This window comes from Pleurodeles waltl, chromosome 1_1 (assembly GCF_031143425.1).
Source record: "Pleurodeles waltl isolate 20211129_DDA chromosome 1_1, aPleWal1.hap1.20221129, whole genome shotgun sequence".
In the NCBI taxonomy this organism is placed as follows: Eukaryota; Metazoa; Chordata; class Amphibia; order Caudata; family Salamandridae; genus Pleurodeles; species Pleurodeles waltl.
Window position 1 is genome coordinate 166,688,723 of NC_090436.1, and position 72,089 is coordinate 166,760,811.

A 72,089-nucleotide genomic window follows, 5' to 3' on the forward strand; every position below is an offset into this window, starting at 1 on the left:
TAACAGCTTACAATAAATAACAAGATCAAACTACAATGAAACGAATCGCGCTTCTTTTGCCGATTCTTAAGCCACCATGTAAATGTCAAGAAATGGTAGCGCGCAATGAACAGCAAAGTTAAATCCTCATGAAACGAGTTGCGCGTCATGCCAATTCGTAAAACATCATGTAAATGTCAAGAAATAGTAGCCCGCAATGGACAACAATGTTTAAACACCATAAAACGAATCACGCGTCTTGCCGATTCTTAAGCCACCATGCCAATGTCAAGAAATGGTAGCACGCAATGAATAACAAAGTCAAACATTTATGAAACAAATCGCGAGTCTTGCCTATTTGTAAACTACCATATAAATGTCAAGAAATCGTAGCGCGCAAGTAATCTGTTACTCATTCAAGAATTAAATCAAGAATATGAAAATTCTCAATAACTGTGTCGGGACAGTCCAACCACCGTCTTACCGCCTGGAACAATGATCACCAATGAAGGATGAAGGGCAGAAGACTGGAAGATCCAAATAGGCCGCCGGGACAGGAGCTCAGGAAGAAGCTGCTGCTCTGCACCGGGACCTCTGAATAGTGAGCACTGGGAGTTGGGCTGGCTCTCCTTTATAGAGTCTTGGCCCAGCCCAGAACCAAGCCCAGGCATGTTGCAGGGAAAGTCTCTGGAAGGCCCTGGAAAGGGGCCACACCCTAACACACTCTGAAAACCTGCAGCAATACATTGCAAAGGAACAGTATTTGTAAGCATATTAAAAATAGGTTTTCAGGATTGAACTCTGCAATGCAAAAGGTTAAACCACAACATATCAGCACAATGCATAAATTACTTTGTTTTGAGAGTGCTGGGTATTTGCATTTTTGTCGCCAATAGAGCGCGTACTGCTCTGGTGTTGACACTAAGGTCATGTAGATTAATCTCAAAATCAAATGAAACACATACAGAAACAATACTGGCTGTCCAAAGCGGCGGAAGAAACGTAATCTAATCAAAAGTTGAACTACAACACATTCTAAGGTTATGGTGCAAATCAATAACAAAGTCAACTGCGTCAAAGTGATTACATACATTCGAATGCAGCAGAGAAATTCATCAAGCATTAATCCCTATTATCATAATTCCATTAGTGAGGATCCTTAACTAACACCAGATTAGCATCAGCATGTTGGGCATCATGCAAAACAATTTAGTAACACCAATTTGGAAAACTATCTAACTATGGCTCTATCAAAACAGTGCAGTTGGTACCTAGAAAGGAAAAGCAAATATGCATGATAATCAACAGTCTAATTCATTATACCTATCCTCCGTATGGATCAGCAAGCAGAGTCAATGTTTGTCCTCAAGACATCAGTTGATCAGCAAGGTGACAGGATTAAGCATCAAAGTTCAGGAAACGCAAAGTCTTTAAGGAGTAAAGTTAAGCATGTCTCTTGCCAAGATGCAAAATGGGCAAGAATGAGCTATGACATATGTAGAATGCTGCATTCTTCTCAGTGCAGTTTTGCTAAATTAAAACTACTAGAACTACTTCCCAAATCCCCATTGGTCAATTAATTGCATGTTCACACTTTGTCCAATAAATCTAAAATTCCAAATCTATGAATTTTACCATTACTCTGTTCACATGTTGTTGATTGGTTGTCCTGCAATGTCCTCATCATCTAGCATGTCAGGTAACAATATTGTTGCAGCTTTCACTGCAGTCAGCATCTCCATTGTTCTCCTGCTGAGAAAGTCAGTCTCACACACATTACACACAAAATAATACATTAGCAAGAACAGCATCTTCTAGTAGTCCATTCTCATGGGAAACAATTCTCAGCTACAAGCACATTTAAACAATGCAAAATGGAAAATCACAGTTTAACTCTCTATGACAGCCATTTATTAAATGTTAAGAAATACAGCTTTGACATGAGGCCTGGCAAGTAGGCCTTGACATTTGTTAAGTTAAGGCCTACAATTAATAAAGCTAAGACATAATGCATAACCTTTAATATGAGTTATTACTACATTAGTCGAACATATATTCAACATTTCACAATATTAAACTACTAATAAGTACACTTTGTGAACGTTGGCGGCCACTCATCGTAATCACATTTTCAAATGCATGCATTATTTTTCTATGTTGTTATTTTATACACAAACCCATTATTCAGAATACATGAACACTCATTAATCATTTTTATTAAAACACCTACGCTAGCAATTGATATGGTACAAAAGAGTGCAAGTGGAGGCAATCACATCCTCAAACTGAGACAAGTGGAGACAAGTAGGTAATTGGGTTATGAACAAGACAACAGTATAGACTGAATAAGGACAAAGAGCTTCATGTCCATTTGTAAATTCTAGTGAAGATATTCAGGATGAATATCAATGACTCTCCCTCAAAACAGAGGCTGAAGACAATTGATAAGATTTGTAGTCATGCTCCTTCGGTATCAAGACAGATTGATTGTTGCCCAATTACTAATTGAATAAGTTGCATGGATGAAATAATTGCAATAAGGATAGATCTCAACACAGCAGCGAGAATTAGCTTCCAATGAACTGTACTAGAAAAAATGATGTGGTGAAAGAACCTAATACACATTGTCAGCGTCACAGTGTGATGTCTGTTTCACATTTCTATAATTGATTTAAATGTAATGTTTGCCTTTGATTACTCAATTACAATTCCCTATATGATTATTACATAATTGAAGTAATTTCATGGACAAGCGACTGTGTTGAGAAATGAACAGTTCAATAATTAATATGTGTTTTTGTTAGCAACATGCTAAATAATTGTGAATTGATCATTGTATACTTTGAATTGCACTCTAAATTGAGAAATGCAATTCAGTAAATTGATAGAGAGTGGGGGTGGCAATATGGAAATTGTATTTTATATATTATGTGTGTATTATTTAATGGACTTCATTTAGTAAAATGCAGCATTAGGAACACGAGTGGGAGAGTACAAATAGCAATGGAAAACTGACTCTTATTAGCCAGGAAAAAGAATGAAAGATTGAAACTCGTTGGTGTCATGTTCCTCCTAGTTTAAATAAATAACTGTAGACCTAGACTTTCAGAGTAGGCGTCTTTTTAGATCAGATCTAAACATACAAGGGTTGGTAACCCAAACGCCAGCACCAACAAGTATACAAGTGTGTAATTCACTGAGTCACTGACAAAAACAAAGGTTAAAGGGACATTATAGTTAGGTGACAATGCCAGTCATAGTTTTATTTTTTAAACATGAAAAACCACTGAAAGGTGTCAGCTATAGCTCAGTAAGCTAACTATAACTTGCATGCACAGCCTTCGTCCTAGCTAGTGCTGTCATCGATCATGTAATTTGAGATGTCATGAGTGATGTCATCAATTATGTAATTGAATATGTCATGAGTGATGTAATACATGCGGTCATAAGTAGTGTATGGCAGAGGCGCAAGTTATAGTTAACTGACTGTACCATAACATTCTTTTAACCTTTGGTTTTTAAGTTTTTTTAATATAAAGTAATATTGTTTTTATATTCCTATCTAAAATGCCACTTTAACCTTTTTTCAGGTATTTTGTTAATGTAATATAAGATCTTATTGCAAGTAATACAGCCACAATTGTCTCCTTATTGAGAACCAAATACCTTTGTAGTATCTGACACTCTCACGATAATGAAGCAGAACAGCCCAAGGCCTACTCTGGATAGGTGGTGTGGGCTAGCAATCCTAATTCACTGGCATGCTACAATAATACTCAATAAATTATTGTCCACTCATTGCTCTTTCCTGCATAAAGGAAATGTACATTTATTACACACACATACTACTAAATACTACCCAATAAATAGATGGAAATACATTTGGTGAAGCCTTCAAATCACAATTGATCTCTAGTGGGTAATGGCCTGAATAAGAAGAACCCCTTAACCTATGCCAGATGGGATATTCACAATATAGGGTGTGTAGATAAAAGGCAAGTCTATTGGCTTTGTCAGGGAGTAACCACATCAACATACATAAAGCAGACATATCAGCTTTTTCATAGGTTCCCCACCTTAATAATCAGCCATGAAATCCTTTACAATTATAACCAATGAAATCAATATCCATAATACAATACATTGATTATTAACATTCACATTGCAATGTCCACTCATAGAAATTGTCACTGAAATATTTTAGATAAAGCACCCTCAATCAAAACAACTACAATTATGTTTTTGAGTCTTTCTTTAAATCTCTTTAGGCCACATAATGCAGCCATTGCACAAACCACAAAGGGTCCTTGCACTCCATCTAAGAGCATACTGCTCCATCTGAGTGTTTCATAAATTTGGGGTCATGCATTCACCGATAATCGGTGTTACCACCATCATGCCACAGAATGATCCCTCAGGCATTCTTGTTCATTTAACGCCTGACAAGACTGCAGATTTTGTTATAGGCTCTGACCACTTGGCTCTTGATCAGATGTTACATAACCATATGTAAAATACTATTTCAGTCTTATTTAGTCCCATAGCCCAGCAACTTAATACCTTTTTAGCAGGACTTCTAGAAACCTACTGCTCAGTTGCCTTCTGGGACTCCAGACTCTGTTCCCCAGAGTAGTAAAATTCCCCAGGCAAAATTAGATGCCTTGGAGAATTTAAAGAAGGCATGCTTGAAAGCACTGGCCCAGGACTTGACAGACATTTTATTCTATCTGGCATTTCTCTGGTGGACTGGAACTCTTGGAGGCAGATTTTGAAATCCCAGGGCCTCTTAGGGTGCCTCTGTCGCTATTCCCAGCTCCCCAATCGTTATTGCAGCAGGCATATGGAGGCTTTAAAAGAAAGAGAGATGGAGGGAATGAGAACGCAGAGGGGAAAAATGAGTGAGGGAGAATGGATGGAAAGAGAAAAGAGAGGAAGAGAGCAGGGCTGTTTAGAGCATTTTTGTCAGGGCTGCTTTTGGTTCCCCATTTCTGGCCATGTACTGGCCAATATTCCAGGGGAGGGGTCGCAAAATACACAGTGGAGAGTATAGTCACCAAAGCACCCACCCAGCGTACCTGTCAACATCAGGGCAGTGCGCGCTCTACGGGCGACTAAAATGCAAAAACCCAGCCTTTATGCAAGAGCATAATTCATGCATTGTGTTTATATGTAGTATATTTACCTTTTGCATTGCAGACTTTAACCTTGAAAAACACTATTAATGATGTTTGCAATAACTGTTCTTTTGCAAGGTATTGCTGCAGACTTAGGGGGTTATTCTAACTTTGGAGGAGTGTTAATCCGTCCCAAAAGTGACGGTAAAGTGACGGATATACCACCAGCCGTATTACGAGTTCCATAGGATATAATGGACTCGTAATACGGCTGGTGGTAAATCCGTCACTTTTCCGTCACTTTTGGGACGGATTAACACCTCCTCCAAAGTTAGAATAACCCCCTTACTGTGTGTGTTAGGGTGTGGTCCCTTTCTAGGGCCTTCCAGAAGCTTTCTCTGCAGCATGACTGGGTGTGGTTGTGGACTGGGCCAGACTCTATATAAGGGAGCCAGCCCAGCTCCACGTGCTCACTATTCAGAGGTGCCGGTGCAGAGCAGCAGCAACTTCCTGAGCTCCTGTTCCGGAGGCCTATTTTGACGTTCCAGGCCTTGCCCTTCATTGTATTGGTGATCCTTGAACAGGGCGGTAAGACGGAGGTCGGGCTGGGCCCCCGATCCCGTTTTCAAAGGCATTCGAGTTTTTGGGCCTAGCTTTCATGTTGAAAGATTTTCATTGTGTGTGTGTGAATGTGCTCGTGTTTTTTGGCATTTACATATTGGTATTCGAATCGGCAAGACGCGCGATTCATTCCTGGCATTAAACTCTTGATATTCATTGTGCGCTACCATTTCTAGGCATTTGCATGGTGGCATTCGAATCGGCAAGACACGCAATTCATTCCTTGCATTTAACTCTTGATATTCATTGCGCGCTACCATTTCTTGGCATTTGCATGGTGGCATTCGAATCGGCAAGACGCGCAATTCCTTCCTGGCATTAAACTCTTGTTATTCAGTGTGCGCTACCATTTCGTGGCATTTGCATGGTGGCATTCGAATCGGCAAGACGTGCGATTCATTCCTTGCATTTAAACTCTTGTTATTCAGTGTGCGCTACCATTTCTTGCCATTTGCATGGTGGCATTCGGATCGGCAAGGCGCGTGATTCATTCCTTGCATGTAACTCTTGATATTCAGTGTGCGCTACCATTTCTCGGCATTTGCATGGTGGCATTCGAATCGGCAAGACGCGCAATTCATTCCTTGCATTTAACTCTTGATATTCATTGCGCGCTACCATTTCTTGGCATTTGCATGGTGGCATTCGAATCGGCAAGACGCGCAATTCCTTCCTGGCATTAAACGCTTGTTATTCAGTGTATGCTACCATTTCTTGAAATTTGCATGGTGGCATTCGAATCGGCAAGACGCGCGATTCATTTCTTGCATGTAAACTCTTGTTATTCAGTGTGCGCTACCATTTCTTGCCATTTGCATGGTGGCATTCGGATCGGCAAGGTGCGTGATTCATTCCTTGCATTTAACTCTTGATATTCAGTGTGCGCTACCATTTCTTGGCATTTGCATGGTGGCATTCGAATCGGCAAGACACGCAATTCATTCCTTGCATTTAACTCTTGATATTCAGTGTGCGCTACCATTTCTAGGCATTTGCATAGTGGCATTCGAATCGTCAAGACGCGCAATTCATTCCTTGCATTTAACTCTTGATACTCATTGTGCGTGACCATTTCTTGGCATTTGCATGGTGACATTCGAATCGGCTAGACGCGTGATTCATTCCCGCATTTAAACCTGGATGTTCAGATCGCTTACAGAGTGCGCGATCATTTCATCGCATTTGCGTATACTTGTTGGAATCAGCAGTGTGCGCAATTCATTTCCCGCATTTAAACCTAGGTGTTCAGATCGCTTACAGTGTGCGTGATCATTTCATGGCAATTAAAACTTTGATGTGTAGTGTTTCCTGAAGTGCACACAATTATCAAGGGCTTTTTGACTTTTCTGCAATGGTGTTAAATTCAAGATGTTACATTCTATGTGCATGTTAAGTCCTTAGTACAATTCCTATTGTTTTCCAGGGAATGTTCAGATTGCCTTTTGTCCTCATGTAAAGAGACAATGGGGGTGATTCTAAGCTTGGCGGGCGGCGGTAGCCGCCCGCCAAGCGGGAACCGCCAGAAGACCGTACCGCGGTCAAAAGACCGCGGCGGTCATTCTGGGTTTCCCACTGGGCTGGCGGGCGACCGCCGAAAGTCCGCCCGCCAGCCCAGCGGGAAACACCCTTCCCACAAGGACGCCGGCTCAGAATGGAGCCGGCGGAGTGGGAAGGAGCGACGGGTGCAGTTGCACCCGTCGCGAATTTCAGTGTCTGCAAAGCAGACACTGAAATTCTTTGTGGGGCCCTCTTATGGGGGCCCCTGCAGTGCCCATGCCATGTCAGAATCCCCATGGCGGCGCAGCAAGCTTCGCCGCCATGGCGGATTCCCATGGGCAGCGGAAAGTCGGCGGTACACCGCCGGCTTTCCGCTTCTGGCCGCGGCTGTACCGCCGCGGTCAGAATGCCCGGCGGTGCACCGCCAGCCTGTTGGCGGTGCTACCGCTAACCTCCGCCCTGGCGGTATTTACCGCCAGGGTCAGAATGACCCCCAATGTTTGTTCTGAAACTTAATTCTAGAGGGTTCTTCTATTCCTAGACAGTATGTGACATTTCATGAAAAGTTGATATGAAACATTGTATTCATCATTCTTGATTCCTTCCCAGGAACCCTGACTTTTTGAGGTCTAGTTATAGTCCTTTCTTAAGTTATCCATGGTTACAGTATGACAATGCTTAGAATCATAATCTAGTAAAAATCAATGTGATAATATCTTGATATTGTGTTGTTTAACCTTTTGATTCCTACAGGTCTCCTTCCCAGCTGTTCCCTCCCTAATCCCCTTTTCCCCTGCTTGGACTCTCTCAGACTCTGTGATATTTCTATCAGAGTTTTGGAGCTGTCTAGTGGTGGACATGTTGGGAACGTAGGCAGTCCCCGAGGATCTGGTCTCCCTGACACGTACCCACACCTCTGATCTCAGGACACGTCAATCAGCAGTGTGCCCACCTGTACAGGGACCCCAGGCCACACCTCGCCCAAAAGACAATTAGTGACCTGGGGGCAGTGGGCACACCGTTCAGGGGACAGAGGCACAGGCCGACAGGGACACTGGGAGGACTGCTGTGCGCCAGGGGGAGGACAGGACCAGGGAACCGACTCTCCAGGGTGCCCTCTCCGAGATCCTGGGAGCCTACCAACATTCCCAGGACACGATGGGCCAGATCCTTGACAACGTGCAGGAGAACAGGCAGCTGCAGCAGGGACAGTATTAGGGGATCAGGGAGGACTTGCATGCCATTAACACCACCCTTATCTCCATTGCAGGGCTGCTGGCAGACATGGCCAACATCATGAGGGAGGCAACAGCACACCAGCGGGGCCCTACCACTAGCCAGTCCATTGACAAGCCCTCCACCTCTGCTGCCACTAATAGGCAGGAGGCCCTGCCACAGGACCGAAAGGCCACCAGCACCCCTCCCCCTGCAGAAGGTGAACCACCACGCAAACGTTCCCTGCGACCCAGACAGAAGCCAGAGACACTTGCCAAGACCACCACCAGGAAATGAGACTCTCCTGATTGTCCCCCTTGTGTCCCACTCAGTCCCCTTGTCCACCTTCAACTGCCGTTGCTCCCCTTTCTATGGCCACTTGGATACTTCACCTGTGTTACAAACAGACTGGAACAATACTCTGGACTTTCCTCCATCCTCACCCCATTCCATTGCACCTTCCCCTAAATTTGTTAGCACTACAATAAACACCCTTGAACACAACTCAACTACTTGTATGTCATGTGTTGAAAATGTGTATTTATGGAAACAGTTACATCCATTGCAAATGAACTGTACATTGCGAGGGCATAGTGATAATGACCTGTAGCTGGCTGTAGTCAGCACATCAGTACACAGTTGTCATAGCACCAACATCTATGAAATGACAAACCATAGGTGACAGTAAGTAGAGGTAAAAGGAAGTTAATGCCATCATGCCACAGCCACACAGAATACACCAATAGTCATAGAAATTTACAGTTGCACCGTCTCAACTGTGTGTCATTGGAAGTACTGAATGATAACTGATGTTCTGCTGTCCTCATCCTCATCCTCAGCCTCTTTATCCTCACTGTCATCAGAGTCTACTGCTGCCACAGAGGCATCTCCTGTCTCCTCCTCCTGCAGAAAGGGTACATGGAGTCTGAGGGCCAGGTTGTGCAACAAGCAGCATGTCACTACTATCTGCAGACCTTCTCGGTGAGTAGTACAGGGATCCAACTGTCAAATGGAGGCACCTGAACCAGGCCTTCAGGAGGCCGAAGGTCCTCTCGATACTCCGTCAGGTTCGCCCATGTGTCTCATTATAATGTTCTTCAGCCTTTGTCCTGGTACTCCTCACAGGGGTCAGCAGCCACAATAGGTTTGCGTAGCCAGAGTCATTTGCAGGTATTGAGGGACAATATTTAGCCACACACAATCCTATGGTTCAACAGCAGAGGCATACACTAACATACAGTGGGTGGGGACCAAGGCTCACCTATTAGCCACACCCTGTGCCTCTGTAGTTGGGCCATCACATTTGGGATGCTGCTATTCCTCAGGACAACAACATCATGCACCGACTCAGGATACTTAGCATTGATGTGGGAGATGTACTGGTCCACCAGGCACACCATCTGCACATTCAGTGAGTGGAAACTCTTCTGATTCCTGAACACCTGTTCATTCTGGCAGGGGGGACAAACGCAATATGTGTTCCTTCAATTGCCCCAATTATATTGGGGATATGTACCATTGCATAGAATCCTGACCTCACAGTGGCCAAATCTTCCACCTGGGGGAAAGCAATGTAGCTGCACATGTGCTTCATCAGGGCAGACAACACTCTAGCAAGCACCATTGAGAACATTGGCTGTGACATTCCTGCTGCCAAGCTCACTGTCACTTGGAAAGAACCTGTCACCAGGAAATGAAGCACTGATAGCACTTGTACAAGAGCGGGGATCGCAGTGAGATGATGGATAGAAGAGATCAGTTCTGGCTCCAACTGGGCACACAGCTCTGTGATTGTGGCCCTGTCCAGTATATAGGTGAGTATAATGTGCCTGTCCTCCAGTGTAACTAAGTCCACCAGGGGTCTGTACAATGGGGTATGTCTCTACCTCCTATTCATCCACAGCTGTATGTATCTATGGGACACAAGAGTGAGTAGGCTATCACAATTGGAACAAAATAACCACAACAGCAGTCCACAAGGTGCACTTATGTAATGGGACAGTGTTAATGGCGAAGTATGTGCCAATCTGATCTGTGACGTAGTAATTGTCAATATGCCTTCCCCCCCCCGAAATGGCAACCGCCTGTCCTGTATGTAGGAACAGGTGGAAGTGAGGTAACTCCTCCGACTTTGGGCGTTGTGGTGGAAGGAGGTCTTGCACCGACATGAAATTCCTCATTGGATAATATGGGGCTCTATGGAGTACAGTGGCCAGTGGGGATCTACGCAGGCGGTAACGGTGTACACCGCCGCGGACGTGACTGCCATTTTATATCTCAAACCTCACTTGTTTCCTGACCTTCAACAGAAGAACACCTACACTGCGTGTGCTGCTGTGACCTGTGTCTGGAACCTACCATGGCCCATGTGACCGGGGAAGGGGCCCCGGCCTTTACTTCAGAGGAGTTGGAACGACTGGTGGGTGGGGATCTACCCCAGTACGAACAGTTGTATGGGCCTCCAGACCAACAGGTGAGTACAATTTGTCCACGATGCATGTGGCAAGGATGCATGGAGATGTGTGTGCAAGCATGGTGTACGGGGGGGAATGTCTTGTGGTGGTGTACATGTTGTGTGCTGGGCTATGTGTGTGCCAATGGTGAAGGAAAGGGGTATGGTGGGCCATTTGTGTGACAGGCTGGACTGTTTGTTTAATGGTGTTCTCCTGTCTGTATTGCCTCTGCAGGTCAGCGCCCATCAAAATAAGGGAATATGGCATGCCATCGCCAAGGACATGTGGTCCCTAGGTGTCTATGGCAGTTGGAGCACCCACTGTCGGAAACAGTGGGAGAACCTGACTCGCTGGGCATGGAAGACCGTGGAGGCCCGCTGGGGATGGCCTCCAAATGAAGAAGGGGTGCCCATCAGACCTGGACCCCCCTGATGGCCCGCATACTGGTGGTGGGCTACCCTGAGCTGGATGGGCGCTTGAGGGAATCACAGCAGCCACAAGGGGGTGAGTAAAGTGGGTATCAATACATACTTTGGCTGGTGGGGTGGTATCCAGGTGGTGGATGTGTGTTAGTGGGTGCCCCTAAGGCCAGGCCAGACATTGCAGCGTGGGTCAACTGAAGGGTAATGGGTGTATGGCAAATAAAAGTAATCTAGCTTGTTAGCAGTCCATTTCAGCCAGACCATCGTGGGTCCCAGGAGTGCTGCAGTTAGAGGTGTGTGGTCCTCATCTTGCCTTAGTGACTAGCCATATCACTGGTAGTGCAGTGCATAGTGCTTAAGCCTTTTCCCTGTGTGTGATGGTGATGTGTATGCCAACTGTGGTGTTGGTGCAGTCATTCACCCAGTGTATCCTTTGTGTCTCTCTCACCCTTTCTTGTTTTGTCATCCTGTCCTTGTGTGCATTAGCATCATCTGGCTGATGAGAGAAGTAACCAGCGACAGAGGGAGCTGCATCCCACAGGACCCAGGAGACAGAGTCCACCAACGCAGAGGGAACCAGTGAGACGGAGGGTGAGGGGAACACCACGGCGGAGACAGAAGGTGACAACACAGACTCAGATACGTCCTCTGATGGGAGCTCCCTGGTGGTGGCGGACACCTCTGTGACCACCCCAGCTGCATGTACAGCCGCCACCCTCGTACCAGCACCGCCCTCCCAGCAGCCCCTCAGCAAGTTGCCCATGCCCGCTCACCCAGGAGGGTGAGCATCTCCTTCGCCCCAGGCACCTCAGGCCCTGCCCCAGTAAGCCCTGCTGCCCTGAGTGAGGAGGCTATTGACCTCCTGAAATCCATCTCTGTAGGGCAGTCAACCATTGTGAATGCCATCCAGGGGCTGACATCCCAGATGCAGCAATGCAATGCATTCCTGGAGGGCATTCTCAGTGTATTGGCGGCCCAACAGAGATCGATTCACGCTCTGGGCTCCTCTCTGATGGGAGCCATTGTCCCTGTTTCTACCGTCCAACTTCCACTTCCCAGTCCCATTCTTCTTAACCCCAACCCATCCCAGGCACACATACAGATGAGCATGCACACAAGACAACACCCAAGAGTGGCACAGGCAAACACAAGCACCACACTTCATCCCACAAGCACTCACGCAAACACCATTCAGTTGCAGACTGCCTCCACTGTCTCCCCCTCCTCTTCCTCCGCCACCTCTCTCCCAGTCACATCCACACTCACATCTGCATGCACTATATCAACATCCACTACCAGCATCACCACACCAAGCAGAACACACACCTCACTGGCAGACACCTCCACAACAGCCATGCACGCATCCCCTCTGTCCTCTCCCACTCTGTCTGTCTGTCCCCTCCTAAAGGACACAAAAGCAAGCACTCACACACCCAACAGCTATCCACCTCACATCAGCATACAGGCCATGCACTTGCACCCACATCCAACAGGCATACACCTCCAACAACCAATCCCTCAACCTCCACTTCCATTACTCCTCCCTCCTCCCGCCCCAACACCCCTACAAAGCTTTTCCTTTCCCAACTTGACCTCTTACCTGCCCCTTCCCAGCTTCCTGCCCATATGAGCAGGGTACTAAGGACACAGCCCAGCACCTCAGCCAAACAGTCCACGGGGACAGTGGTAGGAACACCTACTCGTGGTGGTAAGGATACCACACCTCCATTGAAGAAGGGGAAGGAGCCTGCACCACAAGGCAAGAAGGGGAAGGAGCCTGCACCACCAGGCAAGAACAGGAAGGAGCCTGCACCTCCATCCCAGAGGGGGAAGAGCCCATCCACCCCTGCCAGGAAGGGTAAGGAATCCACGCCCCATGTACTGAAAGAGACAAAGCCCTCTACTCCAGCGGAGGCTGTCAGGGTGACAACTCCACCATCACCAGCTGTCACAGGGCCCCCACCGCCAGCTCATGATCTGCAGCCATCAGGAAGTGCAAAGGCTGCCGAGGAGGCTTCTCCATCCACCACCACACTGCAGCCATCAGCAAGTGCAGAGGGGGCCCAAGAGGCTCCTACATCCACCACCACACTGCAGTCATCAGTAAGTGCAGAGGCGGCCCAGGAGGCTCCTACATCCACCACCACACTGCAGCCATCAGAAAGTGCAGAGGCGGCCCAGGAGACACCTCTACCTGCTAACACACTGCAGCCGTCACCGCCAGCGGACGCCATGTAGGCCACACTCCATGGGCTGCTGTACGAGTTTCCCCCTCCAGAACCAGTGGGAAAGACACCCACCTGAGAGACTGTGGCATTGCACTCCCCAGGACCGAGCAATGGGCAAGTTGCCCCCTCCAGTACCAGTGGGAAAGACACCCACCTGAGAGACTGTGGCCTTGCACCCCTCAGGGCAGAGCAATCGGCAATTTGCCCTCTCCAGAACCAGTGGGGAGGTCACCCACCTGACAGATTGTGGCCTTGCACTCCCCAGGGCAGAGCAATGGGCAAGTTGCCCCCTCCAGAACCAGTGGGGAAGTCACCCACCTGAAAGACTGCGACCTTGCACTCCCCAGGACAGCGTAATGGGCAAGGAGCCCCTTCCAGAACCAGTGAGCTTATTCCCGCATCCGGCAGAGGTGACCACCCTCCACCCTCTGCTGTGCCCGCCCATTTACAAACTGATGCCCCTGCAGAGTACTATCCGGATGTGGTCAGGATTCGAGTTGGGCCTTAGCCTGTGCATTGGACTGGGAAGTGTCCCTTTGTGTACATGTGTACATATCTCTTTCATTGACAAATCAAATTAGTTATTTAGATATTGAGCTGATTACAATAATTTTCATCCATTCCTGTTGTCCTTGCATTATTCTGCCATTTTTCAGAGGCAAATTGTTTTTCGTGTGCAGCTGGACATGTGTGTAGTGTGTGTGTGTCTGGTGTGTGTCGTGTGTGTGTGTGTCACTCTCGTTTTCCTCCCTCCCTCCCTTGTGTGCTAAATGGCTGTACTCACCATCATCGTCTTCGTCTGCATTGGTGTTCCAGGTGGAGCATTAGGTAGAGGATCATCGGAAAGACATGGCAGCGTTGTTTTTCCCTGTGTCTCTGATGGTGAGTCCTTTCCCTTCTGTATTCTGTTTCAGCCAGGCTTTTGATGGTGTTGATACTGCCCTGGAAAAGGTGGCTGAATGATGTGTCTTAATATGATGGGCGGTACTTTGTCTTCTGCCTGGCTGTTGGCAGCTACCGCCGTGGTGAGTGTTGTTTCCGCCCTGGCGATTGGTGTGGTACATTGGCTGTCTATGAGATTTATCACCGCCATGGTCATAATTTGGTGGTACTTAACGCCAGCCTGTTGGCGGTATTACTGCCACTTTCTCATTAATGGCCAGGGTCATAATAAGGGCCTTAATCTCTCTGTGCCTACAATTCAGTGCCTTGAGACCCTCAGTGGTGATTTTCCGCCCTTTACAAATCCTGGGTTTATCTTTATTCCATTCTTTTAAGAATAGATATAACGCTATGTGGTCTAGCGATCAATAAAGCAGGTTCTTCAGCATGTGGACTTTTATTTGGCAACTATGTCATAAAGGAGGTAGCACGTGTTGTAAATATCTTCAATTTTTTAGACAAGACCCAATCTGCATTAAAAAAGGTATTCATATCCTATGTTTTTCTCCACTGGCCACTTCTCCTACCAGACTCCCTCCTTTTAGGAGAAATCCTCAATGGCAATCTTCCTGGAATGACAAACAAAGGTGATTCCCCTTCTTTCCATTAACAGCCAAAAGCTTTAGTGGCTCTTTCCAATTCAGATGTTTCTGTGGGGCATCATCAAACTCTTACTTTTAATGTAGGGCATCTCTCTTCTTTTCCTACCGAATTGGGGGGGGGACCACTTTGTTCACAGTTGGAAACAAATCACACAGGATGTGTGAATTCTAATAGTCCTAGGTTTCCATCTAGGATATTATGTATCCTGCAATAAGTCCTTTTCACCCAGTCAGAATCAGGTTTTAACTCACAAACAGCATTTCATAGATAAATATATTTTTACACTGCTCCAAAAACAAGCTCTCTCTCCTTGCCCTTCCCATCCTAGGGATTTCCTGAGCAATGTCTTCCTTGTAGACATAAAAGACTAAGAGTTTCTCCAAATTATCAATCTCAAGGAACTAAGGGAATAGCCTTTTCTGCTACACCAGTGGATACAAATTTTTAGCTCTGCCTTTCGGACTCTCCTGAGCTCCTTGGTGCTTTACCTGGTAGCTCAAGCCAGTAACAGCATTTTCAAGAGCTAGAAGTATTTGCCTTAATATTTAGTTGAACGATATTCTAATCATGCTGCCAGACTTCCTTCTACTCAAACAAACATTTGAATATGACAATTTTACTTTTGGAGGCCTTACGTTTTGTGATCAATCACCTCAGGTCAGATCTGAACAGGTCAAGAGAAATAACCATCCTGTGGTATGCCACAGGATCCATCTCTGTTACCCTAGCTCTATTCCTTTAAAAGATCTGTGCCATTGAAAAAGAAATTCCCAAGGTCTTAAAGAAGGAAACTGTCAAACTTTGCTGGCTTGCCAGAATAGTAGGATGTTTAGCATCATCCATACAGCCAATCTTCCAGGGTCCACCGCACTACTGAAACCTTCTGAGACCCAAGAGTTATCACTTGAGGAAAGACCTATCTTACTCAGAGAAGATTCACTTGATGACAGAAGTTCACCAGGTACTACAGTGGTGGCTTGATCTCATGGAAGTATGGAATGGGGTGACCAATGTTGTCCTCATCAAACGTAAGAACAATAATCACCTGCCCTATAGATTTACAGGTTGTGCTAGTCCAGACTTCAATACTTTTCAATACGTATGTGTTGGGCTTAATTTTCAATAGAAATATGCACAATACATTTCATTTCCTTTTTTATTTATTTGATCATATCACAAAGTTACACAGGCTGATTTCTCTATCCTGAGTGTGGGAAGTTGGCTCTGTGTATACTATCTCAAAGTGAGAGATAGTGTGTGCAGAGTCCAAGGGTTCCCCTTAGAGGTTGATAGTGGCAAAATTAGATAATTCTAATGCTCTATTTTGTGGTAGTGTGGTCGAGCAGTAGGCTTATCAGAGGTTAGTGTTAAGCATTTGTTGTACACACACAGGCAATAAATGAGGAACACACACTCAGGGGGTCATTCTGACCCTGGCGGGCGGCGGGCACCGCCCGCCGGGCGGAAACCTCCAAAAGACCGCACTGCAGTCAAATGACCGCGGGGGTCATTACAGCTTTCCCGCTGGGCCGGCGGGCGATCTCCAAAAGATCGCCCGCCGGCCCAGTGGGAAAGCCCCTGCAAAGAGGAAGCCGGCTCCGAATGGAGCCGGCGGATTTGCAGGGGTGCGCCGCCATGGAGGATTCTCTGGGCCAGGGGAAAACCGGCGGGAAACCGCCGGTTCCCCTTTTCTGACCGCGGCTTTACCGCCGCGGTCAGAATGGCCCGGGAAGCACCGCCAGCCTGTTGGCGGTGCTTCCTCTGCCCTCCACCCTGGCTGTTTGAAACCGCCAGGGTCGGAATGAGGGCCTCAAAGACTTAATTTCAGGCCAATAGTTGTTATATAGAAAAAAAAAATGTCTTAATTTATTTTAGAACCACAAGACTCACGATTTAAGGTAAGTACATAAAATGCAAGGGCCTTCACATAGGTAAGTATGGAACTTTGAATTAAAGCAGTAGTACACACAGTATATGTTAAAATGGCAATAAGCTCTTTTAAAAGTGGACACTGCAAAAATCAACAGTTCCTGGGGAGGTAAGTTTTGTTAAGTTTTTCAGGTAAGTAAAGCACTTACACACTCAGGGGGTCATTACGACCCTGGCGGTCAGAGACCGCCAGGGGTAATGTAGCGTCCGTACCGCCAACAGGCTGGCGGTACGGAGGCCCTTATTACGACCGCAGCGGTAGCGCCACGGTCGCACCGCTGCCCTGGGGATTAAGACACCCCTACCAGCAGCCTGTTTCTGGCGGTTTGCACCGCCAGGAAGAGGCTGGCGGTAAGGGGTGTCCTGGGGCCTACCAGGGTGTCCTACCAGGGCCCCGGCCAGCTTTTCACTGTCTGCTAAAGTGCGACGGGTGCTACTGCACCCGTCGCACTGCCGCAACACCGCCGGCTCCATTAGGAGACGGCTCCTATGTTGCTGCCTCATCCCCGCCGGCCCAGCGGGAATGTCGTACTGGGGGCCGCGGGAGTGCGGCCGCATTGGCGGCCGCACAGCGGTTACCGCTTGCCGCCGCCCGCCAATGTCGTAATGACCCCCTCAGTTTCCTGGGCATAGGCAGCCCACCGTTGGGGGTTCAAGGCAATCCCAAAGTCACTGCACCAGCAAAACAGGGCTGGTCAGGTGCAGAGGTCAAAGGAGGGCCCAAAACACATAGGCGCCTATGGAGAACAGGGGTGCTGCGGTTCAGGTCTGCTGGCAGGTAAGTACCGACATCCTCAGGGAGGAGACCAGGGGGGTTTTGTAGAGCACTGGACGGACACAAATAGGCACACAAAACACACCCTCAGTGGCACAGGGGCGGCTGGGTGCAGTGTGCAAAGTAGGCATAGGGTTTGCCATAGGAAGCAATGGAGGGACCCAGGGGTCACTTAGGTGATGCAGGCAGGGCACAGGGGGGCTTCTCGGGCCAGCCACCGACTGGGGTGGGAAGAGGGCTGCTTGCTGGTCACTCCTGCACTGGAGGTTGGTTCCTCTCGGTCCTGGGGGCTGCGGGTGCAGTGCTTGGTCTAGGCGTCGGGTTCCTTGTTACCAGGCAGTCGCGGTTGGGGGATCCTCTGGATCCTGTCTGCAGGCATCACTGTGGCGGTGCAGGGGGAGTCAACTCAGGTTACTCATGTCGTCACAGTCGCCTGGGAGTCCTCTCTGCTGTGTTTGTTCTCTGGAGCTTGAGCCGGGGGTGTCGGGTGCAGAGTGAGAAGTCTCACGCTTCCGGCGGGAAGGGAGAGTTCTTTCAAAGTTGTTTCAAAGTTGCAAAAATGTTGCAGTTGGTGAACAGTGCCACTGTTCTTGGGAGTTTCTTGGTCCTTCGGGTTCAGGGCAGTCCTATGAGTCCTCAGAGGTCGCTGGTCCCTGTCGGATGCGTCACTGTGCAGGTTCTTTGAGTCTGGAGACAGGCCGGTAGGGCTGGGGCCAAGTCAGTTGTCGTCTCTGTCGTCTCTGCGGGGCTTTCAGGTCAGCGTCTGGCTGGGTTTAGTTGACAGCTCCCTTGTGCAATAAATCAGACACACCACAAACACAGGATACTCAGCCTCACTTGCATACATCTGCATTTTGAATGGGTCTTCCTGGGCTGGGAGGGTGGAGGGCCTGACGCTTGCATGTCAAAGGACAGTAGCCTGCCCTCACACAAAGGACTGCCACACCCCCTACTGGGACCCTGGCAGACAGGATTGAACTGAAAGGGGACCTTGTGAACTTCTAAGCCACTCTTTGAAGTCTCCCCCACTTCAAAGGCACATTTGGGTAGTTAAACAGGGCCTCTGCCCCTACCAACTCAGACACTTTCTGGAGAAGAAACCTGAACCAGAACCTGTATCCTGCCAAGAAGAACTGCCTGGCTGCCCAAAGAACTCACCTGTCTACTTTCTGTGAAGGACTGCTGCCTTGCTGATGCCCTGCTGTCTTGCTGCTCTCAGGCTGTGGTGAAGAAGTGCTCTCCAAGGGCTTGGATAGAGCTTGCCTCCTGTTCCCTGAAGTCTCAGGACCAAAAAGAGTTCATCTCTACAAGAAGGACTCCTTGTGCTGCAAAATTCGACACACAGACTGTTGAAACAACACACAGCCTGCACCGCGGTGAACAATTCACAGCATGACGAACCGTAACGACGCAGCCCGACTTTGCATCGAGAAGAACGATGCAGTGCCTGCGTAGCGACTGGAAATTCAACGCACTGACGAGCCGAAACGACGCAGCCCGATTTCCAGAGAGGAATCGACGCAGCGCCTGCCATGCGGTAGAAAGTTCGACACAAAGCCCACCGAATCGACGCAGCTCCTGTGACTTCATCCGGCCAGTGCAGCAAATCCATGCATTGTCCCTTGGGCGTCCAAAAACCCTGCAACCCGAAGAGGATCCTTGATCGAGCGGTGGAAATCGACGCACAGCTGTCCCTGCGGAGAAACTAAACGACGCATCACCGTGTGTGACCCGAGAAATCGACGCACACCCCCTTTGTTTCCACACGTTTTTTTGTGGAGATTTTGCACACAAACCCGGTACTTTGTGCTTGAAAGAGACTTTGATTGACTTAGGACACTTTGGGCCTGATTCTAACTTTGGAGGACGGTGTTAAACCGTCCCAAAAGTGGCGGATATACCACCTACCGTATTACGAGTTCCATAGGATATAATGGACTCGTAATACGGTAGGTGGTATATCCGCCACTTTTGGGACGGTTTAACACCGTCCTCCAAAGTTAGAATCAGGCCCTTTATGTCACTTTTACAGTGATATCTCAACATACACTTATTGCATTTTAATTGTTTTGATCTACATTTATCTAGATAAATATTATATATTTTTCTAAACACTGTGTGGTGTATTTGTGTTGGGCTCTATGGTGTTATTGTGTGATTTATTGCACAAATACCTTACACATTGCCTTCTAGGTTAAGCCTGACTACTCAGTGCCAAGCTACCAGAGGGTGGGCCCAGGATGATTTGGATTGTGTGTGACTTACCCTGACTAGAGTGAGGGTCCTTGCTTGGACAGGGGGTAACCTGACTGCCAACCAAAGACCCAATTTCTAACATTGGTGATCAGCGGTGAGGATAGGACTTGTATTTGTGCAGTGACATACAGTAGCCAAGTATTTCACTACCTACCCACAGTTGAGGGTCACCTTGATTTTTATCTCTTTTTGCAAATTAGTTTTTCCTGACAATTTTCAAAAACAAAATCCTCACTCAACATGTCTCTGACTGGGTTGCAAATAGGAGACTTTGACCTAGTCCTGTTGCATACATATACGGTCAAACAACTAAGAGGGTTCTGCAGGGCAATGAGGGTATCCACCCAAGGGGCCTCCAAAAAGGAGGACTTTCAAGTGGCACTGAGGGCCTGGGCAGAAGCCCATTTAGAAGAGGATGATGAGGAAGAGAAGCCAGAAAATGGCCCCTCAGAGGATTTGTTGCTATCTGGGGATGATGTTACCACTGCAATTATGCCCCCTTCCAGACCAGGGAGCAGTGTCTCTGTGCAAAGCCTGACCGCAGAGGAAAGGAGAGAGGAAAGGGAGTTCCAATTGCAAATGGCAAAACTGAAAATTGAGGCTCAACAGGAGGAGAGAAGGGCAGAGAGAGAAGCCAAACAAGCTGAGGCTGAAAGAGCAGCCAAACAGATTGAAGCTGAAAGAGCAGCCAAACAGATTCAAGCGGAAGCTGAAAGGGCAGCCAAACAAGCTGAAGCTGAAAGAGCAGCCAAACAGGTGGAAGCTGAAAGAGCTTTGGCTGAAAAGAAACTATTATTGGCTCATGAACTGAGTCTCAAGGAGCTGGAGATAAAGGCGAGACAGTCGGAATCCAGCAATAATGGTGGCAGCATACAGACAGGACCTGCTGGAGAAAAGAAGGTTTGTATACCCAAAAATGTGGTGCCCAGTTTTGTGGTGGGAGATGACATAGATAAATGGTTAGCTGCTTATGAAGTTGCACTAAGGGCTCATGAGGTTCCTGAACGACAATGGGGGTAGCTATGTGGGGTTATGTGCCGCCATTGGGGAGGGACACACTTCTCACATTGGATCAACCTGATCAAAACACATACCCACTTCAGAAAGCCACTTTACTTGCCAAGTTTGGGCTGACCCCTGAGGGATACCATCAGAGGTTCAGGGACAGCACCAAACAAACCACACAAACATGGGTAGATTTCTTTGACTTTTCCAGTAAGGCACTGAATGGATGGGTGCGGGGCAACAAAGTGGATAATTATAAAGGGCTATATGACTTGATTCTGAGAGAGCATATACTCAATGTTACCTATACAGAGTTGCACCAGCACTTGGTAGATAGTAAGCTGACTGATCCCAGGAAGCTTGCTGAGGAGGCGGACCTCTGGGTTAGCACCAGAGTGTCCAAAAAGGTACCTGGGGGGGACTCCCACAAAGGTGGTCAGGGTTCCCAACAGAAGAAAGAGGGGGGAGATAAACTTACACATAAGGAACACTCAAAAGGCCCCCAAAAGAATTCCCAGGGAGGGGTGGCAACCATTCCTTTTCCAGATTTGGGAAAAAGCCAGGGACATATGATAGGTCAGGGAAATCCAACCCCAAATGTATGGAGTGTTACCAGTATGGTCACTATAAAGGTGACTCCCAGTGCTCCAAAAGGACACCGTCCACTACCGGACAGACGCCTGGGTTGACTAGTGTAGCGCTTGTGGGGGAGATGGACCCAGATAGCTTTGGGGAGCAGGGAGAGATTTCCCTAGTGTCCCTGGGAGAAAGAGAGATCCTGCCCAAAGCCCACATGCCCCAAAATACTTCCAAGTACAGGCAGTGGGTCACCATTAATGGGCAGAAGGTGGAGGCTCTGCGTGACACAGGAGCCAGTATGACTACTATCCAGAGTCAGCTGGTGTCAACAGAGCAGATAGTCCCTAATACATTCCACCAGGTCATAGTCGCTGACAATCGTGAGAGTCACCTACCGGTGGCTCTGCTTCCCTTTGAGTGGGGGGGGGGTCTCTGGTACTCTGAATGTAGCTGTGAGTCCTGCCATGCCTGTAGATTGTCTGTTAGGCAATGATCTTGAGCATACTACTTGGAAAGAAGTCGAGCTCAGATCTCACCTGGAGATGTTAGGGTTACCTGAGTGGGTCTGCATGACCACACAGTCCATGGCTGCCCGGGAAGGGAGTCAAGGGCGTCTGGAGCCTGGAAAGATGGCCCAGACAGCTGCCAAAGAGGGGGGCCAGGAGCGCGGGAAACTCGCCTCCAATGTTCCCACGGTGGTAGACGAGGCCCCTGAGGAAGAGGAGGCCCCTGAGCCAACCGGGGAGGACATAGCTGCCCTGGGTAACCTACCTGAACTTGCTGGCCGGCAAGTAGAGGGGGGGCCAACCAGGGAAGCATTCTGCAAGGCGCAGAAAGAATGCCCCACCCTTGAGGGTCTGAGGAAGCAGGCCACAGACCATGCAGCAGGTGACGCCTCTGGCGCTTACCATATTTACTGGGAGAATGATCTCCTTTACAGTGAGCGTAGGGTTCCAGGTCCTGGGGCACAAGGTGTGCTGGTGGTCCCCCAGTGTTACCAGAAATTCCTACTAGGCCTGGCTCACGACATTCCCCTGGAAGGACACCTGGGCCAAGACAAGACCTTTGACAGGCTTAACACCCACTTTCATTGGCCCAGAATGAGGAAAGCCTCAGATAACTTCTGCAGAGCTTGCCCCACCTGCCAGGCTAGTGGGAAGGCAGGGAAATGGCTTAAAGCTCCCCTGCTCCCACTCCTAGTTGTTGGCACCCCCTTTGAAAGGGTGGGCATTGACATTGTTGGTCCCTTGGACCCCAAAACTGCCTTGGGCAACAGGTTTATCCTGGTTTTGGTGGACCATGCCACCCGCTATCCAGAGGCAATCCCTCTGAGAACAGTGACTGCAAAGGTGGTGACCAGAGCCCTGTTGGGAATATTTACCCGTGTGGGATTCCCTAAGGAGGTCGTGTCTGACAGGGGCACAAACTTCATGTCTGCATACATGAAGACCCTGTGGGATGAGTGTGGGGTGACCTACCGGTTTACCACCCCTAATCATCCTCAAACCAATGGGCTTGTTGAGAGATTCAACCAGACCCTGAAAGGCATGATTGGTAGCCTGACTGAGGCCATGAGGCGTAAGTGGGACGTCCTCTTACCCTGTCTGTTGTTTGCTTATAGAGAGGTGCCCCAGAAAGGGGTGGGGTTCAGCCCCTTCGAGCTTCTCTATGATCACCCTGTCAGGGGACCCCTAAGCATTGTTAAGGAGGGCTGGGAGAGAGCTCCCCAGGCCCCTCCCCAGGATGTGGTCAGCTACATGCTGGCCCTCCGCAAACAAACCCAACGCTTCTGGAATCAGGCCCAGAGTAACCTCGAGGCCAGTCAAGAGGTGATGAAGGAGTGGTACGACCAGAAGGCCACTCTAGTTGAGTTCTCACCTGGAGAGAAAGTTTGGGTGATGGAGCCAGTAGAGCCCAGGGCTCTCCAGGACCGCTGGGCTGGCCCCTTTGAGATCAAGGAGCGTAAAGGGGAGGCCACTTACCTAGTGGACCTCACAACCCCTATGCAACCCCTAAGGGTCCTCCATCACAACCGGCTCAAACCTCACTTTGAGAGATCTGAGGTCAGTATGCTCCTAGTCACAGATGAGGGCATGGAAGAGGAGAGTGAACCTCTCCCCGACCTCGTCGGTGTCAAAGAAGGGGATGGGTCAGTAGGTGGTGTCATTCTCTCTGACTCCCTGACTCCAACCCAGAGAGGGGACTGCTATGAGCTGTTAGAGCAGTTCTCCCCCCTGTTCTCCCTTACTTCTGGACTAACCCACCTCTGTGTGCATGACATTGACACAGGTGACAGTGCCCCTGTAAAGAACAAAATTTACAGGTTGTCAGATAAGGTGAAGGCCAGCATCAAGGAGGAGGTCTCCAAGATGTTGACTTTGGGGGTTATTGAGAAATCCGGTAGTCCATGGGCCAGCCCTGTGTTGTTGGTTCCCAAGGCTACTGCCCCAGGTGCGAAGCCAGAACTCCGGTTCTGTGTGGACTACCGGGGTCACAACTCAGTCACCCGGACTGATGCTCACCCCATCCCCCGAGCTGATGAGCTCGTTGACAGGCTAGGCGCTGCCAAGTTCCTGAGTACGTTTGATCTTACTTCCGGGTACTGGCAAATTGTCCTGACTGAGGGGGCTAAAGAAAGATCCACTTTTTCCACACCTGATGGCCATTACCAATTCCGGGTGATGCCATTTGGGCTGAAAAATGCCCCCGCTACCTTCCAACGGTTGGTTAATGGGGTCCTAGCTGGTAAAGAAGCCTTCTGTGCAGCTTACCTAGATGACAGTTCCAGCTGGGAGGAACACCTGCTCCACCTCAAGGAGGTGCTTCAGGACCTGCAACAGGCAGGCCTGACTATCAAGGCTAGTAAGTGCCAGATTGAAACTATCAAGGCCTGGCAACCACCTAGAACACAGACTGAGGTGAGAGCCTTTTTGGGCCTCACTGGATACTACCGCCGGTTCGTCAAGGGCTATGGTACCATTGTGTCCCCCTTGACAGAACTCACTTCCAAGAAACAACCTAGGTTGGTGAATTGGACAGAGGCCTGTCAGAAAGCCTTTGATTCTCTGAAGGAAGCCATGTGCATGGCCCCCGTGCTCAAGGCCCCTGACTACTCCCAGGAATTTATTGTTCAGACAGACGCTTCAGAGCATGGCATAGGGGCTGTTCTAGCACAGCTGAATGAGGAGGGCTCAGACCAACCAGTAGTCTTTATTAGCAGAAGACTATTACCACGGGAACAAAGGTGGAGTGCTATTGAGAGAGAAGCATTTGCTGTGGTCTGGGCACTGAAGAAGCTAAGGCCCTACCTGTTTGGGACTCACTCCCGGGTTCAGACAGACCACAGGCCCCTCAGATGGCTCATGCAGATGAGGGGTGAGAATCCAAAACTCTTGAGATGGTCCAATTCCCTACAGGGGATGGACTTTACGGTGGAGCATCGCCCAGGGGTTGACCACACCAATGATGATGGTCTCTCCAGATACTTCCGCCTTAGCGATGAGAGCTCCAAGGAGGTCGGGTAGCTCTCCCCACTTTCCACTGGGGGGGACACATGTTAGACCTGACATGCCTTAGGGTGGTCACCCCTAATTTTTTGCCTTCCTCCCTCCACTTTTTGGACCCTGTTTTGCTGGCTTTTAGACTCTGCGCACTTTACCACTGCTAACCAGTGCTAAAGCGCATATGCTCTCTCCCTTTTTAAACATGGTAACTTTGGATCATACCTGATTGGACTATTTAATTTACTTATAAGTCCCTAGTAATGTGCACTATATGTGCCTAGGGCCTGTAGATTAAATGCTACTAGTGGACCTGCAGCACTGGTTCTGCCACCCACTTAAGTAGCCCGGTTAACCTGGTCTCATGCTTGCAATTGCAAGGCCAGTGTGTGCAGTTTCACTGCCACTTCGACTTGGCATTTAAAAGTACTTGCCAAGCCTAGAACTCCCCTTTTTCTACATATGTCACCCCTAATGTGTGCCCTAGGTAACCCCTAGAGCAGGGTGCTGTGTAGGTAAAAGGCAGGACATGAACCTGTGTAGTTATATGTCCTGGTAGTGTAAAACTCCTAAATTCATTTTTACACTACTGTGAGGCCTGCTCCCTTCATAGGCTAACATTGGGGCTGCCCTTATACATTGTTGAAGTAGCAGCTGCTGATCTGAAAGGAGCAGGAAGGTCATATTTAGTATGGCCAGAATGGTAATACAAAATCCTGCTGACTGGTGAAGTCGGATTTAATATTACTATTCTAGAAATGCCACTTTTAGAAAGTGAGAATTTCTTTGCACTTAAATCTTTCTGTGCCTTACAATCCACGTCTGGCTGGGCTTGGTTGACAGCTCCTTGTGCATTCACTCAGACACACCCCTAACACAGGGTACTCAGCCTCACTTGCATACATCTGCATTTTGAATAGGTCTTCCTGGGCTGGGAAGGTGGAGTGCCTGCTCTCACACAAAGGACTGCCACACCCCCTACTGGGACCTGGCAGACAGGATTGAACTGAAAGGGGACCTGTTGCACTTCTTAGCCACTCTTTGAAGTCGCCCCCACTTCAAAGGCACATTTGGGTATAAAACAGGGCCTCTGCCCTACCTCATCAGACACTTGCTGGAGAAGAAACCTGAACCAGAAACTACATCCCGACAAGAAGAACTGCCTGGCTGCTCAAAGGACTCACCTGTCTGCTTTCTACAAAGGACTGCTGCCTTGCTGTTGGCCTGCTGCCTTGCTGAACTCTTGCCTGGCTGTGAAAGTGCTCTCCAAGGGCTTGGATGGAGCTTGCCTCCTGTTTCCTGAAGTCTCAGGACCAAAAAGACTTCTCTTTTTCACTTGGACGCTTTGTGCGCTGAAATTTTCGACGCACAGCTTGTTCCGCGGCGAGAAAAACACGGCACACCGACGCTGATCAACGCAAAACACCTTCGGGACGACCGGAACTTCGACGCACAGCCTCGCAAGGACAACGCCGCCCGACCTCCAGAGGAGAAATCGACGCGACGCCTGCCATGAGAGCGAACCTTTGACGCGCAGCCCCGCAGAATGACGCGCAGCCAGAAAACAAGCAGGAGAATCCACGCACAGACCCGGGACATCTGGTAATCCCCGCGATCCACAGAAAGAGACTGTCCGCGCGCCAGAAAACGATGCACGACTTCCCCGCGTGAAAAATAACGACGCAAGTCCATGTGTGCTGGGGAGAAATCGACGCACACACCATTTTTCCACGTATCTCTTCTTCTGTGGCCCTCTGAGGGGATTTTCCACTCCAAACCAGGCACTTTGTGCTTGAAAGAGACTTTGTTTGCTTTTTGAGGACTTTAGACACTATGGGGGTTATTACAACTTTGGAGGTGGTGTTAATCCGTCCCAAAAGTGACGGTAAAGTGACGGATATACCACCAGCCGTATTACGAGTCCATTATATCCTATGGAACTCGTAATACGGCTGGTGGTATATCCGTCACTTTACTGTCACTTTTGGGACGGATTAACACCGCCTCCAAAGTTGTAATAACCCCCTATATATCACTTTTCAGTGATATCTCTACAAATTCACTTTGCAACTTTATTCGTTTTGACCTACAAATATCCTGATAAATATTATATATTTTTCTAAACACTGTGTGGTGTATTTTTGTGGTGCTATATGGTGGTATTGTATGATTTATTGCACAAATACTTTACACATTGCCTTCTAAGTTAAGCCTGACTGCTCGTGCCAAGCTACCAGAGGGTGGGCACAGGCTAATTTTGGATTGTGTGTGACTTACCCTGACTAGAGTGAGGGTTCTTGCTTGGACAGAGGGTAACCTGACTGCCAACCAAAAACCCCATTTCTAACAGGTAGGTATCCTGGTACCCACCCAGGGCTTTCATCAAGCACATGCTTATGGGTGTGAGGGGAGTCTCCTTTGTCCACAGCTGGATCCCCACATGGTGCGGGAGCTGGAATTTCAGGTGGGAGCAACATTGGTTTTGTTTCCCTGTCTGGATCAGAGTGGACAGTGTAACAGATCCTGACAGATGAGAGCAAACACCTGTTTCCCTGCCCGCACTAGTGCAGGCAGAGAACCTGCTGTATCCTGGGGGTGGACTTCCCGGGACACAGTAATTAAGCCGGCCCCAGGGTATGAGGCCCCTGTGTCCTTTTTATGGCTTGGTCGGGGGGGGTGTGGCTCCCCTCCCCTTTACTTTAGGATACAGCCCAGGGGAATTGGGTCCCCAGGACATCGTTAGGCTCAGGGAAGTGGGCCACGTGCCTTCTCCCATAAAAATAATGCTCTCAGCTCATTGGGCCCTACACACTCCCTCTCTCCATATATAAAAAAAGAAATGGTGGCTAATATTTTGTTTTATGTTTTGCCACGATCGTGCAGGACTCATAAAGCACTGTGACAAAAACTGCTCATTATTTTGTATTTTGACCCCGTGGTTTCCACACAGGGCCTTATGTTATTATTATTTTTTACTTCACGGCAGGGGACAAAGTCCCCCAGTCCTGTAATGGCTGTCTGCAACATGTCCAACCAGAACTCTCTATTTTTTAAAATTGGGTCCGAGGGACTCTCATCAGAGTTCCTTGAACCTAACCGTCCAGATATACAAATATTTTTCTAACTTAATTTCTCAAAAGGTACAGAATGGATTTGCTCCAAATTACAAAAAGCACAACCTGTGAACAGGATCTAGCTTCATGCCAAATTTAACATTAACTACAACTTGAACTTGCTAGCCACACAACATTAGCTATAACTCGTGCCTTCTCTATTCAATGCTTATACCCTTTCATATTACATCACTTATAGCATGGTAAATGATAGCATTCCTAACAAGACTTATGACATGTGTAATGTTGTGTGGCTAGCAAGTTCCCAGCACTGAGCACAGAGGTGCACAAGTTATTGGACATTTCGAATGGGGCACAAGTTATAACTGTAAGATATAGCTATAACTTTAGAATTTCTAATGTTTGTGTAGTTTAAAGTAGTTTTGTATAGAAAGAATACATTGTTTTTTATAACTATAACCTCTAGATTTGTTTTATAAAAATTAGTTTCAAAAAGTAGAGTGGAGTGTTGAGTGGTGTATTATCGTGGTTAATGTTGTCGAATGGAGTATCATTGAGTAAATTGTTGTAGAGTGGCATAGTATGGAGCATAATGTTGCAGAGTGCAATGGCAAAGAGGGGAGTAGGGTGGAGTAGAATGTTGCACAGTGAAGTGTTGTACAATGGAGTGTTGTAAACTAGTGAGGAGGAGAGTGTTGTACAGTGTAGTGTCGTAGAGTGGACTGTCATAGAGTGGCATGCTGTACATTGGAGTATCATAAAGTGTAGTAGGGTGGAGTACAGTACAGTAGAGTGGTTTGAAGTGGAAGATCATACAATGGAATAGAGTGCTCTAGAGTGGAATACCATAGAGTGGAGTGCTGTGTTGTAGAGTACAGTGGAGTGGCATAGAGTGGAGTGTAGTGTCGAACAGTGGAGTGCTGTTGACTGGAGAGTTGTGGAGAGAAGTGTTGTCAAATGGAGTGTCATTGAGTATAGACTTGTGGAGTGGCACAGAAAGGAGTGTTGCAGAGTGGAGTGGCAGAGAGTGGAGTACAGTGGAGTAGAGTGTCACAGAGTGGAGTGTTGTTGAGTGGAGTGCCTTGCAGTACAGTGGAGTAGATTGTTGTACAATCCATTGTCATAGAGTGTAGTATTGTAAAGTGGCGTATCGTCCAGTGGAGTGTGGCACAGTGTTGGACAATGGAGTAGAGTGGCATAGAGTAGATGGACATACAGTTGAGTAAAGTCTTCTAGAGTAGAGTGGTGTAGAGTGAAATGGTGTGTCGTAGAGTACAGGGGAGTGTCATGCAGTGGAGTGTGGTACAGCAGTGTCATTCAGAGGAGTGTTGTAAAGTGAAGTATTGTTGAGTAGAATATCATGAAGTAGAGTGTTGTTAAGGTGGCTTAGAGTGAAGTAGTGTGTTCTAGAATAGGGTGGCATAGATTGGAGCAGGGTAGCGTAGAGTGTCATAGAGGGAAGTGCTCTTGAGTAGAGTGTCAAAAAGTAGAGAGGAGTGGTGTGTCATAGAGTATCATACAGTGTACAAGGGTAGCATAGAGTGGAGGGACATAGAGTGCAGTAGAGTGCTGTAGAGTAGCATAGAGGGTAGTAAGAGTGTTATAGAGTAGAAATGCAAAGAGTGGAGCAGTGTAGAGTGGAAAAATGTCAGAGTGGAGTGGCATTTTGTAAAGTGGAGTGGAGTGGCATGTCATAGAGTGTTGGAAAGTGTCATAGAGTGGAGTAGATTGGAGTGGCATAGAGTGAAGTAGAGAAGACTGTGTCTCAGATGGTGGACGGGTACCTCCACTGCCTCCCATTCCAGGACACCTTCACAGTCAAGTCCAGGACTCAGAAAGGGGTCTAAAATGATTGGACACAGCCGGAGACCACGCTGATGCTGCCGGGAGGAGAGCAGCTCCCGTTCGCCTGTAGATGGGCCTTGCCCCCTAGCTAAGGACTCCAGGCGATCCCCTCACATGGCAGGGCGCACAATGAGAGCACTTGGGTTGGCTGAGGTCGCTTCAGCAGCCATCCCGAGAGAAGATTGTGGCTGGCACTGAAGGGGACTTCTTGAGCAACTCCAGTGCTGCAGTAGGGAAGGAGATCTTCATGCATGGAAGATGAAGGATGCACTCTTGAGCCTCATACCTGCCCCATGACACAAGGGAAATGAAGCATGCCAGCAGTCTAGACCATGCCTCAGTTGCCTGGGGACAGTGCATGGACTTTGAGAGCTATAGTGGAACGGAACGTATGTCCCTATCTTGAATGTGGGCCCCCCACAGCATACATAAATGGAGGGATGGTGACTACCATGGGACAGCAGGTGGTGGAGGTGGCTCCCAATGATCTCAAGAGCTGCTGAGGCCTACCAGGTGTACCAGCAGCCAACACTGGCCAGGGTGAGCCCCTCATTGTGAAAGTTCTACACAGTATTATCACGTTCTCAGGATACAACAGGCAGCTGATGCACATTCTGTGACTGGTTTGGTCAGGAAACAGAGTGAGTGCTACCTCCTTTAGCCCCTCCTGTGTTATACTGGTGGTCACCATACCTCAGGTCAGCGTCTGGCTGGGTTTAGTTGACAGCTCCCTTGTGCAATAAATCAGACACACCACAAACACAGGATACTCAGCATACATCTGCATTTTGAATGGGTCTTCCTGGGCTGGGAGGGTGGAGGGCCTGACGCTTGCATGTCAAAGGACAGTAGCCTGCCCTCACACAAAGGACTGCCACACCCCCTACTGGGACCCTGGCAGACAGGATTGAACTGAAAGGGGACCTTGTGAACTTCTAAGCCACTCTTTGAAGTCTCCCCCACTTCAAAGGCACATTTGGGTAGTTAAACAGGGCCTCTGCCCCTACCAACTCAGACACTTTCTGGAGAAGAAACCTGAACCAGAACCTGTATCCTGCCAAGAAGAACTGCCTGGCTGCCCAAAGAACTCACCTGTCTACTTTCTGTGAAGGACTGCTGCCTTGCTGATGCCCTGCTGTCTTGCTGCTCTCAGGCTGTGGTGAAGAAGTGCTCTCCAAGGGCTTGGATAGAGCTTGCCTCCTGTTCCCTGAAGTCTCAGGACCAAAAAGAGTTCATCTCTACAAGAAGGACTCCTTGTGCTGCAAAATTCGACACACAGACTGTTGAAACAACACACAGCCTGCACCGCGGTGAACAATTCACAGCATGACGAACCGTAACGACGCAGCCCGACTTTGCATCGAGAAGAACGATGCAGTGCCTGCGTAGCGACCGGAAATTCAACGCACTGACGAGCCGAAACGATGCAGCCCGATTTCCAGAGAGGAATCGACGCAGCGCCTGCCATGCGGTAGAAAGTTCGACACAAAGCCCACCGAATCGACGCAGCTCCTGTGACTTCATCCGGCCAGTGCAGCAAATCCATGCATTGTCCCTTGGGCGTCCAAACACCCTGCAACCCGAAGAGGATCCTTGATAGAGCGGTGGAAATCGACGCACAGCTGTCCCTGCGGAGAAACTAAACGACGCATCACCGTGTGTGACCCGAGAAATCGACGCACACCCCCTTTGTTTCCACACGTTTTTTTGTGGAGATTTTGCACACAAACCCGGTACTTTGTGCTTGAAAGAGACTTTGATTGACTTAGGACACTTTGGCCCTCATTCTGACCTTGGCGGGCGGCGGAGGCCGCCCGCCAAAGCCCCGCCGTCAGGTTACCGTTCCGCGGTCGAAAGACCGCGGCGGTAATTCTGACTTTCCCGCTGGGCTGGCGGGCGGTCGCCTTCAGACCGCCCGCCAGCCCAGCGGGAAAGAGGCTTCCACGATGAAGCCGGCTCGGAATCGAGCCGGCGGAGTGGAAGCTGTGCGACGGCTGCAGTTGCACCCGTCGCGTATTTCACTGTCTGCGCAGCAGACAGTGAAATACATGTAGGGGCCCTCTTACGGGGGCCCCTGCAATGCCCATGCCAGTGGCATGGGTACTGCAGGGGCCCCCAGGGGCCCCGCGACCCCCCCTACCGCCATACGGATCCCGGCGGTCGGACCGCCGGGATCTGGATGGCGGTAGGGGGGGTCGGAATCCCCTCGGCGGCGCAGCAAGCTGCGCCGCCTTGGAGGATTCAATGGGGCGGCTTTACACTGGCGGGAGCCCGCCAGTGGTGCCGGTCCGACCGCGGCTTTACCGCCGCGGTCGGAATCCCCATTGGAGCACCGCCGGCCTGTCGGCGGTGCTCCCGCGGTCCTCCGCCCTGGCGGTCTTTCACCGCCAGGGTCAGAATGACCGCCTTTATGTCACTTTTACAGTGATATCTCAACATATACTTATTGCATTTTAATTGTTTTGATCTACATTTATCTAGATAAATATTATATATTTTTCTAAACACTGTGTTGTGTATTTGTGTTGGGCTCTATGGTGTTATTGTGTGATTTATTGCACAAATACCTTACACATTGCCTTCTAGGTTAAGCCTGACTACTCAGTGCCAAGCTACCAGAGGGTGGGCCCAGGATGATTTGGATTGTGTGTGACTTACCCTGACTAGAGTGAGGGTCCTTGCTTGGACAGGGGGTAACCTGACTGCCAACCAAAGACCCAATTTCTAACATTGGTGATCAGCGGTGAGGATAGGACTTGTATTTGTGCAGTGACATACAGTAGCCAAGTATTTCACTACCTACCCACAGTTGAGGGTCACCTTGATTTTTATCTCTTTTTGCAAATTAGTTTTTCCTGACAATTTTCAAAAGCAAAATCCTCACTCAACATGTCTCTGACTGGGTTGCAAATAGGAGACTTTGACCTAGTCCTGTTGCATACATATACGGTCAAACAACTAAGAGGGTTCTGCAGGGCAATGAGGGTATCCACCCAAGGGGCCTCCAAAAAGGAGGACTTTCAAGTGGCACTGAGGGCCTGGGCAGAAGCCCATTTAGAAGAGGATGATGAGGAAGAGAAGCCAGAAAATGGCCCCTCAGAGGATTTGTTGCTATCTGGGGATGATGTTACCACTGCAATTATGCCCCCTTCCAGACCAGGGAGCAGTGTCTCTGTGCAAAGCCTGACCGCAGAGGAAAGGAGAGAGGAAAGGGAGTTCCAATTGCAAATGGCAAAACTGAAAATTGAGGCTCAACAGGAGGAGAGAAGGGCAGAGAGAGAAGCCAAACAAGCTGAGGCTGAAAGAGCAGCCAAACAGATTGAAGCTGAAAGAGCAGCCAAACAGATTCAAGCGGAAGCTGAAAGGGCAGCCAAACAAGCTGAAGCTGAAAGAGCAGCCAAACAGGTGGAAGCTGAAAGAGCTTTGGCTGAAAAGAAACTATTATTGGCTCATGAACTGAGTCTCAAGGAGCTGGAGATAAAGGCGAGACAGTCGGAATCCAGCAATAATGGTGGCAGCATACAGACAGGACCTGCTGGAGAAAAGAAGGTTTGTATACCCAAAAATGTGGTACCCAGTTTTGTGGTGGGAGATGACATAGATAAATGGTTAGCTGCTTATGAAGTTGCACTAAGGGCTCATGAGGTTCCTGAACGACAATGGGGGTAGCTATGTGGGGTTATGTGCCGCCATTGGGGAGGGACACACTTCTCACATTGGATCAACCTGATCAAAACACATACCCACTTCAGAAAGCCACTTTACTTGCCAAGTTTGGGCTGACCCCTGAGGGATACCATCAGAGGTTCAGGGACAGCACCAAACAAACCACACAAACATGGGTAGATTTCTTTGACTTTTCCAGTAAGGCACTGAATGGATGGGTGCGGGGCAACAAAGTGGATAATTATAAAGGGCTATATGACTTGATTCTGAGAGAGCATATACTCAATGTTACCTATACAGAGTTGCACCAGCACTTGGTAGATAGTAAGCTGACTGATCCCAGGAAGCTTGCTGAGGAGGCGGACCTCTGGGTTAGCACCAGAGTGTCCAAAAAGGTACCTGGGGGGGACTCCCACAAAGGTGGTCAGGGTTCCCAACAGAAGAAAGAGGGGGGAGATAAACTTACACATAAGGAACACTCAAAAGGCCCCCAAAAGAATTCCCAGGGAGGGGTGGCAACCATTCCTTTTCCAGATTTGGGAAAAAGCCAGGGACATATGATAGGTCAGGGAAATCCAACCCCAAATGTATGGAGTGTTACCAGTATGGTCACTATAAAGGTGACTCCCAGTGCTCCAAAAGGACACCGTCCACTACCGGACAGACACCTGGGTTGACTAGTGTAGCGCTTGTGGGGGAGATGGACCCAGATAGCTTTGGGGAGCAGGGAGAGATTTCCCTAGTGTCCCTTGGAGAAAGAGAAATCCTGCCCAAAGCCCACATGCCCCAAAATACTTCCAAGTACAGGCAGTGGGTCACCATTAATGGGCAGAAGGTGGAGGCTCTGCGTGACACAGGAGCCAGTATGACTACTATCCAGAGTCAGCTGGTGTCAACAGAGCAGATAGTCCCTAATACATTCCACCAGGTCATAGTCGCTGACAATCGTGAGAGTCACCTACCGGTGGCTCTGGTTCCCTTTGAGTGGGGGGGGGTCTCTGGTACTCTGAATGTAGCTGTGAGTCCTGCCATGCCTGTAGATTGTCTGTTAGGCAATGATCTTGAGCATACTACTTGGAAAGAAGTCGAGCTCAGATCTCACCTGGAGATGTTAGGGTTACCTGAGTGGGTCTGCATGACCACACGGTCCATGGCTGCCCGGGAAGGGAGTCAAGGGCGTCTGGAGCCTGGAAAGATGGCCCAGACAGCTGCCAAAGAGGGGGGCCAGGGGCGCGGGAAACTCGCCTCCAATGTTCCCACGGTGGTAGACGAGGCCCCTGAGGAAGAGGAGGCCCCTGAGCCAACCGGGGAGGACATAGCTGCTCTGGGTAACCTACCTGAACTTGCTGGCCGGCAAGTAGAGGGGGGGCCAACCAGGGAAGCATTCTGCAAGGCGCAGAAAGAATGCCCCACCCTTGAGGGTCTGAGGAAGCAGGCCACAGACCATGCAGCAGGTGACGCCTCTGGCGCTTATCATATTTACTGGGAGAATGATCTCCTTTACAGTGAGCGTAGGGTTCCAGGTCCTGGGGCACAAGGTGTGCTGGTGGTCCCCCAGTGTTACCAGAAATTCCTACTAGGCCTGGCTCACGACATTCCCCTGGAAGGACACCTGGGCCAAGACAAGACCTTTGACAGGCTTAACACCCACTTTCATTGGCCCAGAATGAGGAAAGCCTCAGATAACTTCTGCAGAGCTTGCCCCACCTGCCAGGCTAGTGGGAAGGCAGGGAAATGGCTTAAAGCTCCCCTGCTCCCACTCCCAGTTGTTGGCACCCCCTTTGAAAGGGTGGGCATTGACATTGTTGGTCCCTTGGACCCCAAAACTGCCTTGGGCAACAGGTTTATCCTGGTTTTGGTGGACCATGCCACCCGCTATCCAGAGGCAATCCCTCTGAGAACAGTGACTGCAAAGGTGGTGACCAGAGCCCTGTTGGGAATATTTACCCGTGTGGGATTCCCTAAGGAGGTCGTGTCTGACAGGGGCACAAACTTCATGTCTGCATACATGAAGACCCTGTGGGATGAGTGTGGGGTGACCTACCGGTTTACCACCCCTAATCATCCTCAAACCAATGGGCTTGTTGAGAGATTCAACCAGACCCTGAAAGGCATGATTGGTAGCCTGACTGAGGCCATGAGGCGTAAGTGGGACGTCCTCTTACCCTGTCTGTTGTTTGCTTATAGAGAGGTGCCCCAGAAAGGGGTGGGGTTCAGCCCCTTCGAGCTTCTCTATGATCACCCTGTCAGGGGACCCCTAAGCATTGTTAAGGAGGGCTGGGAGAGAGCTCCCCAGGCCCCTCCCCAGGATGTGGTCAGCTACATGCTGGCCCTCCGCAAACAAACCCAACGCTTCTGGAATCAGGCCCAGAGTAACCTCGAGGCCAGTCAAGAGGTGATGAAGGAGTGGTACGACCAGAAGGCCACTCTAGTTGAGTTCTCACCTGGAGAAAAAGTTTGGGTGATGGAGCCAGTAGAGCCCAGGGCTCTCCAGGACCGCTGGACTGGCCCCTTTGAGATCAAGGAGCGTAAAGGGGAGGCCACTTACCTAGTGGACCTCACAACCCCTAGGCAACCCCTAAGGGTCCTCCATCACAACCGGCTCAAACCTCACTTTGAGAGGTCTGAGGTCAGTATGCTCCTAGTCACAGATGAGGGCATGGAAGAGGAGAGAGAACCTCTCCCCGACCTCGTCGCTGTCAAAGAAGGGGATGGGTCAGTAGGTGGTGTCATTCTCTCTGACTCCCTGACTCCAACCCAGTGAGGGGACTGCTATGAGCTGTTAGAGCAGTTCTCCCCCCTGTTCTCCCTTACTTCTGGACTAACCCACCTCTGTGTGCATGACATTGACACAGGTGACAGTGCCCCTGTAAAGAACAAAATTTACAGGTTGTCAGATAAGGTGAAGGCCAGCATCAAGGAGGAGGTCTCCAAGATGTTGACTTTGGGGGTTATTGAGAAATCCGGTAGTCCATGGGCCAGCCCTGTGTTGTTGGTTCCCAAGGCTACTGCCCCAGGTGCGAAGCCAGAACTCCGGTTCTGTGTGGACTACCGGGGTCACAACTCAGTCACCCGGACTGATGCTCACCCCATCCCCCGAGCTGATGAGCTCGTTGACAGGCTAGGCGCTGCCAAGTTCCTGAGTACGTTCGATCTTACTTCCGGGTACTGGCAAATTGTCCTGACTGAGGGGGGTAAAGAAAGATCCACTTTTTCCACACCTGATGGCCATTACCAATTCCGGGTGATGCCATTTGGGCTGAAAAATGCCCCCGCTACCTTCCAACGGTTGGTTAATGGGGTCCTAGCTGGTAAAGAAGCCTTCTGTGCAGCTTACCTAGATGACAGTTCCAGCTGGGAGGAACACCTGCTCCACCTCAAGGAGGTGCTTCAGGACCTGCAACAGGCAGGCCTGACTATCAAGCTAGTAAGTGCCAGATTGAAACTATCAAGGCCTGGCAACCACCTAGAACACAGACTGAGGTGAGAGCCTTTTTGGGCCTCACTGGATACTACCGCCGGTTCGTCAAGGGCTATGGTACCATTGTGTCCCCCTTGACAGAACTCACTTCCAAGAAACAACCTAGGTTGGTGAATTGGACAGAGGCCTGTCAGAAAGCCTTTGATTCTCTGAAGGAAGCCATGTGCATGGCCCCCGTGCTCAAGGCCCCTGACTACTCCCAGGAATTTATTGTTCAGACAGACGCTTCAGAGCATGGCATAGGGGCTGTTCTAGCACAGCTGAATGAGGAGGGCTCAGACCAACCAGTAGTCTTTATTAGCAGAAGACTATTACCACGGGAGCAAAGGTGGAGTGCTATTGAGAGAGAAGCATTTGCTGTGGTCTGGGCACTGAAGAAGCTAAGGCCCTACCTGTTTGGGACTCACTCCCGGGTTCAGACAGACCACAGGCCCCTCAGATGGCTCATGCAGATGAGGGGTGAGAATCCAAAACTCTTGAGATGGTCCAATTCCCTACAGGGGATGGACTTTACGGTGGAGCATCGCCCAGGGGTTGACCACACCAATGATGATGGTCTCTCCAGATACTTCCGCCTTAGCGATGAGAGCTCCAAGGAGGTCGGGTAGCTCTCCCCACTTTCCGCAGGGGGGGACACATGTTAGACCTGACATGCCTTAGGGTGGTCACCCCTAATTTTTTGCCTTCCTCCCTCCACTTTTTGGACCCTGTTTTGCTGGCTTTTAGACTCTGCGCACTTTACCACTGCTAACCAGTGCTAAAGCGCATATGCTCTCTCCCTTTTTAAACATGGTAACTTTGGATCATACCTGATTGGACTATTTAATTTACTTATAAGTCCCTAGTAATGTGCACTATATGTGCCTAGGGCCTGTAGATTAAATGCTACTAGTGGACCTGCAGCACTGGTTCTGCCACCCACTTAAGTAGCCCGGTTAACCTGGTCTCAGGCTTGCAATTGCAAGGCCTGTGTGTGCAGTTTCACTGCCACTTCGACTTGGCATTTAAAAGTACTTGCCAAGCCTAGAACTCCCCTTTTTCTACATATGTCACCCCTAATGTGTGCCCTAGGTAACCCCTAGAGCAGGGTGCTGTGTAGGTAAAAGGCAGGACATGAACCTGTGTAGTTATATGTCCTGGTAGTGTAAAACTCCTAAATTCATTTTTACACTACTGTGAGGCCTGCTCCCTTCATAGGCTAACATTGGGGCTGCCCTTATACATTGTTGAAGTAGCAGCTGCTGATCTGAAAGGAGCAGGAAGGTCATATTTAGTATGGCCAGAATGGTAATACAAAATCCTGCTGACTGGTGAAGTCGGATTTAATATTACTATTCTAGAAATGCCACTTTTAGAAAGTGAGAATTTCTTTGCACTTAAATCTTTCTGTGCCTTACAATCCACGTCTGGCTGGGCTTGGTTGACAGCTCCTTGTGCATTCACTCAGACACACCCCTAGCACAGGGTACTCAGCCTCACTTGCATACATCTGCATTTTGAATAGGTCTTCCTGGGCTGGGAAGGTGGAGGGCCTGCTCTCACACAAAGGACTGCCACACCCCCTACTGGGACCTGGCAGACAGGATTGAACTGAAAGGGGACCTGTTGCACTTCTTAGCCACTCTTTGAAGTCGCCCCCACTTCAAAGGCACATTTGGGTATAAAACAGGGCCTCTGCCCTACCTCATCAGACACTTGCTGGAGAAGAAACCTGAACCAGAAACTACATCCTGACAAGAAGAACTGCCTGGCTGCTCAAAGGACTCACCTGTCTGCTTTCTACAAAGGACTGCTGCCTTGCTGTTGGCCTGCTGCCTTGCTGAACTCTTGCCTGGCTGTGAAAGTGCTCTCCAAGGGCTTGGATAGAGCTTGCCTTCTGTTTCCTGAAGTCTCAGGACCAAAAAGACTTCTCTTTTTCACTTGGACGCTTTGTGCGCTGAAATTTTCGACGCACAGCTTGTTCCGCGGCGAGAAAAACACGGCACACCGACGCTGATCAACGCAAAACACCTTCGGGACGACCGGAACTTCGACGCACAGCCTCGCAAGGACAACGCCGCCCGACCTCCAGAGGAGAAATCGACGCAACGCCTGCCATGAGAGCGAACCTTTGACGCGCAGCCCCGCAGAATGACGCGCAGCCAGAAAACAAGCAGGAGAATCCACGCACAGACCCGGGACATCTGGTAATCCCCGCGATCCACAGAAAGAGACTGTCCGCGCGCCAGAAAACGACGCACGACTTCCCCGCGTGAAAAATAACGACGCAAGTCCATGTGTGCTGGGGAGAAATCGACGCACACACCATTTTTCCACGTATCTCTTCTTCTGTGGCCCTCTGAGGGGATTTTCCACTCCAAACCAGGCACTTTGTGCTTGAAAGAGACTTTGTTTGCTTTTTGAGGACTTTAGACACTATGGGGGTCATTACGACCCTGGCGGAACAAGTCCGCCAGGGCCGTGGGACGCGGTGGCACCGCCGACAGGCCGGCGGTGCCCCGCGGGGCATTCTGACCACGGCGGCTCAGCCGCGGTCAGAGAAGGGAAACCGGCGGTCTCCCGCCGGTTTCCCGCTGCCCCAAAGGAATCCTCCAAGCCGGCGCAGCATGCTGCGCCGGCATGGGGATTCCGACTCCCCCTCCCGCCATCCAGTTCCTGGCGGTTCTCCCGCCGGGATCCGGATGGCGGGAGGGGGAGTCGCGGGGCCCCCGTAAGAGGGCCCCTAAAAGTATTTCAGTGTCTGCAAAGCAGACACTGAAATACGCGACGGGTGCAACTGCACCCGTCGCACCTTCCCACTCCGCCGGCTCTATTACGAGCCGGCGTCATCGTGGGAAGGGAGTTTTCCCCTGGGCTGGCGGGCGGTCTTGTGAAGACCGCCCGCCAGCCCAGGGGAAAACTCGGAATACCCTCCGCGGTCTTACGACCGCGGAGCGGTATTTCGGAGGGGGGAAGCCTGGCGGGCGGCCTCCGCCGCCCGCCAGGCTCGGAATGAGGGCCTATGGGGGTTATTACAACTTTGGAGGTGGTGTTAATCCGTCCCAAAAGTGACGGTAAAGTGACGGATATACCACCAGCCGTATTACGAGTCCATTATATCCTATGGAACTCGTAATACGGCTTGTGGTATATCCGTCACTTTACTGTCACTTTTGGGACGGATTAACACCTCCTCCAAAGTTGTAATAACCCCCTATATATCACTTTTCAGTGATATCTCTACAAATTCACTTTGCAACTTTATTCGTTTTGACCTACAAATATCCTGATAAATATTATATATTTTTCTAAACACTGTGTGGTGTATTTTTGTGGTGCTATATGGTGGTATTGTATGATTTATTGCACAAATACTTTACACATTGCCTTCTAAGTTAAGCCTGACTGCTCGTGCCAAGCTACCATAGGGTGGGCACAGGCTAATTTTGGATTGTGTGTGACTTACCCTGACTAGAGTGAGGGTTCTTGCTTGGACAGAGGGTAACCTGACTGCCAACCAAAAACCCCATTTCTAACAGGTAGGTATCCTGGTACCCACCCAGGGCATTCATCAAGCACATGCTTATGGGTGTGAGGGGAGTCTCCTTTGTCCACAGCTGGATCCCCACATGGTGCGGGAGCTGGAATTTCAGGTGGGAGCAACATTGGTTTTGTTTCCCTGTCTGGATCAGAGTGGACAGTGTAACAGATCCTGACAGATGAGAGCAAACACCTGTTTCCCTGCCCGCACTAGTGCAGGCAGAGAACCTGCTGTATCCTGGGGGTGGACTTCCCGGGACACAGTAATTAAGCCGGCCCCAGGGTATGAGGCCCCTGTGTCCTTTTTATGGCTTGGTCGGGGGGGGGGTGTGGCTCCCCTCCCCTTTACTTTAGGATACAGCCCAGGGGAATTGGGTCCCCAGGACATCGTTAGGCTCAGGGAAGTGGGCCACGTGCCTTCTCCCATAAAAATAATGCTCTCAGCTCATTGGGCCCTACACACTCCCTCTCTCCATATATAAAAAAAGAAATGGTGGCTAATATTTTGTTTTATGTTTTGCCACGATCGTGCAGGACTCATAAAGCACTGTGACAAAAACTGCTCATTATTTTGTATTTTGACCCCGTGGTTTCCACACAGGGCCTTATGTTATTATTATTTTTAACTTCACGGCAGGGGACAAAGTCCCCCAGTCCTGTAATGGCTGCCTGCAACATGTCCAACCAGAACTCTCTATTTTTTAAAATTGGGTCCGAGGGACTCTCATCAGAGTTCCTTGAACCTAACCGTCCAGATATACAAATATTTTTCTAACTTAATTTCTCAAAAGGTACAGAATGGATTTGCTCCAAATTACAAAAAGCACAACCTGTGAACAGGATCTAGCTTCATGCCAAATTTAACATTAACTACAACTTGAACTTGCTAGCCACACAACATTAGCTATAACTCGTGCCTTCTCTATTCAATGCTTATACCCTTTCATATTACATCACTTATAGCATGGTAAATGATAGCATTCCTAACAAGACTTATGACATGTGTAATGTTGTGTGGCTAGCAAGTTCCCAGCACTGAGCACAGAGGTGCACAAGTTATTGGACATTTCGAATGGGGCACAAGTTATAACTGTAAGATATAGCTATAACTTTAGAATTTCTAATGTTTGTGTAGTTTAAAGTAGTTTTGTATAGAAAGAATACATTGTTTTTTATAACTATAACCTCTAGATTTGTTTTATAAAAATTAGTTTCAAAACGTAGAGTGGAGTGTTGAGTGGTGTATTATCGTGGTTAATGTTGTCGAATGGAGTATCATTGAGTAAATTGTTGTAGAGTGGCATAGTATGGAGCATAATGTTGCAGAGTGCAATGGCAAAGAGGGGAGTAGGGTGGAGTAGAATGTTGCACAGTGAAGTGTTGTACAATGGAGTGTTGTAAACTAGTGAGGAGGAGAGTGTTGTACAGTGTAGTGTCGTAGAGTGGACTGTCATAGAGTGGCATGCTGTACATTGGAGTATCATAAAGTGTAGTAGGGTGGAGTACAGTACAGTAGAGTGGTTTGAAGTGGAAGATCATACAATGGAATAGAGTGCTCTAGAGTGAAATACCATAGAGTGGAGTGCTGTGTTGTAGAGTACAGTGGAGTGGCATAGAGTGGAGTGTAGTGTCGAACAGTGGAGTGCTGTTGACTGGAGAGTTGTGGAGAGAAGAGTTGTCAAATGGAGTGTCATTGAGTATAGACTTGTGGAGTGGCACAGAAAGGAGTGTTGCAGAGTGGAGTGGCAGAGAGTGGAGTACAGTGGAGTAGAGTGTCACAGAGTGGAGTGTTGTTGAGTGGAGTGCCTTGCAGTACAGTGGAGTAGATTGTTGTACAATCCATTGTCATAGAGTGTAGTATTGTAAAGTGGCGTATCGTCCAGTGGAGTGTGGCACAGTGTTGGACAATGGAGTAGAGTGGCATAGAGTAGATGGACATACAGTTGAGTAAAGTCTTCTAGAGTAGAGTGGTGTAGAGTGAAATGGTGTGTCGTAGAGTACAGGGGAGCGTCATGCAGTGGAGTGTGGTACAGCAGTGTCATTCAGAGGAGTGTTGTAAAGTGAAGTATTGTTGAGTAGAATATCATGAAGTAGAGTGTTTTTAAGGTGGCTTAGAGTGAAGTAGTGTGTTCTAGAATAGGGTGGCATAGATTGGAGCAGGGTAGCGTAGAGTGTCATAGAGGGAAGTGCTCTTGAGTAGAGTGTCAAAAAGTAGAGAGGAGTGGTGTGTCATAGAGTATCATACAGTGTACAAGGGTAGCATAGAGTGGAGGGACATAGAGTGCAGTAGAGTGCTGTAGAGTAGCATAGAGGGTAGTAAGAGTGTTATAGAGTAGAAATGCAAAGAGTGGAGCAGTGTAGAGTGGAAAAATGTCATAGAGTGGAGTGGCATTTTGTAAAGTGGAGTGGAGTGGCATGTCATAGAGTGTTGGAAAGTGTCATAGAGTGGAGTAGATTGGAGTGGCATAGAGTGAAGTAGAGAAGACTGTGTCTCAGATGGTGGACGGGTACCTCCACTGCCTCCCACTCCAGGACACCTTCACAGTCAAGTCCAGGACTCAGAAAGGGGTCTAAAATGATTGGACACAGCCGGAGACCACGCTGATGCTGCCGGGAGGAGAGCAGCTCCCGTTCGCCTGTAGATGGGCCTTGCCCCCTAGCTAAGGGCTCCAGGCGATCCCCTCACATGGCAGGGCGCACAATGAGAGCACTTGGGTTGGCTGAGGTCGCTTCAGCAGCCATCCCGAGAGAAGATTGTGGCTGGCACTGAAGGGGACTTCTTGAGCAACTCCAGTGCTGCAGTAGGGAAGGAGATCTTCATGCATGGAAGATGAAGGATGCACTCTTGAGCCTCATACCTGCCCCATGACACAAGGGAAATGAAGCATGCCAGCAGTCTAGACCATGCCTCAGTTGCCTGGGGACAGTGCATGGACTTTGAGAGCTATAGTGGAACGGAACGTATGTCCCTATCTTGAATGTGGGCCCCCCACAGCATACATAAATGGAGGGATGGTGACTACCATGGGACAGCAAGTGGTGGAGGTGGCTCCCAATGATCTCAAGAGCTGCTGAGGCCTACCAGGTGTACCAGCAGCCAACACTGGCCAGGGTGAGCCCCTCATTGTGAAAGTTCTACACAGTATTATCACGTTCTCAGGATACAACAGGCAGCTGATGCACATTCTGTGACTGGTTTGGTCAGGAAACAGAGGGAGTGCTACCTCCTTTAGCCCCTCCTGTGTTATACTGGTGGTCACCATACCTTTTCTTTCCCTCAGCTTTACATAAGGCCTTTTGGACCCTGTGCTTGGTGATATGGCCAGGCCGGCCACCGGCTGCTATTGAAGAGTGAGTTGGGGCCACCAGCAGCTGTGGGGTGTTGATCTGGGGTGCCCTGCAGGACGGTGCGGAACAGACGTACAAAGCCATGCATGACTCTGCACCTCAGCAGATGTGAGACAACCCCGGGAGCTGCTAGAGGTGGGCACCATCCACAGACTGGCCATGCAAAATCTAGGAGGAAAAAAGAGATCACTCAAGGAGAGGTACCAGAGCATTGACATAGGAGAGTGCACAATCACAGAGAATGGAGCTGGTGGCAGATGGGGGATAGGAGGAGGGCCTGGTCATGTGGTCCTTCATGGAGGGACTTTTTACATCCCTATGTAGGACATCCAAGCAGTGAAACAGGAGCTAGTAATGGACCCTAAGGATGTTCGATGGTACCTGACTGAGGTAAATACAGAGGGGGTCATTCCAACCCTGGCGGTCAATGACCGCCGGGTTGAAGGACCGCGGGAGCACTGCCGACAGGCCGGCGGTGCTCCCAAGGGCATTCCGACCGCGGCGGTAAAGCCGCGGTCGGACCGGCAACACTGGCGGTCTCCCGCCAGTGTACCGCCGCCCTTTGGAATCCTCCAAGGCGGCGCAGCTAGCTGAGCCGCCGAGGGGATTCCGACCCCCCCTACCGCCATCCAGTTCCCGGCGGTCCGCCCGCCGGGAACCGGATGGCGGTAGGGGGGGTCGCGGGGCCCCTGGGGGCCCCTGCAGTGCCCATGCCACTGGCATGGGCACTGCAGGGGCCCCCGTAAGAGGGCCCCTACAAGTATTTCACTGTCTGCTTGGCAGACAGTGAAATACGCGACGGGTGCAACAGCACCCGTCGCACCTTCCCACTCCGCCGGCTCGATTACGAGCCGGCATCCTCGTGGGAAGGGAGTTTTTCCCTGGGCTGGCGGGCGGTCTTTTGGCGACCGCCCGCCAGCCCAGGGAAAAACTTAGAATACCCTCCGCGGTCTTTCGACCGCGGAGCGGTATTTCGGAGGGGGGAAGTCTGGCGGGCGGCGGACTTGGAATGACCCCCAGAGTGTCTGCCCTCGAAGATCATGAAATCTGGCTGGGAGGAGGGGATTGAGCATCTGCAGCAGGAAGTGTTATGTTTAAGTGACCAACAGATCACTTTGCAAGCCCACGCAAAATACCTCAAAGACCTTTCCCTCAAGAACAATATACACATCCGGGGCACTGGATAAAGCAGAAGGCACAGATATTGGGGACTCTGTGAGGGCCCTCTTCCTCCAAATATTAGTCTCACAAGCAGAAACTGGTCAGTGTTCATAGAGTAGGCCTTCAACAGCCAGAGGGTGGCCATCCATACGACATCCCCACCTGTATCCATGACTTTCAACTGAAGGAGACTATAATGTGAAAGTCTAGCGATACTCACCCTGTACAGTTCAAAGGCCATAAGCTGGCACTGTACCAGGATCTCTCAACCCTAACTGTTCAGAGATGCAGGGACTTCTGGCCTGTTATGACCGTTCTCCAGAATCCGGGGATCTCCTACAAATGGGGCCACCTGTTCCACCACATTTTCCGATTGGATGCAAAACTTCATCAGCTGAAATCCCTGTCAGAGGTCTGCTACCTGTCAACGCCAGAGCAGTACGCGCTCTATTGGCGACAAAAATGCAAAAACCCAGCACTCTCAAAACAAAGTAATTTATGCATTGTGCTGATATGTTGTGGTTTAACCTTTTGCACTGCAGAGTTCAATCCTGAAAACCTATTTTTAATATGCTTACAAATACTGTTCCTTTGCAATGTATTGCTGCAGGTTTTCAGAGTGCGTTAGGGTGTGGCCCCTTTCCAGGGCCTTCCAGAGACTTTCCCTGCAACATGCCTGGGCGTGTTTCTGGGCTGGGCCAAGACTCTATAAAAGAGAGCCAGCCCAACTCCCAGTGCTCACTATTCAGAGGTCCCGGTGCAGAGCAGCAGCTTCTTCCTGAGCTCCTGTTCCGGTGGCCTATTTGGATTTTCCAGTCTTCTGCCCTTCATCCTTCATTGGTGATCATTGTTCCAGGCGTTAAGACGGTGGTTGGACTGTCCCGACACCGTTATTGAGAATTTTCATATTCTTGGTTTAATTCTTAAATGAGTAACAGATTACTTGCGCGCTACTATTTCTTGACATTCATATGGTAGTTTACAAATAGGCAAGATGCGCAATTGGTTTCATAAAGGTTTGACTTTGTTATTCATTGCGTGCTACCATTTCTTGACATTGGCATGGTGGCTTAAGAATCGGCAAGACGCACGATTCGTTTTATGGTGTTTAAACATTGTTGTCCATTGCACGCTACTATTTCTTGACATTTACTTGATGTTTTACGAATTGACATGACGCGCAACTCGTTTCATGAGGATTTAACTTTGTTGTTCATTGCGCGCTACCATTTCTTGACATTTACATGGTGGCTTAAGAATAGGTAAAAGAAGCGCGATTCGTTTCATTGTACTTTGATCTTGTTATTTATTGTGAGCTGTTATTTCTTGACATTTACATCATGTTTTACGAATCGGCAAGACCCCAGATTCGATTAATGATGATTTGAACCTTGATATTCATTGCGTGTAACCATTTCTTGGTATTTTACATGGTGACACTCGAATCAGCAAGATGCACGATTCTCTCCTCAAGTTTATTTCATGTTGTTTATTGTATGCCACTATTCTAAGATATTTATTATGTAATATTCGAGTTGACAAGTTATGTGATTTGTTTCCTGAATCCATATCGTGCTATTCATGGTACACAATCCTTTTATGGTGTTTACTATATATATATATATATATATCTGCAAAATGCGCAATTTGTGTTGAAACATTTTAAGAGTACACAGAAGGCCAGAGTTTCTAGATGCAATATTGTATGGTCCTAGTATACATTCTCAAAACAGGATTTATATGACTGGTTTAAAATTTAGTCAGAATGTTTTTATTGATTCTCATGTAAAGGAAAGTACTTGAATAAGAAAGTTTTCATTTAATTCATCTTGATTCCCCTACAGGTATCCGGCCATCTTGAAACTTAATCATTTTAAACTTAACTCTTAGATTGTTCATGTTTTCAGAGTGACTAGGCTTAGACTCATAGGCCCTCATTCTGACCTTGGCGGGCGGCGGAGGCCGCCCGCCAAAGTCCCGCCGTCAGGTTACCGTTCCGCGGTCGAAAGACCGCGGCGGTAATTCTGACTTTCCCGCTGGGCTGGCGGGCGGTCGGCCGCCCGCCAGCCCAGCGGGAAAGAGGCTTCCACGATGAAGCCGGCTCGGAATCGAGCCGGCGGAGTGGAAGCTGTGCGACGGGTGCAGTTGCACCCGTCGCGTATTTCACTGTCTGCGCAGCAGAGAGTGAAATACATTTAGGGGCCCTCTTACGGGGGCCCCTGCAGTGCCCATGCCAGTGGCATGGGCACTGCAGGGGCCCCCAGGGGCCCCGCGACCCCCCCTACCGCCATCCGGATCCCGGCGGTCCGACCGCCGGGATCTGGATGGCGGTAGGGGGGGTCGGAATCCCCTCGGCGGCGAAGCAAGCTGCGCCGCCTTGGAGGATTCAATGGGGCGGCGGTACACTGGCGGGAGCCCGCCAGTGTTGCCGGTCCGACCGCGGCTTTACCGCCGCCGTCGGAATCCCCATTGGAGCACCGCCGGCCTGTCAGAGTCTTGGAGCTGTTCAGTGGTGGGCGTGTTGGGAACGTGCACAGACCCCGAGGATCTGGTGACTCTGACAGAATAGTGAGCCCACAAATTATTATCCTCCTGGCTTGTGTATGTTCTCAGCATGGCCACGCTAGACGAGTTAGTCAAGGCTATCACCCAGCTCCAAGCTCCAAAGAATTGACAACTAGCTTAGCAGAGAGAGTGAGTCAGTTACAAGATAAGGTAGAGAAGAAGGAACAAAGTCCCGCAAGAGTGTCTTGGCCAGGTACTTCTTCTCAGGCTTCTGGAAGTAATCCGATTTACCTAAATGTTTCTTCTGCAATTCCTTTAGCTCTCCCAGAACGTTTCTCAGGTGACCCTTTGAAAGCGCAATCTTTCCTGGTTCAAGTGGAACTACACTTCACCTGCAGAACAAATACTTTCCCCGATGCCCAGTCCAAAGTAGCTTTCTTGTTATCATATCTGTCTGGGGATGCAGCTACTTGGGCAAATCCTCTTGTGTGTAAAAATAGTCCCTTGTTGTATAACTGGAGAAATTTTGTTCGTGAATTTGAGAGAGTTTTTGATCGTAGAACTGTAACACAGTCAGCAGATCGTGAATTATTAGATTTACGCCAATGGAATCAAGACCGAAGGGGTCATTACGACCTCGGCGGTCTTGCAAAAAGACCGCCGAGGCCGCGGGAGACAGAATACCGCCATTGCCGGCAGTATTCCTGGCTCCCTATTATGAAATTTCCGCTGGGCCAGCGGACGGTAACAGTGTTACCGTCCGCTGGCCCAGTGGAAATGTCACATCAACATTGCTGCCAGCTCGTAATAGAGCCGGCGGCAATGCTGATGTGCAGCGGGTGCAGTAGCACCCATCGCGCATTTCACTGCCCGAAATTCGGGCAGTGAAATGCGCGACGGTGCTATGCCTGGGGGCCCCTGCACTGCCCATGCCAAGCGCATGGGCAGTGCAGGGGCCCCCAGGGGCACCCCAAGTCCCCTTACCGCCAGCCTTCCAATGGCGGTGTTTATCGCCACGGACAGGCTGGCGGTCGGGGACTCATAATCCCCAGGGCAGTGGTGCTTGCACCGCTGCCATGGGGATTATGACCGCCAGGCGGAAACCCTTGGTGGGAAAGTGGAGGGGCCGGCGGTATGGCCGTGGCTTTTCCGCCACAGTCATAATTGCTGGCGGAACACTGCCAGCCTGTTGGCGGTGTTACCGCCAACTTACCGCCGGCCGCCAGGGTCGTAATGACCCCTCTAGTGTCGTATTTAGCCAACTTTAACCGGCTGGTTGCCGAGACATCCTGGCCTGAAGAAAAACAAGCGGTCTTGTTTTACAAGGGACTCAAAGAGGAACTAAAAGGTATCTTAGCGCAAATCGATCCACAACCTACAGACTGTCAAGAATTAATAAATTTTGTCTTGAGACTTGATCATCGTTTAGCAGAACGTAAAGGAACGCGCAAAAAGATTGAAAAATATTCATGGCGCGTTCATGATAACAGAGACTCAAGAACTCCGAAAGAAAGAACGCCGGAACCGATGGAAATTGGAACCATCAGAAGACCTTTGACCAAAGATGAAAAGGACCTACGCAGAAAAAATGGACAATGTCTTTATTGTGGGCGAAAAGGTAATTTTGCCAAAGATTGTCCAATCAAACCAAAGAACAAGCAAGGTCCACTTCAGAAGGTCGCAGCCAATACACCAGTCGAGTTGGAAAACTAAAACACCCAAGATGCAGAGAATGGTTGCTCTTGGGTGTCACCGTGGACCCTTCACAATCTAGACATCTTAAACTGGAAATAAGAGTTCAGGTCAAGAAAAATATCTATTTAAAAAAAGCTCTAGTCGATTCAGGGGCTACTGGGAACTTTGTTGATGTCCAATTGGTTCGTGCATGGGGGATCCCTTGTATTGAAAAGAAGACCCCAGAAATCATCCAGGCAGTTGATGGAAAACTCTTGACTGGAGGTCCGGTAACTCTTCAGACTATCCCCTTGTCGATGATTTGTGAAGATAAGAATCAAAGAAAGAAACATAAATAGAAAATCATCCTTGACATGATCCATGCTCCCCAATATGGGATTTACCTCGGCTTGCCATGGTTAACTCATCACAATCCAGAGATCAATTGGGCAGAACGAAAAATCGTGGTCTCATCAGCGCTATGTAATGAACAATGTCTCCAAAAGATTCAAGAACCAAAAGTTTGTAACTCTTACATAGCTACTGCCGCGGAGAAAGAAATTCAGCTGCCCAAACAGTATTCATCTTACAAAGATGTATTTGATGAGAAAGGAGCAGAGACTCTACCTCCTCATAGATCTTATGACTGTCAAATTGATCTAGCCCGAGGTGCGATACCTCCCAACTGTCGTGTATATGCCCTGTCAGAACATGAAAATCAACATTTACGAAAATACCTAGATCAATTTTTGGAGAATGGCTTCATTCACCCCTCTAAGTCTCCTGCAGCTTCGCCTTTGTTTTTTGTTTCAAAAGCTAATGGAGAACTTGAAACTTGCATCAACTATAGGGGTTTGAACAAAGTCACCATCAAGAATAAATATCCTTTGCCCCTAATTTCAGTCTTACTGGAACAAGTAAAGAAAGCAAAAATCTACACGAAGCTTGACCTTCGAGGTGCTTATCATTTGGTCAGAATGAGAGAGGGTGACGAACGGAGAACAGCGTTCAAGACAAGAAATGGCCTTTTTGAATACACCATCATGCCTTTTGGTCTGTTTAATGCTCCAGCAGCATTTCAATTTTTCTTGAATGACGTTCTTAGAGAGTACCTCAACATATTTGCCATAGTCTACATCAATGACATTTTGATCTACTCAGACAATGAAAACGAACATGTCCAACATGTCAAGAAACTTCTTGCAGCCCTTCGAAAACACCATTTATGTTGCAAACTAACCAAGTGTGAGTTTCATGTTACCACTGTTGAGTTTTTAGGGGTTATTCTTACCCCTCAAGGTATGGTAATGGCAGAAAAGAAAGTAAAAGCCGTATCTGATTGGCCCACCCCAAAGACTGTTCGTGATGTACAATGTTTCCTGGGGTTTGTAAATTTTTTCTGGAGGTTCATAAATCATTTCTCCCAGACAGTGGCTCCAATCACTAAGCTACCAAGAAAGAAAGAAAAGTTTGTATGGTCCCCAGAAGCTGATCAAGCCTTCTCGACTTTGAAGGAAGCTTTCTCCACTGCCCCAGTCTTGACTAATCCTGATGCGAATCAGCCTTTCATAGTGGAAGCTGATTCTTCAGATGTAGCAATAGGAGCCATCTTATCACAACGAAATAAAGACACTGGTCAACTTCATCCTGTAGCTTATATGTCTCGGAAGTTGAACGAAGCCGAACAGAACTATGTCATTGCTGAAAAAGAGCTTCTGGCGATTCTTCTGGCGATTCGTGACGCCTTTAAAGAATGGAGACATCATTTGTTGGGTGCTAAATACACTGTCACAGTATATACTGATCATCGTAATCTTCAATTCCTGAGTTCCGCCAGACTTTTGACCCCTCTGCAATTACGCTGGATGCTTTTTTTTTTTCTGAATTTGATTTTGTAGTAACCTTCCGGCCTGGTAAAAATAATCGCAAGGCTGATGCCTTGTCCCATCAAGAGTCTACCACGTTGCCTGCATTTCAAGCCTCCAGAGCTATCATTGCTCCTGACAAGGTTCTATGTATCATAAAAACTGAAGATTTCTTTGAAGAAATTCGCAACTCTTTCACTGTTGAAAAATGGCAAACATGGGCCCAAGCAGATCCCAAAAGGTCAATCAAGCAAGGTTTACCCTTTTATGACACTCGTTTGTTCGTGCCCACTACCAAACTTCACAAGATAGTGTTTCATTGGTTGCATGTTATACCTACGGCAGGTCACCCAGGTACTCCTAAAACTCTTGAACTGATCCAACGCTATTTTTGGTGGCCTACCCTAACAAAAGATATAAAAGCAATGGTAAACAACTGTGAAGTTTGTGCTCGCATTAAAACAAGTCATTCAAAACCAAAAGGGTTGTTACAACCACTTCCAACCCCAAGTCGTCCATGGGAGCACATTTCTTTAGACTTTATTACCGGTCTACCAGTGGTTCAACAGCATTCAGTAATTCTGGTGGTAGTAGATAGTCTCACGAAATATGGACATTTCATCGTCTGTAAAAATTGCCCACTTCTAGTGAATTGGCAACTATTTTACTGAACAGAGTGGTTCGTTATCATTGACTGGCAAAGGTTATCCTCTCCGATCGGGGGTCACAATTTTCCTCCAATTTCTGGAAGACATGGTGTAAAACACTCCAAGTGACATCTACTCTATCTACTAGTCACATCCTCAAACAGATGGTCTAACGGAGAGACTAAATCAGACTTTGAAACAATACCTACGTGCCTACGCTGAAAAGGCACTTCATTCTTGGACATCTATGCTCTGGTTAGCTGAGTTAGCTTACAATAACTCATTCCACACTTCTATTGGCGTTACACCCTTTATTGGGTTATTTAGCTATCATCCTGACACCTTGCCCATCACAATTCCTCAAGAAAGTTCTCTTACTCCAGATGTGTCAGAAACCATTCAGCATTTACATCAAACCCAGAAACTGATTCAACAGCATTTAGAAAAAGCCAAACAAAAATATAAAAGGCATTATGACAAAAAACATGGTGAGGGACTGCAATATCAACCAGGTGACAAAGTGTGGCTTTCCACAAAACATTAAAGGGGCTAAAATGACGGAAGCACCGCCAACAGGCTGGCGGTGCTTTCTGGCCTATACCGCCGCAGTTGCACCGCCGGGGCCGGCGGTTTCCCGCCGTTTTAGCCCAGGTGGTGATAATCCGCCAGGGCTGCGCTGCAAGCAGTGCTGCCCTGGGGATTATGACACCCCTACCGCCAGCCTGTTTCTGGCGGTTTGCACCGCCAGGAAGAGGCTGGCGGTAAGGGGTGTCTTGGGGCCCCTGGGGGCCCCTGCACAGCCCATGCCACTGGCATGGGCAGTGCAGGGGCCCCGTAACAGGGCCCCGGCCAGCTGTTCACTGTCTGCATAGCAGACAGTGAACAGCGCGACGGGTGCAACTGCACCCGTCGCACGGCCGCAACACCACCGTCTCCATTAGGAGCCGGCTCCTATGTTGCGGCCTCATTCCCGCGGGGCCGGCGGGCGCAAACTTGGTTTGCACCCGCCGGCCCAGCGGGAATGTCGTAATGGGGGCTGCGGGAGTGCGGGCGCATTGGCGGGCGCACGGCGGTTACCGCTTGGCGGGCGGTGGTAGCCGCCCGCCAATGTCGTAATGACCCCCATAGACTTCAAGAAGAAGCACATGTTTTACCCTAAATTCATAGGTCCTTATATTGTTCTTCAGCAAATCAATCAGGTGACCTATAAACTACAATTGCCCAGATCCTTACGGATTCATCCAGTGTTCCACACTTCCCTCTTGAAAAAGGCAGTCCAAAAGGTCCACCCTCATCCAGCTCCTGTTCTAGTACAAGGGGAAGAAGAATACGAAGTCAAGAAAGTGTTGGATTCTAAACTGAGAGGGCGTAATCTATGGTACTTAATCTCATGGAAAGGTTATGGTGCTGAAACTAACTCATGGGTTTCCGCATCTGATGTTCATGCTCCAGTACTTGTGAGACGCTTTCATCGTCTTAATCCAAGCAAACCAGGCCCTAGAGCGTGTGTGGGAGAGGGGAGTACTGTCAACACCAGAGCAGTACGCCTTTTGTTGGCGACAAAAATGCAAAAACCTAGCACTCTCAAAACAAAGTAATTTATGCATTGTGCTGATATGTTGTGGTTTAACCTTTTGCATTGCAGAGTTCAATCCTGAAAACCTATTTTAATATGCTTACAAATACTGTTCCTTTGCAATGTATTGCTGCAGGTTTTCAGAGTGTGTTAGGGTGTGGCCCCTTTCCAGGGCCTTCCAGAGACTTTCCCTGCAACATGCCTGGGCGTGGTTCTGGGCTGGGCCAAGACTCTATAAAAGAGAGCCAGCCCAACTCCCAGTGCTCACTATTCAGAGGTCCTGGTGCAGAGCAGCAGCTTCTTCCTGAGCTCCTGTTCCGGCGGCCTATTTGGATTTTCCAGTCTTCTGCCCTTCATCCTTCATTGGTGATCATTGTTCCAGGCGGTAAGACGGTGGTTGGACTGTCCGACACCGTTATTGAGAATTTTCATATTCTTGGTTTAATTCTTAAATGAGTAACAGATTACTTGTGCGCTACTATTTCTTCACATTCATATGGTAGTTTACCAATAGGCAAGACGCGCGATTGGTTTCATAAAGGTTTGACTTTGTTATTCATTACGTGCTACCATTTCTTGACATTGGCATGGTGGCTTAAGAATCGGCAAGACGCATGATTCGTTTTATGGTGTTTAAACATTGTTTTCCATTGCACGCTACTATTTCTTGACATTTACTTGATGTTTTACGAATTGACAGGACGCGCAACTCGTTTCATGAGGATTTAACTTTGTTGTTCATTGTGCGCTACCATTTCTTGACATTTACATGGTGGCTTAAGAATTGGTAAAAGAAGCGCGATTTGTTTCATTGTACTTTGATCTTGTTATTTATTGTGAGCTGTTATTTCTTGACATTTACATTGTGTTTTACAAATCGGCAAGACGCCCGATTCGATTAATGATGATTTGAACCTTGATATTCATTGTGTGTTACCATTTCTTGGTATTTTACATGGTGACACTCGAATCGGCAAGACGCACGATTCTCTCCTCAAGTTTATTTCATGTTGTTTATTGTATGCCACTATTCTAAGATATTTATTATGTAATATTCGAGTTGACAAGTTATGTGATTTGTTATCTGAATCCATATCGTGTTATTCATGGTGCACAACCCTTTTATGGTGTTTAATATATATATATATATATATATATATATATATATATATATGCAATATGCGCAATTTGTGTTGAAACATTTTAAGAGTACACAGAAGGCCAGAGTTTCTAGATGCAATATTGTAATGTTTTCAGAGTGACTAGGCTTAGAATCATAGTCTAGTATTGATTTCAGGAGATATAATTTTCATATCGTGTGTTCCACCCTTTCTTACTGCAGGTCTCCTTCCCAGCTGTTCCCTTCCTAATCCCCTATTCCCCTCTTGAACTCTCTCCGTCTCTGTGATTTATCTATCAGAGTCTTGGAGCTGTTCAGTGGTGGACGTGTTGGGAAATTGCACAGACCCCAAGGATCTGGTGACTCTGACACTACCTTCTGAACCTCACTGAAGAGAAGGTAGAAGCAGAGCACTGGCACCTGCGCTGGAACAAGGTTCTGGTTTTCCACAAAGGACTTCATCCAGACCAATCAACCATAGCCTTGGAGAGAAAACTGGTCGTGGATACACTAGCTGGTGACCAGGAGAGATAGGACTTGAGTTGAGACCCTTCCAAGCTTGGACTTAATCTGATTTCCCTACTGTGGTGGTGTAACACTCTCTAGCTCCTTGGGCAGGTTGTCCCACCAGAGGACTCTCTTGGGACTTATCCGGTACATTGGGGGTCATTCTGACCCCGGCGGTCATGGACCGCCGGGGCCAGCGTTGGCTGGAGCACCGCCAACAGGCTGGCGGTGCCCCGCAGGGCATTCTGACCGCGGCGGTTTGGCCGCGGTCAGATGCGGAAAACTGGCGGTCTCCCGCTGGTTTTCCGCTGCCCATTAGAATCCTCCATGGCGGCGCAGCTCGCTGCGCCGCCATGGGGATTCTGACAGCCCATACCGCCATCCTGTTCCTGGCGGTTCTCCCGCCAGGAACAGGATGGCGGTATGGGTTGTCGTGGGGCCCCTGGGGGCTCTACTTGTGTCAGTGGTCTTGGTGTCAATCTCCTGGCAGTAATTGTTGTTTGTAAAGGGTTGTGGGTAATGTGGGTGGGTGTTTTATAGTGGTGTGGGTGTGGTGTGTGTATGGGTGTCAGGTGTGTGTTGTTTAAATTGTCCAATGTGGTGTTTTTTTGTATGTGGGTGCCCATTGTGTATGCAGCAGTATTTACCGCCAATGGTTTAGCACCGTTGAATGTCCGCTGTGGTGATTCGTGGGTCATAATGTGGTGGGCGTAGTTCTGTTGGTGTAAGAGTGTGGGTTTTGATACCACCAGTTTATCACTGACCTTTGGTGTGGGTGATTTGTGTATGTGGCTGAATACTGACAGATTGGTGTGTGTGTGTCAAAATATGGTGAACAGATATCTGCCACCGCAGCGGCAAGTTGGCGGCCGTCAGCGTGGCAGTAAGTGGGATTTACCACCAATGTCATAATGAGGGCCTATATCTTTTATTCTCATGCACATAAAACCTATGTACGTCTTCACTACATCTTGGCGATGAGCAGCATCCAAACGCAGATGGAGGCAGTCAAGATTGAATCTAGGGCTTTGTCCGACCATGCTGCTGTGACTCTTACCATGTGAGTGCCTGGCCCATGGCGACTGAGAGAAGGCTAACTCAAATGGCCAGACACGGTCCCGCGCACTACGCAATTGATTGCAGATTTTCAGCCATCAATGCTATTACTGCTACATCCATAGCTGTTATGGGAGACGTTAAAGACTGTAATACGGGGTGAATAAACTTTGCTCTAAAATTAACTTTGCTGTGAGAAATAGGAGGATCTAGAGGGGAAGGTGAAAGAACGTGAGAAAACAGGAGCCTCCCATTTCTGGCAGAAGTTGGTGTCCGCATGAGCACAGCTAGCCAGCCTAGATTTGGACAGGGCAGAATATGCACTGCTTCAGGCTGAGAGACTGAATACTATCCTCCAACGGGATGGTGCTGAAATCACCAAGGGCGGGCCTATCACTGCTGCCTTTGAGAATAGTGTAAAGACCTATACACTGTGCAGGATTTGCATTCTGGTGGTCCCCAAGCATACGTTCAAGGTATACATAGACCTCGATTGACTCTCCAACAGGCCAACTCTTTAGATCAGTCTATCCACATACAGGAAGTGGTGATGGCCATTGCAAAACAGAAACTTCTAAAATCACTGACCCCGTATTGCTTCCTGCTCCATTTTATAAAACATCCTGCCAATCATTAGCCCCTATTCTCACTACACTTTTTAGTTTCTTAATGGGCATGAGCATGCTGCAACCCTACATATTTAATTCTTCCATCACTGTTATATCAAACTGGGAAAGAGAAGAGGCAATGTGTTTTATGGATTCATCTCACTTATAAATGTGGATGTTAAGCTATTCACCAGCACTTTGACAGCACAGTTAGGGCGCTATATGCCAGGCTTGATGGACCTTGATCTGACAGGTTTCGCCCCCCCATCCCAAGTGTAGAGATAACACCAAGTGGATTCTCAACCTTGTAGACAAAGCTAAGTGCTCGCAGAGGGAAATCATGCTCCTTGTGATCGATGCTGAGAAAGCATTTGATGGGTACACTGTCCCTAATTGAAGGCAACACTTCACTACTTTGACATTGGGAAGAGGTTTTGTGCCTGGGTTCTTAGTAATTATGGGACAACATGAGCAATGGTGCGCGCCAATGGCCGTACTTCAACTCCCTTTCCCAATGGTAGGTGGATGCAATAGGGATGCCAGTTGTCCCCACTAATGTTTGCTCTTTATATGGAGCCATAGCATCAGCCCCTATGCTGATGATGTGATAGTTGTGCTTGACGACCTGCTGTGGGCCCTTCTGGTCTTCCTTGGAGAGATAATTGGGGATGCTGTTGCCTTTCGTGCCAATGTCCAGAAGTTGCAGGCTCTGAACCTTTCAGTCACTTCCTCCGTGCAGACAGCTGATTGCCCAATAGCCGTTTCAGTGGGTGAACTCATCAGTAGGGACCTTGGTGTTTGGATACCTTCTACGGTGAGGGAGACAGCGAAAATCAACCAACAAGCCCTGCTTCTGCAAGTACGGAATGACCTTGCTCACTGAAAGCACTGTCGGCTCTCATGACTCAGAAGGGTAGCGGCACTGAAGATGACCCTGCTTCCGGAGGCTTTATTTTTCTTCCAGGTGCTTCCTTGGTAGGTGTGCTTGTATCTTTGCAGGGGGAAACCGACTGCTTTGTTTGGGCAGGAAGGAGCCCCTGGCTGAGTCGTGATCAGATTTTCCAAAGGGGGATTAGCGGTATCTAGCCTTTCACTTTATTACCAGGCAATACAACTTTGCTTCCCGGTGGTATGGACTCATAAAGTGTTCAAAAAACACTGGTGTTTTGTGGATAGAGCAATAGCGGGCTAACATCTCTGGAAGATCCCCATTTTACAATGACAGCAAAAAACCTGGGGACTGTATTCACCCCCTTTAACCAGAGCCACTCTTCGGTTAGAGGACAGAGTGGCCACTCAGAAAGCATTGATGTCATTGCTGTCCCCAAAAGCCCCTATCATGGGCAACACAAAGTTTATCCCAGGTCTACATCCTACCATCTTTGCGGCTTAAAAGGCAGCAGGCTGCCGTTCTATCGGACACATGATTGAAACTACTGACCCCATTCCTTTTGAGTAGTTTCAAACTGACTTTGGGTTACCAGAATTCGAGAGGCTGTGCTACTGGCACATTTGTCACTGAGTTACCCAACCTGCCATTGAGAAAGGGTTGCAACACCCACTCAAACCCTTTGAAAAATGGTTCCAGTCCAAAGAGAGTGACGAAGCCTCATCAATGAATTATGGTGGTCATTCTGACCGCGGCGGTCGCCGACCGCCAAGCGGTTCCCGCCGAAAGACCACACCTCGGTCAAAAGACCGCGGAGGCCATTCCGGCTTTCCCGTGCGGCCGGCGCCCGACCGCCAGAAGACCACCGCCCGGCCCAGTGGGACAGCCCCTTCAACAATGAAGCCGGCTCGGAATGGAGCCGGCAGAGTTGAAGGGGTGCGACGGGTGCAGTGGCACCCGTCGCGATTTTCACTGTCTGCTAAGCAGACAGTGAAAATCTTTGTGGGGCCCTGTTAGGGGGCCCCTGCACTGCCCATGCCAGTGGCATGGGCAGTGCAGGGGCCCCCAGGGGCCCCACGGCACCCGTTCCCGCCATCCTGGTTCTGGCGGTGGACACCGCCAGAAACAGGCTGGCGGGAAGGCGGTCGGAATCCCCATGGTGGTGCTGCAAGCAGCGCCACCATGGCGGGTTCCCTGGGCCAGCGGGAAACCGGCGGGAAACCGCCGGCTTCCCTTTTCCGACCGCGGCTTTACCGCCGAGTAAGAATCGCCCAGGAAGCACCACCAGCCTGTTGGCGGTGCTTCTGCCGCACTCCGCCATGGCGGTCATGGACCGCCAAGGTCAGAATGACCCCCTATATGCCTTGTTGCTGCACGCCAACCCTGCTTCTAAAATCCCTAGGCAAAAGAGATGGGAACTTGAGCTGAGACAGACACTGTCACATAAGGAATGGGGGGAAATCTACTATAGGGCACAACATACCACGCACAACACCGCAATCATAGAAAGTGCCACTAAAATTTCTACATACTGGTACCTCACACCCGTTCAACTCCGCAGGGCCAACCCTAATCGCAATGCTGATTGCTGGAGAGGCTGTGGCTCTCCTGGGACATGGCTTGACCTCCTCTGGTTCTGTCCCACATTCACACACTACAAGGACGCAGTTTTATCAGATGGGTATTTTGATACACGGCTACCCCGCTTTTCAGCTTATGTTATCTTATAAATGATTACCTAATTCACCGATGTTCTCACTTAAACCATGCAGGGGGCAACATATTGGTCTGGCCCTGGGAGCTCAACTTCAAACCATACTCTCCCACTGGGGCCCAGAGAAGCTTTTGACACACATGGCTTTGCTTCATAGGTTATGGCATATTCTTGATATGCAACGTCTGACCCTTACACTGTCTCATTAGATTGACTCCCACAAAGAGCTATGGCAACCATACATATATATCACTCCTTTCTTCTGAATATTATTAATTGACTTGCCCTCTGTAACTCTGCCTGTTAAGCTTAACAGCCCCTGACACTAAGACGTAGGCTGACGGAATGGACAAGTTGGGCAAGGGTGAGAAAAGTCCCATATGAACCTTAGACTCATTATCACGGAGTGAGTACAAGGGGGACGTTATTAGAGAACTATGGGCCCGATTCACGAAGGTAAACTTAGACTAAAAGTCCAAAGGCCTGATTCACAAAACTTAGACCAAAAGTCTAAGTTTAGACCAGAAGTCTAAACTTAGGTCAAATGTCTAATTTTACTATGAGTAAAGTAAAGTATAGTAAAGTTAGACTTTTGGTCTAAGTTTAGACATTTGGGGGGTCATAACAACCCTGGCGGACGGTGTTAAAGGTGCGGTAATATCGCAAACAGGCCGGCGGACAAAAAAAGGGAATCATTACTGTGGCGGAAACCGCCAACATAGACAACCACTTTAACACTCCGACCGTCACGGCGGTACAGACAAGCAGCGCGGCGGTCACCGCCAACAGACAGGCGGGAGACAATGTACCGCCCACAGTATCACAACACGCCAAACCGCTACCTTTTCTGGGACGGATTCACCGTGGATAAAAACACGGCGGAAATAGCTTTTGCAATGGGAAAACGCTCACCTTCTACACATCCCACGAGGAAGGAGGACACCATGGAGCCGGAATTACAAATCCTACCTGCCCTTGTCTTCCTGCTCATTTACGAACACCAGCAACGGCGACGCCGAAGACAACGGTGAGTACTGCACATACGACATAGGGGAGGGGGGAGGCAAAAGTCAGGGACACACACACGCAACACCCCCACCCCCACCCTCACCCTCGCACATTACAACACACACACCAATGCATTTCCAAAATCACAGGAACAACCCACAACCCCCCCGGAAGAATGCAAAGACCAAAGGAAATCAGTTCAAAAATTGTAATGTATCAAAATACAGTTACCAAATATATACAGATATATATACACATTCCAGCTGTTATACATTACGAGAAGTAGTGCAGGTATGCACATATCAATGTCCGTGCACCACTGGGCCAAAAAAGCATGGGCGAGGCCCACATTAGATACCTGTCCACAAACGGAGAGAACACTGCTGGGGCATCAGATGGAAATACAACAGGCACCTCAGGGGGAAGGGGGGGGGGCACCTCAGCCGGATGACAGTACCACGCCAGATCCACGACAGGGCTCCATGCCCACTGTTCCATCCTGGGGAGTGCAAAGCCACAGTCTCTCAAGTCTCTACTGTGGGTGGGTTGCTCACTGTTCCATCCTGGGGAGTGCAAAGCCACAGTCTCTCAAGTCTCTACAGTCGGTGGGTTGCCCACTGCCATATCCTGGGGAGTGCAAAGCCACAGTCTCTCAAGTCCCACAAGTGGGTGGTTTGCCCACTGTTCCATCCTGGGGAGTGCAAAGCCACAGTCTCTCAAGTCTCTACAGTGGGTGGGTTGCCCACTGTTACATCCTCGGGAGTGCAAAGCCACAGTCTCTCAAGTCTATACAGTGGGTGGTTTGCCCACTGTTACATCCTGGGGAGTGCAAAGCCACAGTCTCTCAAGTCTCTACAGTGGGTGGTTTGCCCACTGTTACATCCTGGGGAGTGCAAAGCCACACTCTCTCAAGTCTCTACAGTGGGTGGTTTGCCCACTGTTACATCCTGGGGAGTGCAAAGCCACAGTCTCTCAAGTCTCTTCATTGGGTGGTTTGCCCACTGTTACATCCTGGGGAGTGCAAAGCCACAGTCTCTCAAGTCTATACAGTGGGTGGTTTTCCCACTGTTACATCCTGGGGAGTGCAAAGCCACAGTCTCTCAAGTCTCTACAGTGGGTGGTTTGCCCACTGTTACATCCTGGGGAGTGCAAAGCCACAGTCTCTCAAGTGGATAACAGTCTCCACTGGTTCTGGAGGGGGACTGGTGCCCAGAGTGCTTCCTCCTGTTAAGGACAGAGGTAGTGGATGCATGTCTCCACTGGTTCTGGAGGGGGAATGGTGCCCACACTGCATCAGGCTCCCCGTGACGCTTCCTGTTCCGTCACTATCCCAGCTGTACATGGGATAGCGATGCTTGATATGGAGGTGTTTTCATTCTTCAGCGGTGCTCCGCCCTGTTCAGCGGTCTTCACCATGGCGGTGAGTTCCTTGTTCAGCGGTGCTTTGCCATGGCGGCCTCTGACATGTTCAGCGGTTCTCTGCCCTGTTCAGCGGTGCTTTGCCATGTTCAGCGGTCTTCACCATGGCGGTGAGTTCCTTGTTCAGCGGTGCTTTGCCATGGCGGTCTCTGACCTGTGCATTGGTGTGTGGCATGACGGTCCCTCATTGCCCAGCGGGGCTGTGGCAGCCGGGGCCCTCCTGGGCACTGACCCCGTCAGTGGTCTCCTGACCAGTGACGATACTCCTGCCCTCCTGGGCACTGACTCCGGCGGTGGTCTCCTGACCAGTGATGATACTCCTGCCCTCCTGGGCACTGACTCCGGCGGTGGTCTCCTGACCAGTGACGATACTCCTGCTCTCCTGGGCACTGACTCCAGCGGTGGTCTTCTGACCAGTGACAATACTCCTGCCCTCCTGGGCAATGACTCCGGCGGTGGTCTCCTGACCTGTGACGATACTCCTGCCCTCCTGGGCAATGACTCCGGCGGTGGTCTCCTGACCAGTGACGATACTCCAGCCTTCCTGGGCAATGACTCCGGCGGTGGTCTCCTGACCAGTGACGACGGTGCTGGCGGTGGCGTCCCGGCTGCCGGGGAGGATGGCGCCCTTCTCCGCCGTGCTGCTCTTACCAGACTGCGCAGACTTCTATTGGCACTTCACCACCTTTGGAGGAGTCACAGCTGACTCTGCAATCCCCCTGGGACCCTTGTGAGCAGTTTTTCCACCAGGAGTCTTCACCCTGTCCCGTCGGCCACTTTCCAACTTGAGATGCTTTACAGGGGGTGGACTGGCAGTGCTTTGGCTCCATGTCACACTGCCTGCCCTGGTGGCTGGTGCACTCCACACACCTGTAACACGTACCACTGGTACTGGAGTCTTTTTGGCTGAGGCGCTGCTACGTGACTTATGAATTGGAGGGGTGGGGGCAAAGAGGTCAACATTGCTGAGGGAGAGTTTCTGACGAACACTGGGATGGGTAGCTGGAGGGGGTCTGGGAGTGGAGGAAGAGGAGGTGGTTGTAGGAGGTGTCACTTTAGGTGTTTTGGGTGCAGGTGCAGGTACTGGAGGCTGTTGTGAGGTGGATGGATGATGGGTGTGTGGGTGTGTGGGTGCCCGCGTTTGTGTACTTTGGGAGGGGGCGCCACAGACACACTGGGAGAAGACACGGGGGACGTGTAAATGGTAGTGGGGGTGGTGAGTGCAGGTGAGCGAGGTGTGGTGCTGGGTGTTCTGGTGCGAGTCCTAGTGCCTGTAGATGTACTGCATGCAGGTGAGAGTGTAGACGAGACTGGGAGGGAGGAGGGAGACGACGACGAGGGGGACACAGTGGAGGCAGTGAATGTTGCTGTGTCTGTATGTGTGTGATGCTTGTGTGAGTGCCTGTGGGATGTGTGGTGCCTATGTTTGCCTGAGCTACTTTTGCGTGTTGAGGTGTATGCATGCTTGTCTGATGGTATGCTTGGGATAGGCTGGGGTACAGGGGATTGGGTCTGGGTGGAGGAAGTTGGAGGGGGGAGGCTAGACACAGGGACAATGACTTCCATCAGTGCTAAGGCCAGAGATTGCAGGGTTCGATGAAGGGCAGCCTGACCAGAATGAATGCCCTCCAGGAATGCATTACCGTGTTGCAACTCCCTTTCTATACCCTGGTAGACTGCCCAACAGTGAGTGACCTGAGGAGGTCAGTGGCCTCCTCACTGAGGGCAGCAGGGGTGACGGGGGCAGGGCCTGAGGTGCCTGGGGTGAAGGTGATGCCCACCCTCCTGGGTGAGAGGGCACGGGGCGAACGCTGAGGGGTTGCTGGGAGGGCAGTGCTGGTAGGGGAGGTGGCGGCTGTACCTGTAGAAGTGGTGGGCACAGATGGTGCCGCCACCACAAGGGAGCTCCCATCGGTGGACGAGTTTGTGTCGCTGTTTGGTGATCCGGTGACCGAAGTGAAGCTCCCCTCGCCCTCCGTCCCACGTGGCCCTCCATGGCCATGTGGGATGCAGCTCCCTTGTGCTCCGGTGCCACTGTACCTCCGCCTGATGATGCTGATGCACAAAAGAACAGGGAGAGCATAAAAAGGGGGGAGGGCGACAGAAGAAAAAGAGGTTGAGTGCATGGCTTGCCGCTACTGTTGGCGGACAATACAGACACAGCAGCCCCCTGCACTACGCCGCGCTCTAGGCCTCTACATATGCAATTCCTGGGATCTGGCCTACATCGCTATGGCGGACATCTGCACACATGGATGCCACAGGGGCATGTATACCTGTACTTTGCACTGTACTGAGGTGGGGTGGAGTGGCACATGGCATGCATTACGGAGGGGTCTAGCCTACGGAAGTCGCCCTGGCCTAGGGAAACCCACAGCCCTCCTCCCACACCCACACCCACACCCCTCAACTGCACGCAAAGTCCCCAGAATGAGGGTGTACTCACCCCCTTGTGTCTGCTGTGATGCCCTCAAGTGCCCATCCAACTCCGGGTAGGCCACCGCCAGGATCCGGAACATCAGGGGGGTCATGGGGCGACGGGCACCCCTCCCACGTTGGGAGGCCATCCCCAGCTAGCCTCTGCCGTATTCTTGCTCCAGCGGCGAATATCCTCCCATCTTTTCGGCAGTGGGTGCCCCGTCTCTGGTGGACCCCCAGGGTCCGTACGTCCTTGGCGATGGCACGCCAAATGTCCTTCTTCTGGTGGGTGCTGACCTACATGACATGCACAGGGGAAGAAGAGAAGTCATTACCAACTGCACCGTCTAAGTGATTGGCCCACATCCCTGCCCTTGCCATGTGGCACATGCATTCACACTCATTCATGTTCCCTGAACTCTTCCCCCTTTCCTCTTACAACCAGCCCTCTCCACACAGGCATAGCCCATACAACATGCTCCCTGTGTACTTACCTGTTGGTCTGGAGGACCGTAGAGTAGCGTGTACTGGGGGAGGACCCCGTCTACTAGCTTCTACAACTCCTGAGCAGTGAAGGCAGGGGCCCTTTCCCCAGACGCAGCAGCCATTTTCTCTTCCAGACCGAGGTCACAGCAGCACTTGCAGTGTAGGTCCTCTCCTGTCAAAGATCAGGTATCGAGTGATTGAACAGATAGAAAATGGCGGTCACGTCCGAGGCGGTGCGTATCATCACCGCCGGCGCAAGTCATCATTGGCTCCTGGGACCCATAGGGTCCAATGTTAACCAATGCAGCATTGCGCCGCGGTCTACGACCGCCTACCGCGACGGTGTACAACGCCAGCGCAGTTACCTCACACCCCATTGTCCCAGTTTAGAGGTCAGGCAGCCGCCATTTCAGGGGCCCACATGGCTTCATTTACTACTGCGTCACACATACCTGGGCCTACACTCGACACACATACAGGAAGATTTTTGTCTTTGGTGTCGTGTTCTGTGTATCTGTGGGTACATACCTGGGATTTTGTTGAGTCTGTGGTCGCTGTCGTCCTTCCTAGGAACCGTCAGCTGGGACTTTTGAGAAGATGGCGGAATCCTCCGGTGTACCGACCGCTGGTGGACCTGTTGACAATGGAGGAGCGACATTTGATCATCACCTACAGGTTTGACCGTGCCACTATCCAGGAACTATGTACCCAGTTGGAGCCAGACCTGATGTCAGCAATCCGCCATCCCACAGTAATCCCCCCTGACGTGCAGGTGCTGTCAGTGCTTCATTTCCTTGCAAGTGGGTCTTTTCAGACAACAGTGGCCATGGCATCAGGGATGTCCCAGCCTATGTTTTCCAACGTGTTGTCCAGAGTGTTGTCTGCCCTGCTGAAACACGTAAGGAGCTACATCGTTTTCCCTCAGGTGGAGGATTTGGCTACTGTTAAAGGTGACTTCTATGCCCTTGGACATATCCCCAACATCATAGGTGCTATTGATGGGACCCATGTAGCTTTGGTCCCCCCAACAGGAGTGAACAGGTGTACAGGAACAGGAAGAGTTATCATTCGATGAATGTACAGATGGTATGTTTGGCAGACCAGTACATCTCCCAGGTAAATGCTATGTTCCCTGGCTCAGTGCATGACGCCTACATCCTGCGGAATAGCAGCATCCCTTATATGATGGGTCAACTCCAGAGGCACCATGTGTGGCTATTAGGGGACTCTGGTTACCCCAACCTGTCCTGGCTATTGACCCCAGTGAGGAATCCCGGGACCAGGGCAGAGGAACGCTACAACGAGGCACATGGGCGGACTTGGAGGGTGATCGAACGCACCTTCGGCCTCCTGAAGGCCAGGTTCAGGTGCCTCCATATGACAGGTGGTTCCCTATTCTACTCACCGAAGAAGGTGTGCCAGATCATCATCGCCTGCTCAATGCTTCACAATCTTGCTTTGCAACGCCAGGTGCCTTTTCTGCCGGAGGACGGTCCAGATGACGGTGCTGTGGCAGCTGTGGAGCCTGTGGAGCCTGTGGACTGTGATGAGGAAGACGCTGAGGAAGAAGAAATGGACAACAGGGAGTCAGTCATACAGCAATATTTCCAGTGACACACAGGTGAGAACAGTTTTCTTTTTACCATTACATTCACTTTCACACTTCTACCTCTATCCTGTCTGTCATTTCATAGCAGTATTTGGTCACTGAGTTGTACCTTTCCATTTTGGTTTCACAGGCGTGGTTAGCAACGTGTGTCATCTGCTTGCATCCTTCAAGGACTTGTGATGTGTGACATAGGTATGTTGGCTTTACAATTGGAAACGCATTTTGACACTGTCATTGATTATACATATTTACCAAATCACAGACTGACTCCAGATTGTTTTGTGGTTCAAGGGTGTTTATTTAACTGCCCAAAAATGGAGGGGGGTAGTAATATGGTGATGGGGGACGGTGGAGGAATGTCCATGGCAGAGTCCAGTCCATTGGTCACACAGGTGCACTGCCCATATGGGCATAGGAAGTGGAGCTGGGGCAGTTTCAGTATGTACAGGGTATCAAAGTGGGACAGTGGGAGGACACTCAGGGTGGTCTCATTTCCTGGCGGGGGTCTTGCCATCTTGCTCTGTCCTGTTCTTGGATCTCAGGGACCGCTTGCGTGGTGGTTGTCCGTCTGCAGGGGGTGGGGTGCTGGTGTGGTGGTCCTGTGGCGGCAGAGGTGGTGGGCAGTTCATCGTCCTGGCTAGTGTCAGGGGCCCCTTGGAGTGCCACGGTGTCCCTCATGGTCTTTTGTATGTCCTTCAGCTCCCCTACGATGGTGCCCAGGGCGGAGCTGATGGTTCTGAGCTCCTCCCTGAACCCCAAATACTGCTCCTCCTGCAGGCGTTGGGTCTCCTGAAACTTGTCCAGGACCGTCGCCATCGTCTCCTGGGAGTGGTGGTATGCTCCCATGATGGAGGAGAGGGCCTCGTGGAGAGTGGGTTCCCTTGGCCTGTCCGCCCCCTGTCACACAGCAGCCCTCCCAGTTCCCCTGTGTTCCTGTGCCTCCGTCCCCTGGACCGTGTGCCCACTACCACTGCCCCCAGGTCCGTGTTGTTGTTGGGGTGGTGGGTTATCCTGGGTTCCCTGTAGTGGTGGACACACCGCTGATTGACGTGTCCTGGGTACGGAGGTATGGGCCCGCTGGGTGGGTGCTGTGCTGGTGTTACCAGAGGGTGGAAAGTCAGTGTTGGGCTGTGCCTGGGCAAGGGGAACCGACTGTCCCGAGGCCCACAATGGTCCGGGCTGGTCATCAGGATCCAGTAGGGCAGAGCTGATGTCGTCACTGTGGGCCTCTTCTGTGGGTGGAGTGGAGTTGTCTGGACCCTCCGGTGTAGTGATGTTCCTTAGTGGTCCCGCAGGGATATAAGAGCATGATTATTGCATGTGTGTGTGTAATGGTGTGCAATGGGTGGGTGTTTGTGTACCCCAGTGCAAGCATTCCTGTGTGTGGGTTTGTGTGATGATGGTTAGGGGGTTGTTCTGGGTATGTGCAGTGAGCATGCTTTGGTGGGGGGTGACCATGCTTAGTTGTGTCATGCAGGGCTTGGTGCTGGGATAAGTGGATTGTGTTATTAGGACATTAGTGAGGAGTGTGAGTGTTAGCGGAGGGGGTAAGGGTGGGGGTGTGTGATAGCATGCAGGTAGGGTGGGGGATATGATAGTTGAGATTTGACTTACCAGTGTCCATTCCTCCACCGACTCCTCCAAGGCCCTCTGGATGCATGATGGTCAAGACTTGCTCCTCCCATGTTGTTAGTTGTGGGGGAGGAGGTGGTGGTCCGTCTGCCAGTCCGCTGTACCGCGATGTTGTGCCTGGAGACCACTGAACGCACCTTCCCCCGTAGGTCGTTCCACCTCTTCCTGATGTCCTCCCGATTTCTTGGATGCTGTCCCACAGCGTTGACCCTGTCCACGATTCTTTGCCATAGCTCCATCTTCCTGGCTATGGATGTGTGCTGCACCTGTGAGCCAAATAGCTGTGGCTCTACCCGTAGGATTTCCTCCACCATGACCCTGAGCTCCTCCTCGGAAAACCGGGGATGTCTTTGGCGTGACATGGGGTGGTGTGGGTGATGTGTGGGGTGGTGTAAGTGTTGATGTGTGTGTTGATGTGTAGTAGTGTGTGGTGTTTTGTGTGTGTAATGTTGTATGGGTGATGGTGTTGTGTGCCTCTGTGTGGTGGGGTTCTCAGTTGCTGTGCTCTCTGTCTATCTGGCCTTCGTCCGTGAATTGTGGTTGTAGGGGTTTGTGGGTGATGTGGGGGTGTGTTTTGTATTGTGTTGGGTGTGTGGGAGTGGTGTTTGTATGTGTGTCAGGTGTGTGTATTTTGAATTGTCCAATATGGTGGTGTTTTGGAGATGTGTGTGTATTTTGAGTGCGGCGGTGTGTACCGCCAATGGAATACCACAGTTGAAAGACCGCTGCGTGGATTCGTGGGTCGTGATAGTGTGGGCGTATTTCTGTTGGCGTGACGGTGGAGGTTTTGTTTTCGCCAGTTTAACACTGACCTTTGGTGTGGCGGACTTGTGTGGGTGTCTGAATTTCTGCGGTTTCTGAGATGTGGGTCATAATAGCTGTGGCGGAATTCCGTGGCCGCAGCGGTGTTTTGGCGGTCTTCTGCACGGCGGTAAGTGCCTTTTGCCGCCAGGGTTGTAATGAGAGCCTTGGTCTAAGTGTGGACCAAAAGCCTAATCTTAGACCAAAAGTCTAGAAAATTCAAAAAAAAAAAAAAAAAAAAAAAAAGAAAAGCGCTCCCAACGTCCCCCTCCTTAGTAGTGGTAAGTATAACCAATTACAGGCACGGTGCTCCAGGTCCAGGAGGATCTTCCCTTTCCTCCAAGGATGTGTCAACAAAGACACAGAGTAATCGATACAGTGACCAAGGCACACATGATTCACAAATATAAGGTCAGTACTTCCTAAGTATAATAATAGCAAAACAATAACAATATTCAAATAAAACATATATAAAGACACACATTTCAATGGAGTCCTTTAGATGGAATGTTCATCTTTAATGTAACACAAGACAGCCAACACGTGTTTCGTCATGGGAGGGAATACTCCCCGTGACTTCCTCAGGGCTGCAAGGAATATCAAGATATATAAAAATAACATAAATACATCCATAGTACATACACGTATCAATACAAACATTAAACATAACAAAAAACTCAAGTTCAAACATAACAAAGAAAAAAAACCACAATTTGACAATCGTCCCACTTGTGTCATTCCAGTAAAATCAAGTTGCAAATTCCATGTATTAGAGTCATACCAGAATAAACCCCAAAGTATTAGCATCCAACTTGGAGAAGAAAGCGAGAAACCAGGACAAAAACCCGTGGGAAGAAACAAGAAAGAAAAAGGGAAAATAAGTGAAACCCTTTACTTTACAAATAACACAATAAAATTCAATCTAAGTGCAGAGATCCAAGCACAACCTGGTGCAAATCAACCACAGAAAGATATGTCATGCAAAAACCATATAGCAAAATAAACATAAAGTGCTAACCATAGTGATCTTAATATGAAAACAACATACCTCAAAAGGTATAGCACGTGACACCATGATATCAGAGGTCTCATGCACAGAGAAACCATCTGATATGTAAAGTAAAGACTGTGAAAAAATAATGGTTTATCAATATCCAAAATGGAAAAGAAAAAAAGAAATAAACATCTCACACCTCGTGTGACCCACCCAAGATTATAATCAAAACACCTACCAACGGATGACTCTGTGTGTATCAGTCCATATGCAGTTTAAGGTGTATGGTATAACACCTATAATACTGTTAATGACAAGAATATTGTTACAGGATCACCATATTATCACCAAAGTGCATTAAAAAGCCTTATTAGCTCACTCGGCGCATAAAACAAATGCAGACCCCCCCACTCACCTCCTATATTCGGGATAATAGGAAAATCGTTTCGGAGCCTATTATCGGAGGCTCCGATCAGCGTATGTCAAACTGCCCACTTCCCGCCATCCCTTAATAAACGGGAGAAAGAACTTTAATCTCGCGGGACTACACACTTTATGACGCGTATCCGGCCTTCCCGAGCATCAATAAGCGCTCAGGGAAGTCGGGCGCCATCTTTGAATAGGCAAAGAAATACATTCAATCATATCCGATTCCCAATCGCATTTATGTATAAGAAAACCAAAACAGAAAGCCATATATGGCAACACTTCCAATCAGGTTGCATCGTACATCTATTTGAGTATACTACGCCCGCACCATTCTAAGGTCTCTAAGTCGATGCTATTGTATATTAGACACCTCCTTATGTCGTGTAAAAGCCGAATTGTAAAAGAAAATTCTACAACCATGTGAATAAGTCCATATAATAAATGGACGCAAATCCAGCACCAAAAGCAACCACAGACCCCTATGAAATATTAAAAATTCTACCTCACGTTGATGTCGTGGGCCACAATTTCGACTCCAAGTTGCATGATACATCCAAACAGCAATAAAAGACATATTACCGAGTCTTCCCACATATGGTATAACGTATAAGGCACAACAAGAAAAAGATACCCATAATACAATTTTTTTTTATCACAAACAATATATGTATTCATATCCCGATGTCGTTAGCATCCTATAACATCAAGGATTAAGATTATCCTCATGTAATAATAACACTGAAATGTAGCTTTAGTCATATTATAAGTAAAGAAGGCATTGGAGTGTCTAACAACTACAGTATTAATCCAAATAATACTCCATCTCGTAATTGGTATTGAGGCCCATCTCCACTGCTCTCAGTTTGAGAATCCAGGAACATTCCCTCTGCCTCAATGATAGCTCCCTATTACCTCCCCGTGGGTTAGTCTGTACAGTCTCAAAACCAAAAAATTTAAAAACCTGGGTATGACCCTTATTTAGACACTTATACATATGTGTAACTATGGGATACCGTTCGTCCCGCTGTCTGAGAGCTCTATAGTGTTCACTGATTCTTATTCTGAGAGATCTAATGGTGCTACCAACATAATAGAGCCCACATTTGCACACAATCATATATATGAAAAACTTGCTGTCACATGTAATGTTCGAAATAATACGAAATTGATCACCCTTCTGGCTATTAAATGTGGAAATCCCTGATCGACTCCATTTACACATCCCACATCGACCACATTTGTGGAACCCCTTGCTGCGATTTGTAAGCCAGTTATCCTGATAGTATGTAGTTGGATAGCTGGGACATAAGGGGGGTCATTCTGACCTTGGCGGTCCATGACCGCCATGGCGGAGTGCGGCAGAAGCACCGCCAACAGGCTGGCGGTGCTTCCTGGGCGATTCTGACCGCGGTGGTAAAGCCGCGGTCGGAAAAGAGGAGCCGGCGGTTTCCCGCCGGTTTCCCGCTGGCCCAGGGAACCCGCCATGGCGGCGCTGCTTGCAGCACCGCCATGGGGATTCCGACCCCCTTACCGCCAGCCTGTTTCTGGCGGTGTCCATCGCCGGAACAAGGATGGTGGGAACGGGTGCCGTGGGGCCCCTGGGGGCCCCTGCACTGCCCATGCCACTGGCATGGGCAGTGCAGGGGCCCCCTAACAGGGCCCCACAAAGATTTTCACTGTCTGCTTAGCAGACAGTGAAAATCGCGACGGGTGCCACTGCACCCATCGCACCCCTTCAACTCCGCCGGCTCCATTCGGAGCCGGCTTCATTGTTGAAGGGGCTGTCCCGCTGGGCCGGCCGGCGGTCTTCTGGCGGTCGCCCGCCGGCCCAGCGGGAAAGCCGGAATGACCGCCGCGGTCTTTTGACCGCGGTGCGGTCTTTCGGCGGGAACCGCTTGGCGGGCGGTGACCGCCGACCGC